General features: G+C 44.3%; 1 pseudogene; it reads left to right on the top strand.

The window, feature by feature from the left end:
* Positions 1-38,476: 38,476 nt before the first annotated feature.
* Positions 38,477-40,006, top strand: LOC144827841 (uncharacterized; annotated as a pseudogene).
* The last annotated feature ends 32,083 nt before the right edge of the window (positions 40,007-72,089 follow it).

Genomic DNA, 72,089 nt, shown 5'->3' with positions numbered 1-72,089 from the left:
GGGAGGGAGAGAGGGAGGGAGAGAGAGAGGGTGAGAGAGGGAGGGAGAGAGGGAGGGAGAGAGAGAGGGAGAGAGAGGGAGGGAGAGAGAGGGAGGGAGAGAGAGAGGGAGAGAGAGAGGGAGAGAGAGCGAGAGAGGGAGACCGAGAGAGAGAGAGAGATGTGTGTATGCCTGGTCTGGTAGCTCAGTGGACGAAGGCGTCCGCTGCAGGGACCTGTGATCAACCTCATGGTCAGTTTTGTTATTGCTCTAGCCCCTCCCCCTCCCCCACTGACTCCGCCCCCACCGGTGCGGCCCTCGGACACAAACCAAACTGTAAATTTGGACCCCGAGAGAAAGTTTGTGAGTACCCATGCTCTACAGCAACGTTGTATGCCAGCAGTAACCTGGCTACATCAAACTCCCACTTAAAGTTAGACACCAAGCCTCTGAATATATAAACTCTTTCTTATTCACTGCACACAGCAGGGGTACTCTCACATTGTTTGCCTGATTCTAACAGCTATTTGGCTTTCAACTGCACCACCTAGACACTCCAGCCAGCAGGACCCTGTTCCCCTACAAGGCTCTCTTAGCCTCACCTTTTCTCTCTTCTCTTGCCAGCTGGGTCAGCTGTGGCTTCAGTTCCAACTTGGCCTTTCATTCCTTAAGGTCCTCTGGGGCCTCAGTTTGGGAGGCGGCAGTGCTTCTTTCACCATTTCTAAAAGAGGAGTTTCTCTATGGGAATCCCTCCTGAAACCCTTTACAATTTGCTGCCCTGATTCTGAGGTCAATGACAAACAAGGCTCTCCCTTTCCGAGAGTGCTGAAGTAGTCTTCTCCAAACTCTTCTTGTGGTGCATTCAGTAGAAGTCCCTCCGTGCTCTAAGAGTAAACTAGTACATAAACCTGGATGTGCACATGAGTAAATGGGTATGTGAATGATCTTATGGGTGCATGAGTGACTGTGGCAGCCACCGTCTGGCTATATGAGTGATGGGCACATGACTGCATTTGTTGGAATGTAACTGGGTCTGTAAGTGCCTCCCTGACTGTGTGAACATGTTGAAATTACACACTACCATATGGAAAAAAACACCTCAAATTTCAAACATATTCACTCATACTACGCTCATAAAATAATATACAATCAGCACAACAAATGCTCTTTCTCCTTTCCTGCTTACTGTAATTTTAGATAATATTCTCATTCAAGCACCCTTCCATTTTCCCTCAAGTATACTGTCTAGGCACTACGCATTTTCTTTCAGCTTACATACACTCACATTTTTATATATACTACAAGCTAATTAACATACCTGTACAAGCTCTTTGCTTTTCTCTCTGGTTTATTTCCATGTCTGGTAACATCTGTTTTCATTCCAAATCCCCAGTCAGAACTCCTACTAATCACATCCTTGTTCTGTAGAAAAGCAGCTAAAATGACTACCCCTTGACGTGTTCTTACTTATGCTGCTCTAGTTATGATATCATAGACTTCCTTTCATCTTTCTTTTTTGTTATACCATTTATAAATAGTCAGTATTTCTTGAACCCTTCCCATGTTTCCTGCAAAGAAGCCCAATTTGGTTAGGTTTTTCATGACTCCACAATTTTTACCATAATGCTCAGTGAGACCCCCATGTGACTTCACTGAGAAAGTCACAGATTTATAAGGGGGCTCACACTTAGCTAAGCAATAGCTCTGCAGATATCGCACATGGCCAATAAAAAACGTTATTTGACATTCTGCTGCCTATTGTTCATGATTTCCCCACATGTATAACGCACACATGGGGCCAGGAAAGCAATACTTGATACCTTAATTTATTTTAGAGGCTACATTTCAGCCCCAATATACAAAATGGTGGCTGAAAAGTTTCTGTCAAGCTGTGGCCAGCCAAGCAGAACTTTGCTTTGGTATGTGTAGCCATCTAGCCCTCATGATGTACACATTGTTTTTCTTTTAATATCTCAAAAACTGCTGAATGGATTTACACCAAATAACAAAAGGGGAGGCGCTTTTTGGATCAAGTGCTAGCTTCCTGTCAAATTTATTGTAATTCGTCCAGCAGTTCAGGCTGTAGTGGTTCGAAAATCCAGATGGGAATTAACATGGGGAAAAGCATTTTAGAAACACACCTTTTCCTCAGCCCCCGCTTGATGAATCACCCCAAAACTTTGAAGAGAGCAGCTGAAATGAGTGGCAGACTAGCTTTCAGTATTCGTCAAATGGCGCCAAAGTTATTGGCAAAATAAAAATGCTTTCTCTATTGAAACTAGATCCTTATTATGAACACCTCCTTAGCACTGCCAGTAAAATAACTTCCTGGAGGTCACCAGTAAGTATTATAGTTAGAACCTAGTCTCCCTAGGAAAAGTGTGTTTTGACTAGCTTATAACTTTAGGGCTGTTTGAAGAATCTGTGCCATTTTAATTACCTTACAGATTTTAGAAATGTCTACAGCCCAGACTGCTGAACGGAAAGGCACTGAATTTGACAGAAAGCTAGATTTTGGTCTAGGAAGTGTGCTGTTTGTGATATCGTGTAAATCAATTCAGTTGTCTTAGAGATATGGATAAAAAAGTAAATATAGATATCTAGGGATGCAAATTATTTGGCCATACCTCCCATGGGCTCCAGGATGCCAAGCACCACCAGCAGCACTGTTATTGGATGGTCACAATTGAAGTAGAAACTTGTAGCCACCATTTTAGATATTGGGGAATGTTTCCCAATTGGAAAAATTTGAATGTAATGAAGCAGAAGGATTCAGGGTAGAGGTCCCCTGACTCCAGGGGTGCAAAAAAGGAGTCTGTGAGGGAGCCCTGATGGGATAGAAAGTACCACAAAATGTTTTTTAGCATGCACATGGGTGTACAAATCCGCTGTGATGCTCAGTGTGGCCCCCCTGTGTAAAATCACACTGAATTTGTGAATTCTGCTGAAAAAAGTAAACACACACACATTCTCTTACACACCAACTCACAGACACACTCAGGCATTCTTACAACCATCGAGAGACCCAAACAGATACTGCCACACCCAATCAAGGAGCCACTCAGACACTGTCACATGCACTGGTAGATTCACTTAAACTGTCTCTGTCAGATTTGATAACAATGGAGCACTCACCTTATTGCCTGCACTGTTTACTTCACAGGGATGTTAGGAGCCCACCTACATGTTCCCTACCTTACTGCCTGTGCACCTTATTACCACAAAGGAGTCAGACAGAGTCTGGGAGTAGGGCCGGATAGGACCTCATAGTTTTGAGGAATGATGACAGCTGTCAACCTGTTGAGACAACCAGAATCAGCTCAGGATCTTGTATAACTTCAATATAAACTATGTATTATACAACCTTAACTCCTTCCTTCTCCCCCCTTACCTGCAACCAATTGAATAAGGTGGGATGTCTTGCCTGTTCTTAAAAGAATTGAATCACAGGTAGGATCTTTCTAAAATAAAAACAGAAACATATTAATTCTTTAGAGTAGAAACAAAATGCACCATAAATAAAATAGATTAATTAAGGACTTGCACATACCATGAACACCACTGTGAACAGTTTAGTAACATATTAGTAACACTGCATATTTATCACAGGTTTTCTGTATATGGTACATTAAGTTTTAACAGACTTGACAGAGCTCTTTGTGGTTTTTGTATTTCCTCATATGGCTTTTCCAAAGCAACTACAATGTTTGTATTATAATAGTTTACAAGTTTCACTTGCAAGATCAAAGAAAGTCCTGATATGTAAGTAAAAAGTTCTAATATTCGTATTCAGTCATATGAGTTCCACATGACACAATATTAGGTGGCACGTTTTCACTAATAAAGTTTTATGTCACGATCATATCTTTTAACGATCAAAACTAAGGGGCCCATTAGGATGGTGGGCAGACTTCCGTCCGTCCGCCACCCTAGCTGTGCTGCGACCGGCCGCCAGTGGTGCGGTGGTCCTGCCACGGTCATTAGGATGCCACCGCCACCATGGTGGTGGCATCCTCCATTCCCAGCATTGCCGTGGGCGGTGATCACAGCACCGCTTGCCACAATGCTGGGAATGCAATGGGTGCATTGTCATGCACAAGGTGACAGGCAATGCGAGGTGCCTGCCACCATGTCCATGGCAATGCAAGGCGGTACCATATGTACCCCCATGTGCACCCCTCACCCCCCCAATACACTGGGGGCCCGCAACTGGCCCCAGAAAGCAGAATCTGCATGTCTTTCCGTGGCAGCAACGCCGCCACAGAAAGGCATGTTTCTGCCCCCAAACTAATATGGATGGCGGTGTCTAACAGACACCACCACCATATTAAACTCTTTTCTGCCCAGTCAACTTGTCGACCAGGTGGAAAAGCAGCAGACAGTCTTCCCGTTCACCGCAGTACCCCGTCATACTAATATGGCGGGGGTAAATGGGTGGCAGGCAGGGAGGGATGCAGGGCTGGTTGCCACAGCTATGCGGGCATTGACAGTCTGCCCTACATCCTAATTACCCCCTAAGTCTTTACGCTTGCTTGCTTTGGAAACATTGATAACTTCTTGCTTTTTATTTCTTGTTTCTCGTAGGATGCAGGAGTGCGAAGAACAAATGATGACTCACCTGCCTCAGATTGGAGCCCCTTTAATGTCGGAATTTCTTCAGGTAAGTGAATTATGACAAGAGAGTCTGTCAACAGGTATCAGAGCTGGAAACCGACAAATGGAACACTGCTTACAGCTTCTCCGATTGTCATCCAGGGAACGGTTTCAAGGCAAAGCACCTTCTAGACCGTCAGGTGTGGTTTATATGGTAAAACCATACCCAAGATGGCTCCTGCAACGTCAGAGCTCTTGTGAGAGCTCAATTCTATTTCTTCGATGTTAAATTGATTGTACTGAGGAAAAGGCAAGCATTAAATCCCCACTTATTAGCTCTATAGCGATCTATTACAGGGTCATTCGACTTCCACATACACAATGCTATTGATATGTACTTACAATTTTTTTTCATATTTATTGATTAAGTTTTATATAGCGCGAACAAGATACCGATGGATATCAGAGCACTTTACAAAAGGATGGAAGGAAGGACATAAATGCAATATCAACAACAAGTAAGAATACGAAACTGGAATAATTGCATAATTACAAGACAATAAACAGGTATATAACGGGCTACAAAGGGGGCACACAATGCGGTAAAGAAGAGCAGCATCATATGATGGTACAATAGTTGTAGGATCGATGACTTTGATCAGGTGAACCTAGCCCAATTAAGGTATGAATTTGTTCATTAGGAATCTTTTGGCTTCCAGTTTGAAAGCAGTCTTTGAGGAGATTCTGCATACTTCCGGTGGAAGAGAGTTCCATATCTTTGGGTCAGCGCAGGAAAAGGCTCGGTGACAAGTTCTCTTTTTGCTAAGGATGAGTGGTGGCGCTTCTTGAGACTCTACCACCACAGGATAGTTAAAGCTTTTGAGCTAGGTACCTGAAATGCACAGCTTTGTGTTCCAGAATGGCAATCTTTAACTGGATTCAATTTTTTTTTTTTAAAGAGTTTTATATAGCGCGAACTTGACCCGAATAGGGTATCAGTGCTTTACATAGCACCTGGTGTATTACATGAGGACCCATTCATTTTTATTAGGCATGGAGGGATTAAGTGATTATATTTTGCGCGCCAGCCACCTCACAATCTGACAAACGCGGCGATTGAGGCTGCGGGCGTGGGATTGCGCTGCTGCTGGATTTTAACTTTCCTATTAGCTGAATACAAGCTTTATTTTTAAATTGTGATAATAGCGCTAAAGTGTATTTGCTTCACTGTATATTATTGGGCATTGGGCTCGGGCTTGTCTTACCTGTTTCCTTCGCTCCTGACCCCGTACCGCCCGGCATTGTGCCGTTTGTGCGGAGGGTCGCAGCACTGAGCACCACTTCCTGCCCTTCTCACCACTTCCACCCTGCCTCTCCATCGTGCAGGTCAGCGGTCTAGTGGCTGCACTTCCGTATCTATATTTTGCACGCCAGCCACCTCACAATCTGACAAACGTGGCGATTGAGGCTGCGGGCGTGGGATTGCGCTGCTGCTGGATTTTAACTTTCCTATTAGCTGAATACAATCTTTATTTTTAAATTGTGATAATAGCGCTAAAGCGTATTTGCTTCACTGTATATTATTGGGCATTGGACTCGGGCTTGTCTTACCTGTTTCCTTCGCTCCTGACCCCGTTCCGCCCCGGCATTGTGCCGTTTGTGCGGAGGGTCGCAGCACTGAGCACCACTTCCTGCCCTTCTCACCACTTCCGCCCTGCCTCTCCATCGTGCAGGTCAGCGGTCTAGTGGCTCACCTCATTCTTGGGATATAATGGTGGCCTGGCGGAAGCGCAGCGGACGAGCGCAGCGGGAGCGCCGACTTCGCGCCGAAGTTGCGCCTAAGTTAAGCCCGTCTGCGCCCGTCCGTGGCCGATCGGGGCCCAGGGCCACTCATAATGCCCATCCCATCACCTATTCCTCCGCCGATCTTTTAGTGCTTCGCTGCCCACTCCCTTTACCGGCCCACGTTGAACAGGCCGCACTGGATTGCGGCATTTGTGTCTCTCCCGGCACCTTCAGCCCTGTGACTTCGACCTCTCGTCCTGTGTCGATATCCCCTCGCCTCTATCCGCCACCGCTTGGGGTTACACCATTGTCCGTGATATACCTCAATACGCGGTAATTGGTGAAACACCAGCTGGAAATTTTCCAACTATTGGATGATAGAGCTGTGGATATCCTCCTTCTGTCAGAGACTTGGCTGACTGAGGATTCTGTCCCTGATATTCTTGCCACTATCCCTGCCGGCTATTATATCCTGCAAGCTAATCGACCAGCGGGGCAAGTCGGTGGGGGGGTGGCCGCCATCATTCGCTCTCAGTATGTTTTTACTACTTTAGCCTGTGCAGCGATCCCTAGAGCAGAAAATCTCACTGTTAAATTTATGTCTCCCAGGTCCTCTTTTGTTGTTGTTCTTGTTTACCGACCCCCTGATTCCATGACCTCCTTCCCTCGAGAGTTTGGTGATTTTATTTCTCAACTTACTATTAACCATGCCAAGATTATGATCATTGGTGATTTCAATTATTGGCCCTCTGATCCCCGGGAAAGTCACCTCTCTGAGGAATCTTCTGACCTCTTACTAGGTCTGAACTGCCACCAACACATTACAAATCCCACTCACTGCAAAGGCCACATTCTAGATCAGGTGTGGATGGCCAATTTGGATATCTCATCCCCTATTGTGACCCCATGTTCTTGGTCAGACCACTATTTTATCTCTTTTGTTCTTAATTTGGTCACTCCTAATCGTCCTTCCCCTTCGACCAACTTCACTGCCAGGAACTGGAAGAAAGCCAATCTGGTGGAACTTCATTCCATAATGGCCTCTACAATCCCACCGACCTCGACCCTGGTGTCTCACCAGGCCTTCCTCCTTGAACAATGGCTATTATCTGCTTGTAATACCGTCGCCCCTCTGAAAAACATAAAAACTAGGCGCCCTCACGACGCCCAGCGATGGTTTACGGACCAACTAAAGGCAGATAAATTGGCCTTACGCCAGGCGGAGCGCCGTTGGAGGCGCAATTATGACCACCAGTTGAAAATTGATTTCGTGGTCCGTCTGAGAGCCTATAAAAAATCTATCCTATCGGCCAAAACTATCTATTTCTCCCAAAAAATCATGGAGTCCACCTCTAAGGCAAAGGATATTTTTTCCATTGTAAATGAGCTCTCTTTACCTGACCGAGTTACCCCTCAACCCCAACCCTCACAATCTTTGTGTGATTCACTTAATGTTTTTTTTATGGATAAAATTATCACTATTAAGAATAATATTCCTTTGCCCTCATCCCCCCATCCCCCTTCCTTACCTCCCAGAAATCCTTGCTGCTTGGATGTCTTTCCGCCGATCTCTCTTTCGGAGTTCTGTTCACTATTGCATAAAGTGAGCTCTGGTTCCCCCATTGATTGCTGCCCTCCCCAGGTCCTTAGGGAAATCTTTTTGGCCTGCCCCGACCCTCCCCTGGCCCTACTCAACAACTCGTTGGCGACAGGGTTGGTTCCGGATTCCTTCAAGCAGGCAGTGGTGACACCGATCCTAAAAAAAAACAATGCCAACCCTACGGTCTTGAGCAATTATAGGCCCATCTCCCTTCTCCCCTATTTGGGGAAAATTTTGGAGACCTATGTCACCCGCTGCCTGAGTGCTTTCATTGAGACTTCGTCTTTCTTGGAGGCCCAGCAAGCCGGATTCCGCCCTCTCCATTCCACCGAGTCGGTCATTATGGCTGTTATGGACACCCTTAGAAAGGGTGCCGATAATAACATCTCCCAAGCCCTTGTCTTGCTGGACCTGTCGGCGGCTTTTGACACGGTCGATCATGCAATATTGATCGACCGTGTCAGGAACGCCGGTATCCAGGGCATGGCTCTCGAGTGGGTCAGATCCTTTTTGGACAGTCGCTTCCAAGCAGTACACCTGTCTACTTTCTCTGCTTCCTACTCTCCCTTGTCCTGCGGTGTCCCTCAGGGCTCCGCTTTATCCCCTTTATTATTAAATTTATACATGCAACCCCTGATTGTTTCCGCTGCTACTATCTTCAATTATGCAGATGACTTACAATTAATTTTTCCCATTGACACCTCCCTTTCTTCCCGCACCACTTTTCAGTGCACCATGCTTGAGATCTCGGAATGGATGTACCACAGCCAACTTAAATTGAATCCTACCAAGACTGAGCTTGTTCTGGTGGGTGGAATATCCAATCCATGGAATGACAGCTTTTGGCCTCCCTCACTAGGGCTCCCTCCCCACCCTGTCAACTCTGTGAAGAGTCTTGGCGTAGTCATCTCTAGTGACTTATCCATGGGGCCCCAGATCAGTGCGGTTACATCATCCTGCTTTTTCCATCTACGCAGGATACGTAAAATCTGTAGATTTCTTACCAGAGACGCACTCATCCTTGTCATCATGGCACTGGTCAGGTCGAGAATTGACTACGCCAACACTCTGTATGCCGGCATTCCTGCATACCTCCTTCACAGGTTGCAACTCGTGCAAAATCAGGCAGCACGCCCGGTTTACCATCAACCTAAACACCAGCACGTCTTGCCGCTACTGGGGAGCCTTCATTGGCTCCCAGTGGCTAAGCGTTGTACTTTTAAACTGGGCTGTACGATTTTTAAAGCCCTGTCTGATCTTGCCCCTATCTTTATTTCCTCTAAACTACAAATGCTATGTTCCCCCCAGAGACCTCCGTTGTTCTGGCCACAACCTGCTAGTTACCCCTAAAATTAAACGAAAAAAACATGGCGGCTCCTGTTTTTCTTTTTTTGCCCCTAAGACCTGGAATTCCTTCCCGTCTGCTCTTCGACATTGCCCTACCTACGGTTGTTTTCGCAAGATGTTAAAAACGTATCTTTTCCAGTCTGCCTTTGAGTAACACACGCCTGTGCCCCCCCCGCATCTGTTATGAGCGTCATGAAACCGTATTGTGACCGAGTGCGATATAAAACTTTTTAACATAACATAACATAACATAACAGTGATTTAACCAGAATCACAGGATGTTCAGCGTCATTGTCGAGACTCGAACCCAGTTCCCCAGATTCGAGGCCGACCGCCCTAGTCGTTAGACCAACTCCTCTCCCCTTTGCAGGGCAAACATATAAGGGATTTTAAGACTGGGGATATGTGCTAATTTCATTTGGTACCTGTGACCAGTCTACCCACAGCATTCAGTGATGCCATTAGTGGAGCCAGGGTGTGTTTGGGAAGGCCACAAAGCGTAGCGCTGCCGTAGTCTAGCCTCGGTAAAACAAGTGCTTGGAACACCTGATTAAAATCCTTTTGTGGGAGGAATGGTTTGATATTTCTATGTCTCCTCATCAAGTGATTATCTCCCTTACACACATTGCTGATATGATTTTTCATATTCAGGTACTTGTCCAGGGTGATTCCGAGAGATTTGGCTGAGTCTATGATGAGAGGGGTGCGGTTGAAAGCAGTGAGGTGATTCAGCAAAAGGTCTAGCTTGGTGATGTGGTTTGGAAGAGAGATGAGAAGGAATTCATTATTAGAGCTGTTCAGCAGGAAATGGATCTTAGTTAACCAATTTTGAGTAGACTTTAGGGTAGTGTTGACTGAGATGATATTATCCGGGGATGAGATTTTCAAATAAAGTTGCGTGTCGTCCGCATACTTATGGAACAGAATGTTCGAGGAATTTAGTGACTTAGCTAAAGGTTCCAAGAAAAGGTTGAAGAGGATAGGAGATAGGGTGGACCCTTAGGGAACACCCATGAGAACTGGAGACGGCTGGGAGAGGTAATGGTTTGCCTTGACTCTTTTTGATCTGTAGTGGAGGAAGGACGAGAACCATTGTAACACCTGACCCAAGAAACCCACCCTGTTCTTCAGAATGGATAGGAGGTTGTCGTGATTAACTGTGTCAAATGCGGAGGAAAGGTCAAGGAGGATTAGGAGGCAGGAATCATTTTGGTGAAGCATTTTTAAAATGTCATCCATAAGGTACATGAAAGCCGATTCAGTACTGTGCCCCTTCCGAAAGCCGGATTGATAATGGTCAAGGAGCTGGAAATTCTCTATGTGAGCACAAAGTTTGGATTGTACGCATTTTTCTAGTAGTTTGGCTAGGGTGAGGATGTTGGAGATAGGACGGATATTATTGAGGTCAACTTTATCTGCGTTAGATTTTTTAGTATAGGTGACACCTGCGCTGCTTTTTGTGCTTTGTAAAAGAGAAGCGTTTACAATCCTTGTCCAGGTGCGGAGGAGTGCATTCCTGACTTTTTGAAGATGGCCTGGGGCAATGGGTCACTGAAGTGGTTAGATGGGTTGATATTCTGAAGAATCTTGTAGATATCTTTTTCACTGAATAGGGTAAAGGTGCCCCATGATGAATTGTTCTTAGTGTTCAGGCTGATAGGTTTGTGCATTTTTAAGAGGTCAAGGGGTGGTGCAGAGCCAGAGGATGACAGTAGAGGCTTCTTAGGGTGAGTTCAATGGTGAAGAAGGCAGCAAGTTTGTCGCAAGAGGGTGGGTTGCTTCCAGCGTCACTATCACTGATTGCTGTTTGACCAATTTCGAACAGTTTCTTGGGGTGGTTAGCAGCTTGATCAAGTTGGTGTCTGAAGTAGCCTGTCTTAGCATTTTTGTTTTGTTTGTTGTAGAAGCTCCTAACATCTCTAAGTAGTTTTAGTTGTTCCAGGGAGGGTTTTGATCTCCAGGAAAGTTCAACTGCCCTAAGGGTTCGGCGTTCCATGTTTAAATTGTCGTTGTACCATGGTTTGGATATTTTCTTTGAGGCATTTTATTTTGTTGAAGTGGTGCAATGACATTCATGATGTTTGAGATGGTTGATTTGCAGGAGTCGGTGAGTAACTGAACCTCAACTAAGTCACCTTGGTAGGAGAGGGCAGATTTGCAGTGGGCTGCTAGTTCGTCTGAGTGTATTGTTTTGAGGTCCCTTTTCCAGGGGTTTGATTTCTTTGGCTGAGCCTTTCTCATTGACACCTCCCTGTAAATATACAAGAGGATGCAGTGGTGGTCAGACTAATCGCAAGGGGTAATCGTATCAACTGTGATGGTCTGCCCTTTCGAGATAATGAGGTCTATAGGTCCTCCTTTATTATGAGTTGGTTGATCACAGTGCTGAATCAGTTATTGATCATTCAAGAATGCTTTAAGGCAAATTACCGCATGGTGATTGGGGTTTGACCAGTGGAGGTTGAAATCACCAAGGAAGATTTGGGACACGGCTGAGTCGACATTTCCAGAGATGACTTCCATTAGTTGCTCGATGAAGGGGAGATTGTCTCCCAAGGGTGATCAAAAGTATGAAGTTTGCAAACCAACAGGGGATTACTTGAGATGCTGAGGCAAAGGTATTCACATGAGGAAGGCCAGGAGGACTCCAAGTGAGAAATTGAGAGTGTGTTCCTATGAATACAGGCGAGGCCACCACTCAGCTTCCAAGCTCTGTCTAGCCTAATGATGTCGTGTGTAGGATGTACTAGGCGGTCTAAGATAGGAGTGGAGGTGAAATTTAGCCAAGTTTCAGTGAGAATGATAATGTCTAGATCAGTGTGTTGGATGAGGTCGAATATATCGGAGGCGTGTTTACTAACTGACCTGCAATTGAGTAGTACACATTTAAGTCATGATGGACTAATGGGGAAGGCTTCTGGATGACATTCACTCTTGTGAGGTTGTCTTTATTGATGACTCTAAGATTGTGACATGGTTCTCTGTTCGGGTTAGTATGGATGGTTTACATTCGTCTCGGAAGGGGCAGGTTAGAGTTGGAACTAGTAGAGTACGAGTTGTGAAGTTCATTGAGATCCTTATGTAGTGTAGTTCCTATATTCCCTATAGGCTCTGCGCATTGGATCAATATATGCTATAGATGTGACGTAGGACTACTGTCTACTAGGTCTCTATCGAATATATTAGACTTAATTGTGAATGCCAGCTAGCTTAGGGTTCACTAGAAACGTTCACGAATAAACTAGAAGGGATTAGTTTCTGACAACGGCATAAACATGACAACTTTGTTTCCCCAAGATAAAACGTATCTCTAGAGTTGTGGAAACAATAGATAGATATTTCACTCAGTCAATCGTGCATGCCTTGTTTCACCAGAGGTGCAGAGAAAAATAGAGAGACAGGCGTTTTCAATCAAAGGTATTTATTGAACAGTCTTCTTTCTCATGCAGGAGAAATGTACTGATACAATCGTAATACTGACTGTAAAATATAATGCGTATTGCAAGAAAAGTATTATTAAATAATACTGTAAAAGCATGGTATGGTTTCTAAGCCATAAAATACATACATAAATATTAATGACTAAAAATACTCAACTGGTGCTTCTAAAATTCACCTACCCCGATGTACCTAACCTAAGTCTAGTACGAGGGAAGAAGTAAGTGTGGTATAGCATAGATTTAGAATTCGGTTGCCAGGAATCTATCCAAGATTTCTCTCATGGTCTAATCAGCTCCATACCTTGGTTTAGAATGAAGGAGGTGTGGTATCTTTCTGTCTCAGGACTCGATTTCCCAACAACCCGCAAGGGGAGCCTGGAAACACTGGAGCTGGATTTCTCGGCCAGAGAAAAGACAGCATCACTCCTATTGTGTCAGCTGGGGGGTCAGCTTCCTTCAGCTCTTGCTGCAGCGAGCTGTGTCGGGTAGGTAGATAGTTTAACTGCTCTAAACCACAGTGTGTTTGATAGGGCAAGTGTGGGCATATTTATACCTTGAAGGTGCCGAGTTTGACGTAAGGTTGGACATAATAACGTCATCAAAGACTCAAGTTCTTTGAAAGCTCCATGAGTTCTTGGATACATCAATACTCAAGCAGGGGGAGGTTCCCGACTGCTGAAGGTGGGTTTTTCCAAGAAATCGTTGTGGATTTTCGGAGCTGGTGGAAGTAGCCATGCCGTATTTGGACTGCATGTACTGAGTCTAAATATGGTTATGATTTTGATGCCTATATAAGGACAAGGTGATTTATACCTCTTGTGGGCATGAATCGTGAAAATTACACTAGGGTCCTAAAATCCTACACAACACTTGGACACTACGTAGGTCTCAAATCTTCTGGGGCAGGAGGGCGCATTAGCTAAGGTAATGGTTTTCGATATGGAAGGGTCTAAGAACTGGCCCAGGCAATCAATAACATTAGGGGAGGGTCTGGGCCAGATTCGCAGAGGTGAGGAAGGAGCTGATCGCAGGGAAATGATTATTTGAGAGGGCTTTCAGGTCATGTAGTTCAGTAGTGAGAAGGTGCAGCTGGAGAGATGTATAATCTAAGTGTGCAGCCAAGTCTGGAAGGGTAAAGGGTGTGTTAGGTGAGTGAGCGGAGAAGTGGAGCCTCGGTGTAAAGCCCGTGGGGTCCAATGTGATGGTGAGTGGTTCCTGAGGAGGGAGTTGATAATTTGGGACTAGTGAAGTTCCAAGACCTTTGAATAACAAAGTTGGAGCATTAGCGAGGGTGCTATGACCATTGACCTGAGGGTCAGGAACGGTCCAAACAGGAATGTGTGGGTTTGACCAATCATGGTCAGTGGAGGGCATATGCCCGGACTCCAATACTACAATACTGGTCACAATTATTGTACTATGAAGAACAGCATAAGTACGAGGTACATGTCCATAGGACATTAACAAATGGAGTGCTGGTGCACGTTTTAGTGGGTGGGATTTTTTGCATAAATAACAAGACCTCCTTTAAGCATGACCCTGCGCCACAACAGTACCCCCCAGTACAAAAACAGTTAGAATTGGTCGGGGTTTGTGGAAAATGGGAGTGAAAGGCTTTCACTAATTAGGGAGTGTGTTGTGCATGTATCAAATGTTCCCAAGACAGTTCCTCAGGACCAAAGCCTTTCCTGTCCACTAGATATGAAGCTTGTCAGTAATGCGTTTGGAGTCTAGGATAACCCATGTTTCGTCTCTAATGATGGGTGGGAGCAGTGCACTCTTCCTAGTATCTGGGTGATAGGTTTTTAGCAAACACATGAAACACAGGGAGAATGTGCATATATTTGGAGAGTTAACATCCACTGGGTTTATTATACTACCAAGCGTGAAGGGACTAATATATCTAGGAAGGAATTTTCTTTTCCATTTTATTGGCAGATTTTTTGAAGCAAGCCAAATCTGATCCCCCTTTGCATATGACAGTTGGTACCGCACAATAATGGTGATCAGCATATCTTTTCTGAACTTTTTTTGCCTGGACTAAATGACAACAAGCGAGTTTGGGGAGACTTCTAAGGTGTTCATGAAAATCCTGAATAGAGGATAATTTTGCTCAAGGAGATGATTCTCATGATAAGACTCTGGTATGATATCCCTAAAGAAGTGTGATAAATGTTGTTATCTGTGAATTCTATGGGCCATAGCGCAATAGACAATTCACCATCACAATCCAATAATAAACTACGTAAATATTATTCCATAGTTAACTTTGTCCATTCAGTAAACCATCCATTTGAAGATAATAATTGGAGGACGAAGGGACTTCCATGTTTAGAGAGTTACATAATGCCGTCCAGAATTGGGAACCAAATTTGGTCCTTGTGTCGGTGATTATAATGGACGGAATGCCATGCAGACAGAGTACACTAGTTACCAATATGGTCGCCAGTTCTGTGAATGTTGGTAGCTTCTTAAGTGGAACAAAGTGGACCATTTTAGATAGATGATCTACAATAGTTATAATAGTAGTGTGACCCCTCAAGTTGGTGAGAGATCAACTACAAAAATGTGAACAGAATTTATGCGAATGTTGGATTGTAATAACCCACTGGTTGCTATGAGGAGTGTTTTCTTACATGCACAAATAGTACATGTATCTGCATACTGTTGTATATCTCTAAACATAGAAGGCAACTGGAAATGTCATTGAGCTAATTGTTAGGTCTTCCGTATTCCTGCATGAGCTTTGATTGATGTATCATGGCTCAATTCCATGGCCTTATGGTTTAGCTCTGTGGTTGGCAAGAACATGTGTATATCTGAGAGAGAAGTGTGGCTCACTGGTTAGAGGAGGCAGACCTGGAAGCAGATGTCAGCCCGGGACCAGGGTTCAATTCCCGGCTCGACGGGGTCTTGAGTCCTAAAATGTCCATGGACTCGACAATTCTCGCTCCGGTGCCTACTCGATTCACGGGTTCACACTCTGCGACTCTGGGGAATAGCTTGCTTAATCTCCACAACAGCCCCTCGTGGCGGGATGCCTGGCTTTCACCTTGCGGATACCCTGCCGGGGTTATCTCACAGGGGAATACCAGGACTGGTTACCTAAGCAAGCGCTTAGAAACCGCTCGGTGATTTGCGCTATATAAATTCCTGTACATTTACATTTACAATATTACAGCATGCAACTTAAGTTCCATTGTTCTTGAATTTTTTTGTTTAGTGCATTTAATTATTTAGTCTCAAATATTTGTTGTACATATGCTGGCTTGAAAGCGATCAGAGGGCAAAGTGGTTATAGGACTTGCTTGTATCTTATCAGCTTCTGGTTCCTCGTTTCTGGATAAAGCATCTGTCTTTTTAATTATATTTCCCTCATCAATATGTGATAATAAAATTGTAGAAGACGATGGGGAGTAGGTCACAGAAAGAGAGCCACTACAAAGTAGTTCCTTTTTGGAAGTGGGGCCCTCATACACCCTTTCAGGTGTCGGGCTTCATCATCGGGCTTGCCTCGGATCGGGCCGGTGCTTCAATGCCTGACTGGCATCCTCAAGGGTACTCTTCATTAGAAATCGTTTTACAAATCTGCGATGTGAAATGCAAGTTAAGGGCCCTTAGTGTAGATTGAGGAAATGTAGTAATTAGTGATGTAAAACAGGTTAGGCAAGGCTCAAATCAAATTTTAATCCATGAGTATGCCTGACGTATTATAAACGTGATGTCACGAGTGGAGACAATGATCCCTAGTGAGTTATACGGTCAATATGTTTCATGCTGTTAATTAGTCAAGATGTGATATAGGGCAATTCTTCTGGACCGTAAAACGTATAATTAGTCTACACAGTGTCTGGGACAAAGGGTGCAACAAGTAGTGTCCAAACACTTCTTGTTGCATAAGAATACTTGGATTCAGTTGAAGACAATTTACGGGTGTAATATGCAATTGGACGCATTTTCCCTGCCTCACTGTCTATTTGGGAAAGAATATCTCTTATGGCAAATTGAAAATTATCTTTTTGACGATATTGGGCTTAATTGGGTCTAGATGCTGAAGAAAATGTTTGTTTAAGTACTTGAAAGGGGCTTTCAGCAGCTTATGACCATATGAATTTCACCCTTTATCGTAGGAAATATGTTACTATGGTTTTGAAAAATTGGATAATAAACCACCTATAAAAGTTTACAAAGTGAAGGAAGCTTTGTACCTGTTTCACTGACAATGGTCTGGGCCAAGTTACTATTGCAGTTGTTGAAAAATTGGCTATTACTTCTTGTACATGTTCTTCTTTAGTTTTGTAGTAGTTCAAGATATCATCAATTACACAACACAATGTGTATCAATGAACTCTAGTAGTAACCCATCAATAAAGTGTTGAAATGCAGCTGGGGCATTGCAGAGTCCAATAGGCATGACCTGATATTCATATATCAGTTTTTGCTCCAGGCGCGATGTAGATGCCCAGGCATTAGGTTTGGACCCTACCAGGTGTGTTTGAAGTGCTGTTACATCCTGTACTAGAGCAGCATTTTTTGATTGTTTAGCTGCAAGCATAGCAGCTGTATATTGCAAATGTATCTTCTGCTGGGAAGATTCCATAACATCTGAGCAAAGTGTCTGATAACAGTGCAGCACTTACCTTATTGTCTACACTTATGAATATCAGGTCATGCCTTTTGGACTCTGCAATGCTCCAGCGGCATTGCCTACACTTTTTACTTTGCAGGGACGTTAGGAACCGACCTCCATATTCCATACTTTAGTACCTGTGCACCTTATCAACACAAAGGAGTCAGATGGAGTCTGTGAGGAGGGCCGGATGAGCCGTTATAGTTTTGAGGGAATGACAACAGTTGCCGACCTAATGAAACAACCAGAGTCTGCTTAGGATCTTGTATAACTTCATTATACTCTATGAACTATAAGACCTTAACTCCTTCCTTCTCTGCCTCATCTGGTTCCAACTGAACTGGGTGGAAAATCTTTAGAGTCAGTGATGCGCAATAGTGTACAGGTCTACCTTACTTGTTCTTGAAGGAATGGAATCAATGGTAGGAGCTTTCAAAAATAAAAACACAAAAGACTTAATTCCTTGCATAGAAACACAACGCACCATAAATAACATAGATTCATTAAGGACTTGCATGTACCGTGAACACCTCTGTGAACAGTTTGGTAATGTATTAGTAACACCACAATGTTATCACGTTTATTGTGTATGTCTCTTGGTACATCGAGCTTTACAGAGTTCTTTGCAGTTTTTTTATTTCCTCATACGGCTTTTCCAAAGCGACTACAATGTTCGTATTATAATAGTTTGTAGGTTTCAAGCACATGTGTGCAAGTACAAAGTTCTAATATTTGTATTCACTCATACGGCTTCCAACATGACACAAAAATAGGTGGCACGTTTTCACTAATGAAGTTCTATGCCGTAAACATGTATTTTAACAATCAAAACTAAGGGCCAGATGTAGGACAGTATCTAGCATGGGCAAACGGGTTTGCAACCTGTTTGCCCAAGCTAAATACCTGTAGTCAAAGTACAAACACTATTTTGCGATTCACAGGTAAATTGCGACTCACAAAATAGTGTTTAGCGACTCGCTATTAGGAAGGGGTGTTCCCTTCCTAATAGCAACCGCAAAGCCATGTACCAATGTTTTGAAACTACAATTGCAGTCGCAAAAAACTCGCAAATTACCACCCTCTTGAAGAGGGTGGTAATGCAGTCACAAATGAGAGGTCGTCCTCAGGGGACCCCTTCCCTTTTGTGACTGGCTCTGAAATATTTTTTTAGAGGCAAGCAGTGTTCTTAAAGACCACTTTCTGCGATTAAAAAATTAAACAAAACCGTTTAGTTTTTTGTTTTTTGAAATGCATCCCATTTTCCTTTAAGGAAAACAGTATGCATTTAAAAAAACTGCTTTATTTAAAAATAGTCACAGACATCTTGGTCTGCTCAGCCCTGCAGGCCACCATACCAGGGAGGGCCTACCATTCCCAATGGGGGTCACAAATTGCGAGGTGCACTTTGTGACTCACAAGTTAGCGCAAATTGTGCAGCGCAATTTGCAATGGTCATACATCTGTCCCCAAGTCTTTATACTTACATGCTTGCATCGGGTACCATCGATAACTTGTTGACATTTCTTTCTTGTTTCTCGTAGGATGCAGAAATGCGAAGGACAAATGATGAATCACAGGAATCAGATTGGAGCCCCCTTGCTGTTGGAATCTCTTCAGGTAATGAGAAGAGAGATTGTTGAAAGGTATTAGTGTAGGAAACTAACAACCGGAGTACTGCTTACCGCTTTTCCGAAGTAGTCTATACAATGGTCTCAAAACAGAGCACCTTCTAGACCTTCGGGTGTTCTTTATATGGGAGAACTACACCCTAGAAGAAGTTTTTGAAGAAGAAGAATCCCTAGATGGATACCATGACTACCAAGCTCTCGCTAGAGCTCCATTACATTACCTTGAGGTTACGCGGATTTGACTGAGGAAAAGGCAAGCATTAAATCCCTGCTTATTAGATCTATAACGATCTATTACATGGTCATTCGACTTCCATATACACAATGCTATTGATATGTACTTACAATACTGGTCACAATCAGTTTACTATGAAGAATGGTATATGTACTAGGTTACATGTCCATACAGTGAAACCACTATACGCACATTATGGAGTGCTGATGTACAGGCTACTGGGTGGGATTTTTAAAACAATGACAAGACCTCCTTACAACATGGTCCTGTGTCATGACAGTCTCACATCCACTCAGACACATATGCACACAGATACATGTATTACAATCTTGTGGGGACTGTTTGTGGATACCTTCTTTGTATTGACTAACCTTTCCCAATGTTTTTAAAATATACAAGTAACATAAAAAAGATTAAGGAAAAATTCTTGATACAGAAACCTGCTTTAAATTTTCAAACATATGTTATTTATTCACATGCACAGTACCATCCTTGTTAGGACTTCAACACATGCTAACATTCTTTCGAGGACCTTGTCCATAATACTATTTTTAATTGAATACAGTCAAAATCACATGAATAAATGTTTATTTTATCCACAATATATGCAAACAACATTACAATGTATTCATATATGAATTGCTGCATGTATACTAGGGACCTACAAAAGACAGATTATGTTAATGTGAACATATATCATAATTATGGAAAGGCACTTAAAGCTTTATTTAATGTATGTGATAATGCTTAAAATCTTAAGATATAAGGGAATTAATCAATCAATCAATCAATCAGGTGTTTGTTAAGCGCAACTACTCACACATAAGGGTGTCAAGGCGCTGGGGGTGGGGGAGGGTCACAAGTTCCAGTCCATAAAGGAGGGGGTCTGTCAAAGAGCCATGTTTTGAGGTTTCTTGTGAAGATGGGCAGCGATGTTATCTGTCTGAGGTGGAGCGGAAGTCTCTGGCTGCACGGAAGGAGAAGGAGCGGCCTCCCGATCTGGTCTTTCTGGTGTGGGGGACCACGGCATAGGAGAGCTGGGCTGATCGTAGGGTCCTTTGGGGGTGCATGGAATTTGAGTCAGCTGTTCAGGTATGCTTGTCCGGTGTCGTGGAGGGCCTTTGCGAGTGTGGGTTAGCATTATGAAGGTGACTCTAGCTTTGATGAGGAGCTAGTGGAGTGTGCGCAGGTGCTGGGAGATGTGGCAGTGTCTTGGCAGGTTGAGGACCAGTCTTGCGGCAGTGTGTTGGACATTCTGTTGCTTGCGGGTGAGTTTTTTATTTATTCCGGCATAGAGTGCATTGCCGTAGTCGAGCCTGCTGTTGACCAGGGCGTGAGTGACGGTCTTTCTGTGTTCCATTTGAAGGTCTTACGTAGGAGGCGGAGGGTGTGGAAGCAGGAGGACAAGACGGAGTTGATCTGGCGGTCCATTTTGAGCTGAGTCCAGGATGATTCCCTGGTTGTGTGTATGGTCCATGGGGGTGGCCGGGCTTCCGGGTCGTGGTGCCACCAGGTGTCGTTTTAGGCGTCGGGGTTTGGGCCCATGATTTCCGTTTTGTTTGTTTTTACTTGTAGGCAGCTGTTTTTCATCCAATTGGTGAAAGCTTCCATGTTTTCCTGTAAGTTGTGTCCGGCTGTGTTCGATTCGTTGTATAGGGAGAGGATGAGTTGCTTGTCGTCTGCGTATGACACAATGTTGTGTCCGTAGGTTCTGTCGATGGGGGTGAGCGGAGCCATGTAGACGTTAAAGAATATAGGGCTGACGGAGGACCCCTATGGGACACGGAGGTGGTAGGTGTAGGGTCCGAGAGGAAAGGGGGAGTCTGACCCATTGCGTTCAGCCAGAGAGGAAGGAGCTGATCCAGTTGAACACCTCTATGAACAGTTTGGTAATGTATTAGTAACACCACAATGTTATCACGTTTATTGTGTATCTCTCTTGGTACATCAAGCTTTACAGAGTTCTTTGCAGTTTTTTTAATTCCTCATACGGCTTTTCCAAAGCGACTACAATGTTCGTATTATAATAGTTTGTAGGTTTCACTTACAAGCACATGTGTGCAAGTACAAAGTTCTAATATTTGTATTCACTCATACGGCTTCCAACATGACACAAAAATAGGTGGCACGTTTTCACTAATGAAGTTCTATGCCGTAAACATGTATTTTAACAATCAAAACTAAGGGCCAGATGTAGGACAGTATCTAGCATGGGCAAACGCGTTTGCAACCTGTTTGCCCATGCTAAATACCTGTAGTCAAAGTACAAACACTATTTTGCGATTCACAAGTAAATTGCGACTCACAAAATAGTGTTTAGCGACTCGCTATTAGGAAGGGGTGTTCCCTTCCTAATAGCAACCGCAAAGCCATGTACCAATGTTTTGCAACTACAATTGCAGTCGCAAAACACTCACAAATTACCACCCTCTTGAAGAGGGTAGTAATGCAGTCACAAATGAGAGGTGGTCCTCAGGGGACCCCTTCCCTTTTGTGACTGGCTCTGAAATATTTCTTTAGGGGCAAGCAGTGTTCTTAAAGACCACTTTCTGCGATTAAAAAATTCAACAAAACCGTTAAATTTTTTGTTTTTCGAAATGCATCCCATTTTCCTTTAAGGAAAACAGTCTGCATTTTAAAAAAACTGCTTTATTTAAAAACAGTCACGGACATCTTGGTCTGCTCAGACCTGCAGGCCACCATACCAGGGAGGGCCTACCATTCCCAATGGGGTCACAAATTGCGAGGTGCACTTTGTGACTCACAAGTTAGCCTTCTCTTGGATCCCAGCATTGTGGAATCTGCGTATTAGTGTATGTGAGAGACTGTGTCGAATGCCCCTGAGAGGTCAAGGAGCGTGAGGGCTGCTGTTTCTCCTTTGTCCAGTAAGTCACGGATGTCGTCTTTTGCGGCAAGGAGGGCGGTTTCCGTACTGTGTTTTTTTCTAAAGCCGGATTGGGAGGAGTCGAGGATGTTGTGCCCTTCAATGAATGTGGCATGTTGGCTGTTGATGGCTTTCTTGATGACTTCCGCTGTGTATGGGAACAGGGAGATAGGTCTGTAGTTTTTGAGGTCAGTGGGGTCCGCCGAGGGTTTCTTCAGGAGGGGATTGATCTCAGCTTGTTTCCAGGTGTCAGGGAACAAGGCGGTTGCCAGGGAGATGTAGATGGTGTGGCAGAACATGGGTGCGGAGTGGATTAACTTCATCGTCTTCAGTGTGTCTTCGGTGGTGAGGGCTGTCCAGTTATCGATCGCTGACTTCAGGGTGTTGGGGGTGGTTGGTGAGGATTCAGTGTGTTGGTTGTCTTTGTCAAAGTTGTCGTAGATGCTCTTGATTTTGTGGATGAAAAAGGTGCTGAGTTTGTCGCAGAGGTTTTGTGAGGGAGGGATGTTGTTGGACTCGCTGGTGGGTTGGGCAAACTCCTTGATAATGTTGAAGAGTTCTTTGCTGCTGTGAGCATGAGTTGAGATTCTGTCTTCAATCACTTTTTTCCTTATTTTTCTGATGAGTTCGTGATAGGCGTTGGTGGCGGCTCTGAAGTTGTTCTGGGCTTCTGTGGATTTGGTGTTCCTCCAGGCCTTTTTGAGGTGGCCGCAAGTGCGTTTGGACTCTTGAAGTTCAGTGGTGAACAGTCTAGCTTTCTTGCCGTGGGTGTTGTTCATTTTCTTGAGGGGGGCTATGGTGTTGGCACTATCAGTGATCCATCTGTGCAGGGTTCGGGCTGAGGTGTTGGGTTCGTTGTTTTCCGTGATGGTTGGGGTGGAATTGCTGAGTGATGAGGTTAGCTGGATATCCGTGATTCTGGTCTAGTTTCTTCGTGGGAGCAGGTGCAGGTGTCTATGTGTGGTGGGGGTTCTGAAGGTGAAGTGGACGCATCGATGGTCAGGACATGGGAGATCGGTGGTGTGGCTGAAGGTGATGGAGTTTCCTGTTGTGAAGAGGGGGTCAACGGTGTGTCCTGCTGAGTGCGTGGGTTCAGTCATGATGCAGCAAAGTCTAATGTGGAGGTTGTCCAGGAGGAATATGGTGCTGGGGTCCAGTTGGTTGTCTAGGTGGAAGTTGAGGCCTCCCAGTAGGATGTAGTCAGTGGACGTGATAGTATGTGGGGAGATGATGTCTGTGATGGAGTTGGCGAAAAGTCTGCGGGGTCCAGAGGGTCGGTAGATGAGGGTTCCTCAGAGGGTGGAGGTAGGGCTGGCCAGTATCTTGAAGTGAAGGTGTTCCATCATGTGGGCTTGTCGGGGAGTGTGCTCAGGCGGAGGGTGGATTTTTGGACGATGGCAATTCCTCTCCCCGGGCAGGTGGGGCTGTCCTTCCTGGAGATCTTATATCCGTGGGGAATGGCAATGGTGATGTCCGTTCCTGAGTTGGTATTGGTCCAGGTTTTGATAAAGAATGCTAAGTCTGGGTGGTGCTGTCGAGGAGGTCCCAGATTTCGGTGGCATGATTGTGGCGGGATTGGACATTGAGGAGGATGCATTTCAGGGTTTTCGGTTTGGTTGTGTTCTTGCGGGTAGATTGCGCTGGGTCCGTGGCCTTGGCAGTGCTGCAGGTGTGCCGGCAGCAGTGACATCTGAAGGGTCCATGGGGTTTGCTGGTGATGCTAGCTTGCAGGTGTTTTTGCGGCCTGGGTTGAGATCATGGAGTGCTGCTGGGTCGTAGCATTGGGTGTGCAGAGATCCTGGGTTCCTGGAGCTGGTCACAGTCGGGTCGCGGACAGGCATAGACAGGCTTGCCTTTGATGCACCAGAGGCGCGGCTGCTGCGCTGGGAAAACTGGCTGAAAAGGGCAAAAGGAAAAATGCAAAAAGACAGAGAAAAGTGTAAATAAGGCAGCAAAAGTGCAAGAAAGAGTGGAGGGAAGACACAGAGGACACAGAAGGAGAGTGAAAGGGGGAGATTGAAATGAGGGTAAAAAACGAGTGAAAAACAGAGGAAAGACACAGAAGGAGAGTGAGGGGGGAGCTTGAAATGAGGCAAAAATGACAGAAAATGGAGAAAAGATGCAGAAGGAGAGTGAAGGGGGAGATAGAAGTGAGGGTAAAAAAATGAGTGAATAAGGAGAGAATAAGCGGAGCAAGAGAATGGAGACAGAGTTCCACTGGACAACAAGGGATGATGCGCAGCTGAAACCTACGGGTGGGGAAGGCCTTGAACACAAACACTAAAGAGTGCAGGGAGTCAGGGGTCAGGGGAAGGCCTCACTTAATGGTGGCGCTGCGAGAGAGGGACAGCAATTTCACTGACAATGAATCAGTGGTCTTGCTTGCCAGTCCCCGCAGCCTTCACCACTAAGTGGGGGTCGGGAGGGGTGGACAGCTGGGAGGCGAGAGCAGGGAGGGGAGCTGGATTGGGCCAGTTGCACTGGTTGTGCTGGGGGGGAGAGGCTGCGGGGGCAGCAGTGGCGGGGAAAAACAGGCTGAAAAAGGCAAAAGGAAAAATGCAAAAAGATAGAGAAAAGTGCAAATAAGACAGCAAAAGTGCAAGAAAGAGTTGAGGAAATACACAGAGGACACAGAAGGAGAATGAAAGGCAGAGATTGAGATGAGGGTAAAAAACAAGTGAAAAACGGAGGAAAGACACAGAAGGAGAGTGAAGCGGGGAACTTGAAATGAGGGGAAAACAACAGAAATGGAGGAAAGAGGCAGAAGGAGAGTGAAGAGGGGAGAAAGAAGTGAGGAGAAAAAAATGGTGAAAAAGGAGAGAAAAAGCAGAGCGAGAGAATGGAGAATGGAGGGATGAGGCGCAGGTGAAACCTGCGACTGGAGGAGGGCCTCGAACACCAACGCCCCTCGAGAGTGCAGGGACTCATTGCAGGGCCTCACCTAATGGTGGCGCTGCGGGGGAGGGAGAGCAATTTCACTGACAATGAGTCAGTGGTCTTCCTCACCTATCCCAGCAGCGGCCACCATTAAGTAGGGGTCCGGAAGGGCTGGACAGCTGGGAGGCAGGAGCAGGGAGGGGAGCTGGATTGGGCCGGTCACACTGGTCGTGCTGGGAGGGAGGGGCTGCGGGGGCAGCAGCAGCAGGGAAAATCGGGCTGAAAAAGGGAAAAGGAAAAAGGCACCAAGAGAGAGAAAAGTGCAAATAGGGCAGCAAAAGTGCAAGGAAGAGTGGAGGAAAGACACAGAGGACACAGAAGGAGAGTGAAAGGGGGAGATTGAGATGGGGGTAAAAACCAGTGAACAACTGAGGAAAGACACAGAAGGAGAGTGAAGCTGGGAGCTTGAAATGAGGGGAAAACAGAAAATGGAGGAAAAATGCATAAGCAGAGTGAAGGGGGAGATAGAAATGGGGGTAAAAAACAAGTGAAAAAGGAGAGAACAAGCAGAGCAAGAGAATGGAAACAGAGGTCCACTGGACCAACGGGATGAGGCACAGGTGTAACCTGCAGGTGGAGAAGGGCCTTGAACACAAACACTCGAGAGTGCAGGGGCTTGGGGGAAGGCCTTACTTAATGGAGTAGCTGCGAGGGAGGGAGAGCAATTTCACTGACAACTAACACATAAAGAAATGTACATATGGAATCAAGGAATATGGTCAAATAGAACCCAGAGCTTCATTAGCTGCTTACATTTTTGCCAAAATAGTTAGTGGACTACACCTCCAAAGGAATGCATATAACGTTAATGTCTGCATGGGAGTAGTGTCAGATGATGCCCACAGAGGTGGTATGTCATCACTGCATTGGAATGATGTGTGATAATGTTAATAGAGGTGGTTGTGTCCACAGTAACACCAGGATCTGAATAGAGATGGTATCTTCAGCTGTGATGAAAGTACCCACAAAGGCAGAATGTGAAGATAATTTTATTCATGTCACCATAGAAATAGCATATGGTTATTGTACAGAGATAGTATGCGAATGTAATCATGTCAAAGTCCCGACAGAGATAGTATGAGTTTATTGGAATGTTCAAATCCTCAGAGTTAGCGCATGAACATGATATTCTTCAAGTCCCTACTGAAATAGTGTGTAAGGACAAAGCTTAAATCTCCCTACAGAGAATGTGAAGCTACTGGTGTTCAAGTATAAACAGAGCTTTTGTGCAGTTATATGAATGCTCAAGTCCCAACAGAGACAGTGTGCTATTATAGTGATGTTAACGTCCCCACACACATGTTGTGTTATTATAGTGGTGTTTAAGTCTCCACAGAGATAGTGTGTGAAGATGATTGTGCTTAAGTCCCCATTGAAAAAGTGTGTATCGATCCACAAGTTTAAATCCAATTATAAATAGTGTTAAGCTAATGATGGTCAAATCCACACAGAGGTTGTGTGCAATCTTAGGAATGCTCAAGTCCCCACAGAGATGGTATGTCATTATAGATATGTTCAAGTCCCTGCCAATATAGTATGTTATTATAGTGATGCTCATGTCCCCACCGAGATATTATGATATCATTGTGAATTTCAAGTCCCTATAGACCAGTGTGGGAAGATGATTGTATTTACGTCTCCACTGAAATAGGATGTAAAGACACAGCGTAAATCCCCATGCAGAAAGTATGCAGACAAACAGAGGTTGTGTGTTTTTACAGAAATACTCAAGTGCCCACAGAGATGGTATGTTATTGTAGCGATTTCCAAGTGCATACAAAGTTAGGGTGGAGAATAATGTTCACATCTCCCTTCAAAGGTGCACCACTGTGCTAAGTGCATTTTATAATCTGTCTGACTTATAATCATCCTGTATGGCGAGCCCCAACTAGGTAGAAGTCGTATATTGACAACCAGTCATTATATAGTAGTTGAGATGAGACTTTATCAATACATACGCTGACATATCAAATGTATTTGTGGGTGTATTCAATATTACCAAGTCAAGGCAAGACTCGCAATATATAACTGTTCATATTTTGTAATTCTATTTGTATCCATTGCCTGTCTGTCCTGTGCAGAAGTGGGCCACAGACAACTGTTTTCTATGGAGCAATCACACACATTTTGTTGTGGTCACCTCTGTCATTGGACATTGAAAGCCAGCACGCTGCTCGCTGTAGGCAACCACTAACTTTCCCATAAGAGCTGTTTATTTTTTACCAAAACCTAGGATGGTTACATGAGGTTCCACAGAGATACTAACGAATTGTTCCAGTATATACTTAATCACAGTTTTTTACATTTCGCCCTGACACCGCACCATCTTCCATCATGCCCTTTTCCTATTTTAAATAGATTGTGTCCTTTTAATGCCCAATAAACCTTGTTACCACAAATATCTTTTTACTAATTGTTCACCATTAAGCAAAGCATTTATGCATGCTTTACCATTTCATGACACTGTGTGCCACCTTTCATGTTTGGGCTGTGTTTTCTAAAAAACATATTTTATTAAAGACAGGAAACAGGGCTTCACAACTATTAAATAAATGATAGCTAACCCGTACATGTACACAATGGGGGAGTGTGGCTCAATGGTTAGAGCGGCAGACCCTGATGCAGAGGTCTGGCCCAGACCAGGGTTCAATTCTCGCCTGGCGGGTCTTGGGCTCAATTTCCTCGGACCTGATAAATCTCGCCTCGGTGCCTATTCTAATCATGGGTCCCACTCTGCAACTCTGGGCAATAGCTTGCTTAATCTCCACAATGGCCCCAACAGCGCTAGGATGCCTGGCTTCACCTTGGGGGTGCCCAGGAATGGGCACTTCACAGGGAAAAGCCAGGATGGGTTCCACAGCAGTATGTGTACAAACGCCTTCAGACCCCTTCGGAGGTGATTCGTGCGCTATACAAGTACTACATTTACATTTACATATCAGTAATATGGGATTTCTACCTGACTGATTTTGAACATGCAATTTCTTCAACATCTTTTTATAGTTAGTTCTTATTCTGAACTCAGAGACAAGAAACTGGCCTGGTAGCAGAAATGATAATTTTCTTGTTATTGAATGTACCTTAACTAACACACATTATGTTTAGCCTATATACAAAGACATCAGTATGGGATGCTGATTCTGATGAAAGCTAAACACCCCAGCTAACTTGTTTGATGACTGAAACATGTTTACGCAGGGTTCAGAGGGATAGATACATAAATAAATCACTTTTGTTTATTTTTAAGTACTTTTAGTTGTTTTGTTAATACCACTGTCAGGCTTTGACTGCAATAGTACATATATGGGATTAGTACGATATTTGTTTTGAGCAAATGTCTTAATAAAAACTGCAGCACAGGAGCCCACCCAAACATTGCAAAAAATGTTGTTTGGTGAAGAGCACCAAACATGAAGCATGCCACTTTGGTCAGTCCTAAGTAAGGTCTTTATTTGCAGGTCTGTCATATGTATTGTGTATATATAGATTATACAGTGGCTGCAGGAGTGGCAGCATTAGCTAGCTTGGGTGAGGAAAAATATAGTTAGAAAAAAATGGTCAGCTGAAAATCTACAAATATTTATTTTATGAATTGTGTGCAAAGAGTTATAGATATGGAGTCGTCAATATGCGACGCCATTGTTATTAGAACTTACTCCATTAACATTACAGTGGAATTACAATACATTTGAGTGAAAATGGTTACAGCATGATTTTATGGTGAGGCCCACAAATTATCACAGAGCTCACAAAATTTGTAAATAGACACAATATGACATTATACCCTATTACAAAGCAACAGTTCAAATCAGTCGAACATTTTAGTCCTAACAAACGTTTAAACATTCCTGTAAAAGGCCTTAACCCCTTGAGTGCTTGTGACGAGCTCAGCTCGTCATGAGGCACAGTGGAGCTGAACTCATGATGAGCTGAGGTCGTCACAGCCGTTGGAACGTTCGCACGCGGGGATAATTTCCCCACTGTGCTGAACAATCCAAAAACGGGTGTGGCTGTGATGAGTTCAGCTCGTCATGAGTGCGCCTCCACTGTGCATCATAACGAGCTGAGCTGGTCACAAGCAAAGTGGCGCCACGCGCGGGCCCGCCTCCCCCCCGCACAGCGGGGGGCAAAACACCCCACAGTGAAGGGGTTAAGAGTGCTATGTCAATGTTTGGTCAGGACATAATGCACTTCTCATTTGTGGAACACTTTCTGCCCACAGTACCCAAAAATTGAATTGGTCTAATCATCTTCAACATGAGCCTTCAATAGTGTTCTCGGTACTCAGTCTTGATCTTTAGTACCAGCGAAAGAAACCAGGCCCAACAACTAACGCAGGTGCACTAACCAAAACCCTATGTCATCCAGGTGCATGCAAACTTTTGCAGCAGTTGCTTATCACAGAGAAGGGGGAAGCTTGCTGCACTGACTGCTTGAGATCTAGCAGTGTCACTCCTATGTCTAGACCATTGGGCAAATGCCTGTAACCGCAAGGGGAGACAGAATTTTGAGTACTATTTGTTTTTGTACAAATGTAATGGCTCTAGACCATAGGGGCACCATATGCCTCCGTACAGCAGTTGCTTAGCATGGTTGGGCGGCTATTCTACCCCATTTCATCTCTTGGGTTCACAGCCTTAAGTGCAATCCAAGCTTCTATGGCTGGGCTAACTCACATCTCTTCTTCCTCCAGGAATCTCTACTGTAGCACTTTGTAGTAATCTATGGTTGCTCGTACTTATGCTTGTTGCAATATCCTTGGCACTGAATCCTACAGCCTAGGTGTTCTGTGCCAAGGTTCTAGTTTAGGCATTTGATCTTGTACTGGCTTGGAATGCAGCTGTGATGTTGTGATGGCTAATTACCTTCCTTTCCTGTCTTCACTACATCTTTTCTTGGCAATGAGGAAGGGATTTCCCATGGAAAGTAATTTCTGTTTGATGGTTTTGTCTGTACAATGACAGATAAATTGGTCACAAATCAGTTGATCGGTGAAGTTATCAAATTGACAGTCTGCCACAAGTCTCTTAAGTGCAGTGATGTAATTGTTGACATCTTCCCCTGTGTTCTGCGTACGTAGAAAAAATGTATGTCAGAGAACAACCAAGCTGGGTTGCAAGTCAAATCTTGTTTGTAACCTTGTGACTGTGTCTTGATACTCATCCAGTAGATTTCCTTCATCAACTACCGGGAAAGGAAGGTGTTTAAAAATTTCTCTACCCTCAAACCCTAATGAGTAGAGTAATAAGTATTTCCTGCGTTTAGCCCTAAAACAGTTGCACAGAGTACTATTGTTTAATTAGTAGAATGTGATAACAGTTATCAAAACACAAGTGACACTGTATACATTACTTATTCCAAATAGCAGACTGTCTAAAATGCTGTAAAAGAAATGTTGAAATATTTGTATGGAGAGAAGCAGAGCGAAGTTTGGAAAATCGCTTCAACAAAAATAAAGACTGAGTAGGATAACGTTGTAAATGTTTTGAATCACTGCCTGTGAGGTTGTCTTAAATAAGGACAGAATAAAATAAAACAATTTGTGAAGCTCTTCTTAAATTCGTGCCGCTCCCTTTGTCAATTATGACACTGCTGCCGCTCCCTTTGTTGATTGTGACGTCACACAGGCTGCTGGCAGAGACAGGAACGTTGTGTTAGTGCCTTTGTGGCACGGTAACCTGGCAACTCTGCATGCGTTTCAATGGTGAAGCTCACATGCACCGACATCACTGCGTGTCAGAGCGCGTTTCTTCACCGTTGCTGGGACGCACGTTTGTAGTGTGCGTTCCAGGTACCCAGAATTAAGATTTCAATGACCCTCCACTGGAGAGACCAAAAAAACAAGCGCGGAATGGTGGGAAAGGGTGACGGAACCGACGATCGTCCAGCTAGTTGTAATTTTTATCGTAGCTGGAACTGTAGCATGATCCAGATGGACTGACCTTGATTTCGTAGTGCCGCTCACGTCCCGGGCGGACTCATGGAAACAGTTTGTGGCAGCAGAAACAGCAATCACCGTCCACGATGACAACTGCACCCAGCCAATGATCACCATGCCCATATGGTTTGTCCCTTGAAGTGAAGTCTCTGCAGCATCTCGTTAAATTTTTCAAATAAACATCTGTCGTGGGTTCATGTAGATGGCTCAGTCACTCGTCGCCAAGAAAATATGTAGTGAAGACTGGAAAACTCTACATCAAACTGAGCCATTAAGTTTGCCTAAGATTCTAAAACATTATGACCCGTCTCTTACCTGCATCCTCACTGGTGATGCCAACAATGTTGGAGTTCTCTCTCAGAAGAAGGGGGAGGGGTTGCCTCCAGAGTTTTATCGCCCTCTAAAGTAAAGTATTCAGTTGGGCAGTGATGAAGTTTAGAAACTTCATTTGGGAAGAAAATTCTGCCTTCAAACCAACCACAAACCATTGTTTTTCATCCTTAGTGGGAAGCATGTTACGAGCTTTACCCCCAGAATTGCACGCCTATCTTCCATACTTCTTCAGTTTGCTTTTTCTGCAGAATATATCCCAGGAGGCAGGAATGGGTGTGCAGACTTTTTGTCTTGTTCCTCTGACATTGTAGATGATAAACCAAACATAGATCAGAAAGACAAGGAGGAGTTCCTGGTGGCATTTGTGGGTCTCCCCCAGCTGTGTGCAATTTCAGGGAATGAATGGTGTTAAGCTCTTGCTTGTGATATCTCTCTGGGCCATGTCATGAAGTTTAACAAAGAAGGTTGACCTAAGGAGAGGAATTTCAGCTTTGACTTTAAGACATTTCTTCAGGTATCGAATGAACTTACTATCAAGGATGTTTACTACTGAGAGGTGACAGGCTTGTTCCCCCCCTTGTCCTAAGAGCTGACTTAGTCAAACATGCACATGAAGGACACCTTGGTGCCACTTTGACAATAAAAAGAGTGCCATTCTCGTTCTGGTGCCCTCTATGGATAAGGAAATTGAGGATATTGTCAGGTCTTTTGTAATTGGTGCTGGCTGCGATAAAACCGCTAAGTTGCATAAGTAAGTTGCTCTTACTTATGCTTGTTGCAATGTCCTGTACTGTGCCAAGGTTCTAGTTTAGGCAGTTGATCTTGAACTGGCTTGGACTGCAGCTGTGATGGCTCAGTTTGAGGTAGAATAAAGATGTGTCTACTTACCTACGTTTCCTGTCTTCACTACACACTTCTTCTTTATAGCCACCTTAAATAGGCGAATGATGCAACCATCTGCATAGCTGTCATGGCTGCTAATCTCCACCTCATATTATTGAATGAGGCAACCATTTAGCAGTCAGTAGCCCTTCAAATGCAACTTGCATACTTAGGTGATTCTACAGGGGAGAAACATATTTTAGGAAGGGCTTCATGTATTGATTTGAGGGATGCCTGAGGTAGAGCAAAGTAGTTATGTGCCCAATTCGATCTAGATGTTGGCCAAACCCCTCATTAGGCTTTCTTTAAAACTGTTATGTTTCCATTCTTTTTGGATATGTGGAAATGCTTTGGTAAGAAATATTCTTCCACTCTCAAAAAGACTTAGGGACCAATTTAGGTTTCAGTTGACAGGTTATTCGGTCACATGGGTGACGGATATCCCGTCCACATAAACATGAATCCCATTATATCATATGAGATTCATTATTCGCCGACTGTATTTCCTGTAGTGAGGGCTGAGCCTCGTTGGCGCACATTTCTATGTTAGCATAGGTTTATTTGAAGTTTAAACGCCATTTTACCTTTTGCTGCTTTTGCACACAACACTGCATATAGCTGTTGTTGTAAGTTAGGCTCCGTGAATTACTTCACATGAGAAAGGCTTGTTTTCGGCATCCCTAGACTTACATTGCAACCCTAGTCTGCAGAGTGAGTGCTAAAGCCTCCATGGTTATCATAAGAAGGTAGCTGTTGTTCGGGCTGAAAGGATCACGTTTTAGACATAACATACATGCAGCTGCAGCCAACTGTGATTCTGGCGCCTTTAATAATGAACTGTAGGCATGATTTCAGGCACATGGAAGAAATCCGATCCCCAGAGAGAAAGAGCTTTTGCAGATTCTGATGTGATTCATTCCTGCTGATCTTGGAGGTATGGGGTCCCCTATTCAAGCCTAAGAGATCTTCTATATTTTATAAAACATAGGGGCATATTATCAAGGGGGTTTATCTCCGCTTTCTTGGCTTTAAAAGCCAAGAAAGCGGAGATAAAATGATCTCCCTGTTACCTAGCTGTCGCTAACACCAGATAGCGACAGCTAGTAGGAGATAGCGACCATCTTGGGCCCCGCTTTGCATGTCAGTGAAATTTATCAGTAATGACATGCAAAGTGGGTGTGCCAAGATGTTAGCGACTGGAAACAGTCGCTAACATCGCTATCTCCTATTACCAACTTTTGGAGATATTCGCGGTAAGCGCGAATATCTCCAAAAGCTAACACCTGCCCCATAGCAGTTCCTAGCCATGTTATTCAATGGTAGATGGATAACATGGCTAAAAGCATTAGCTCGGTAATGCATGAATATCGCTGACTTTTCAGCGATATTCATGCATTTCGGCCGATTTTTATCGCTTAGGAGATAAACCTTGATAATAGCAAGGTTCCTAAGCGATAAAAAATCGCCGCAGCTCGGTGATAAAAATATTGCCGCTAAGCCAACATAGCGATAATTATCGCTAGTTGTTGGTAATATGCCCCATAGTTCCTAGAAAGGGAGGGTGATATGTTAGGCGCTATAGAACCTGTTTTTACCATCATTATAATATGATTTCTCCTTTTGTGTTTTATGGAGTTGTAACAATGCTGATCATAATATTTCTAATCATATGTCTGCTTGTACTAGCAAAAATGCTGCATCTTAGAGCACGTCGTTAAAATAAACATTTTAAACTTTACTGTGAATCTTTTTACTCCTGTTGTGGACTGGTATGAGAATAACAAACAAAAGAGTGTTCTTGATTCCTACCATTCCTGAGTATAAGCTAAGTCACATGTTCTGGGTTGTCTAATCATTGGTTCCTTTGCTATAGGACGAAGAGCTAATGTGACACTGATGCTAGTCGGTTAGAGTTTCTAGGTACTGAGGTGAGTTTTTTGGTCCACCACAATTCACTGAGGTCCTGGGTCTCTGTGCACAGTTCTGTGTCTGAGCAGAATCCGTTCAACAATCCTTCACTATTGCGACAGAGTAACCCTGGTCCTTAATCTCTGAGATTGACGGTACCACTTAATACATTTTATTTCTCCAACCATCCTAGTCAATTTGATTACTCAAACGGCTATCAAACTCACAAATAAGAAATTAATCTATTCCATTCTAGTTCTGCTGGCTTTTTGGGTATCTCTGGGGCAGTGCTATCCAGGCTACTCCATACCTGTGCTCTCGTCCTCATACTTTTTCCCAGCATTTAATTTAGCATCAGAATTCCACAATAGAGGGCCTCATTTTGATGTTGGTCCGTAAACCACCGACCGATCGGAGGCTTCAACGTAGAATTTCAATGTCACCGGTCAATCTGACGTTATTCTGACGGGTTCAAGGAACCCGTTGGCCAGTCGTAAACCTATCATAATCCCTTATTGATGGCGTTTCCGCCGTCGGGATTATGTGTTTCGGTTTCTGACAACCTTTCCTTATCGGCTTTCTGACATGGAAAGATAGCAAATCTGAGGCCAATGGTTGTGGTCCTGGTGCCACCCAGAAAGTCCCTGCACTGTTTAGCAAGCACAATAAGGTGCCAGGCAAACAGTGCAGGGATTTACACAAACTCCCATTACACTATGTTAACTTGTGCTGTGGGTGGTGTTCGTATTGATCCTGCGCTATCATTTTGCTGCTAATTGAGGTGTAACTTCACAATGCGGCATGATGGCATCATTTGGGTAATTTCTTGTAACAAGCACAGCTCAAATTTCTTAATATTGTTAGGGGTGGATGAACAATTCTCCTCTGCTGGTAGAGTTCACTGAGTGTGTTTCGCTGTTTGTGCTGATTTTACAGCACAGAACAAGCTTCTGGCTTGTGGAACTCAGCAGAATCTTGCAGAGTTTTTATGGAACTCCGCGGGGTGAAATGCTGCGAGTTCCACCCAGCCCTGAAAGTTATGCAATTTATGCCGGTGTAATATAAGTTTTATCCAGGCCAAGTAATAAAGATGTGGAAAGTGGGAGAGACAGTTTATAGGAAAGTGCAGTGATATAAAATCCTTCCATATTTCCCTCTAAGGTCTCTATTTTAAGTCCTGCAGTATTTGTAGGATGATAATTTGCCCCCATATTACCAAATTAGATCATAATGTTAATACCGGGTTGTGGTATTGGATGGACTTTGTAAGTGATCTTCCCATAGGCCACTATGGAAGGAAAATTCCATCAGTAAATTGCTGCAGGGGCAAAACAAAATTCAGAGGCCAGATATAAAGTCAGCTTAATTCATTTAGTACTTCTTCAGACCCACACTATGCATTCCCATCTGAGAAGTAAGACATCCACAGACTTATCTAAAAGGTCCTTTGCTACAAAGTACATTATTAACTAGTATACAATAAGGAGCCATCCATGAAGCTTTTACAATTAAATAGTCCTGGGCAAAATTTGAATTATGCTGGTGTACTTCACATTATTTTAGGAAATTCACATTACACTTGCTTTGAGAAATTCCCACAGTTATGTAATTTACACCACTTTGCTTATCTTTGCTCCATTCTTAGTAACATTTCACAGTGAATGTACGATTCACAGTAAAAAAAACAACAAAAATTAACACAATGATGCATTTTTCACTGAAATATAGTACAAAATGACAAATTAGCATTTTGCGTAATTATGCTTAATTTTACTAAGAGCAAATTTCACACACCCCTTCTATATATGTCCAAGTTTTAAGTGTCAACTTTATTTATTTACATAGTTACTGAAAACCATTGCAACATTTTAAAGTAGCCAATAAAACTGTTGGTATGCCCAGGTAAAACCATGAATACACATAATAAAATGCTGTACAGTGCGTGCATGACTGAGGTTAAAATAGGCGGTGAAGCCGTTAGAGTGCATCAATAAAACACATAATAAAATTCACTGCAGTCGTGGTAAAACCAGAGATACACGTGGTAAGATGTCGTACAGTGCATACCTATTTGGTTAATGGCACTAATGAGTATGGCACCAGCTGATATTGTATACATAATAAAGATGCTCTTCTCTTATTGCAAGAGAGAGATGCAGCGTCCAGTTGTCAACCAATGTCTACACAGGCAACTTATTACTGACATTGCTGATGTTGTATTGTCGTTTTAGGCATTTTTTGTTCGGCCATGCCATGTTTTGTACAATCCTGAAACAAGGCAAATGCATTTTTTTTAGCACACTTCCATTATGACGCCCATGTGTATAGGTATATCAGTATTGAGGAGCCCACTCGCTGTCTGCTTTATTTTTGAAACCACTTTACGCCTTTGTCTTTTCCTTACCTAAAGTACCAACTTTATAACTACTACACAGTGAAAGTCATGCGTATTTCACCAGTTTCCTACCTCCCCTTCTTTATTCGGTTCTAGCAGACAAATACACGTTAACAGTTTGGATGCTTATAAGTTCAACTTTATGTATATATTTCCATTGAATTCCTATGAAACACGGGTTTAATGTGGGCTTTCCGCTAATTACATTAATAGTCTGTATTATTATTTTGAATATCACATCTAGAGAGAGAGACCACTCTTTATTTATTTGAAAACAATGTAATGCTTCTGTGCGCACTCTGAAGAAAATAAATATTTTGAGGACTATTTAAATTTTGGCTGCTCTGTGCTCTGACTTTTACATTTTAGCACGGTAAACTCCGGCCAGTCAAAGCAGCTCTTGCTAATAATAAGAGTTTAACACTTCCTCCCATCTCAATCCAGGCAGATAGGAGCAGGCATTAGCAAAAGAAAGGATTCTTGGCAAGGCACTTTAGCGAGCAATCACTGAGGTGTTGTGCATGCAAAACACGTTCATTGTGTTTCACTTCCCAACCTGGCGAGAGGTCAAGTCAAAACACGAAAACCTGTCCTATTTGACTGAACAGAATACTTCCTCCCTACACCAAGTGCCCACAAACACATTGTAGGTACAGTGCATTGTGCGATGCAGTGCGCGCTACGAAATTCGTTTTAATAATTAAATTGTGTACTTACCTGCAATAATCCATATGCCAGTGTTTAGGTCCCTCCACCCTGCCCCTCCCCCTCCCCGCCTCCCTGCCCCACCGTAAATCCCTCCACGGCCCGCGGCTGCTCATGGCCACCAAATCCCCCCTCTACCAACACAGTAGAGTTAGTTAACAATCCTGGGGTAACATTTTACTCTATTTTTCCACCCACAAACATTGTCAGTGGCTGGGAAATGTTTTCAGCTGATTGAATCTCTCAAGAAGTTTTTTGTTCTTATTCCAGTTACTGCAAGGAAAACTGTTACAGCAGCCCTGATGACCTTCGAATTGAACTATTGCAATAGCGTTTATTCTGGTGCAAACAAGATAATCTTCAAAAAGCTGCAGACTGTTCAACATGCAGCAGCCCACCTGGTGTTGAAACTGCCACGCTGCTTCTCAGCTTCTGCAGCTCTATAACTACTGTATTGGCTAGCCTACCTATCCATTTAAAGAGTACTATTCAAGATACTTGTCTTCACATTTAGAGCTTTCAGGGCTTCAGGACCCAAAAACCTAACATCTAGATTCACACCCTATGCCACTCCACGCCCTCTTTAGATCTTCCTCAGCCAATCTTTTAAAACCCACAGTAGAAAGTAGGGACACCATTCCTCGTCATGCGTGTCCCCAAAAGTGACAGGTCTGTGTGTCCTTAAAAGTGACAGGTCTGTGTCCCCATAAGTGACAGGGTTTTCCTGTCCTTAAAAGTGACATGCATGTGTATGTCCTTAAAAATTACAGGCCTGTGTCCCCAAAAGTGACAGGGTGTTCCTGTGCTTAAAAGTGACAGATGGTGAGCAAAAAGTTTGGTGACATGAGGAATGTGTGGTCTCCCTAACTGGAGCTGGTCTGTGGGGGATGTAGAATAAGGGGGTGTGTCAGAGCACGAGACAGTGTTAAATGTTATGTTAGCCTAGCAGGGCATTTAGGTTAAGGGAAATGTGTGCGCAAAAAGTGACAGGTCTGTGTGTCCTTAAAACTGACAGGTCACAACCCTCTATGATGACTGTAGGTGTCCATTTGTCCCAAGGGGAGGTCTTCCAAAGGGCGGGGTTTGTTTTGGGACCATCAGCGAACCAGAGTCCTATGACGTTTGTGTGCCATTGTTATGGTGTAGAGGTGTACGCCCCTTTTAGAGGCTGCTTAGGATACATATAAGACTTCCTTAAGAGCCTCATACAGCAAGCAGAAGCCTGAATACGAAAAGGTGCCCTCACCCCACATCAGAATGAAGAGATACAACCCATTCGTGAAAAGGCCAGTGTTAGGTGGCTCCCAACCGACTATCAATAGATATTACCGCACTTTAACACCCCTGGTAATGGACGAGGATGCTCAACAAGAAACCCCTAGGAATATGGGCTGCGACGTTACTGGTTTTGGCAATGGCATATGTAGGCCTATGGAAGCTCGCCGTCTCAAGGATTGCGTATGTCGGATGTCCCCGATTAAGGGAGACAGCAGCGAAAGTGAGGTCTCATGTAGTGGCAGCCTGCTTGCTGGCCTCAGTTCAATGGACCTGGAGGAAGCTGAAGAAGCTGTAGCACCGCCTAATACACCCGTCTATGAAGACATGGACCTTCAGGAGGATAAGGCTGCTGAGAAGGTCGATCTGCAACAGCCATCTACAAGCATCGAAGATGATGGAGCATCACAGGACATTAGCGACTCTCAAGATTTCAGAGCCGCCGCAGATGACGATGAAAATGCGAAGGTTAGTAACATTTTTACAAAGAGAATGTTATGAGCAGGCAATTACATAATGGTTTATTTTATTTCTTCAACTAACAAACTGTCAATATTTTCTGAACCTAGAGAGCAAACCCAGTCGAATACACCTACTTAATAAACTATGGTAAAAAAGATGTAGTACCTCCTAGCACAGCCAGCTATGATGCCATGGACCTTCAGGAGGATACGGGTGTTGAGAAGGGTGTTTTGCAACAACCTGGTACAAGCGTCGAAGATGATGGGGCATCGCAGGACATTAGCGACTCTCAAGATTTCAGAGCCACCGCAGAGAGCGGTGAATATGCAGAGGTTAGTAAGAAAATGTTTTGCGCGGTCACCTACATAACGATGTATTTTATTTCTTCAACTTACAGATTGTAATTGTTTCTTCTTTTGAACCCTAGAGAGAAACCCCAAAAAGGCCTGCGTCAGAATGGCAGTCTACAAAAGCGAGCAATGTAATTTTCAATTGTCTGTGGTGCTCAAAACAGGCTGAAAGTTCCACATGCCAAAACGGTGATGGCTGAGACAAGTGTGTATGCAACTCTGACATGTGTGAAAAGGAAGATGAAGGCTTGTCCTACTACGCAAGGCAGGAAGTTAAGGCTTTCGCCGCACAGGTGGTCCTAAACTGTGTCAGGCGTGACTATTACAGCCTTTGTAATGGACATCAAATCAACGATCCGCAGCAGGAGGCTCATGAATGTTTGTGTGAATCATACAGAGCAAGGACAATACGCTATATTTGTAGTTTGATAGATCCATACAAGGTGTATAAACTGCTACGGGTGGTGTATGGGTTGTACGCTGAAAAGAAGCGTGTCCACCCGGATATGTTGAGAATCTTGACATCTGCAATCAACGAGATCCGATATGCCTATGACCCGAGCTTAAAATTACCGGGTATGCAGGGTATGGGCGCCACTTTCAACAGAAAGATGATAGAAAAACTCGTAGCAAGACGTATGTGTAATCTGTATAAAAAAATAGAAAAATAGGGTCTTTGGCCCCCCGAAAACTGTTTTAAACAGGGGCTTATTTAACGTTACATGATAGCGTGTATTTAGAACAAAGTAATAGAATGTTACACCTCAAGGTGACTCTGTGTTAATATGTCCTTACGACACTTACTGTGAAAAATGTAAAGTATACTCTGTTTATGATTTGTTAAATTTTTTCTTTACTTTTTTAATAAAAGGCACTTATGCAAAACAAGTGGCTTTCATTGTTTGGTGTGTAGCGGACGATAACATGTCGGGGTCCCTGTTAAGAAAACTTTATTATGATACACGGGGAGTTGGAAGCTTGGGAAGCGCCGAAGCTCTATATAGAAGGGCTGTAGATGAAAACGAACCTGTAAGCAGAGATCTGGTGAAGAACTGGTTATCAGGAAAGGAGGCATATTCACTACATAAACCCGCCAGAAGACGTTTTAAGAGACGGCCTACAATCGTTAATGCACAATTAGATTATCAATGGCAGGCGGATATCATCAGCCTTCAAGATTTAGCAAAACATAACAACGGAGATCACTATATATTAACTGTTATAGATGTGCTGTCCAAGTATGCCTACGCAGAAGCGTTACGCGATAAAACTTGGGCTAGTGTCACGGCCGCTTTTAAAGCCATCTTCGAGAAAGGGCAAATTCCTCAAAAACTACAAACCGATGCCGGTACAGAATTCTTAAACAGCACATTTCAGAAATTATTAAAGCACTACAGCGTTCAACATTTTGTAACACACACAGAGGTAAAAGCAGCGTTTGTAGAGCGGTTTAATAGAACTTTAAAGTCTAAGATGTGGCGGTATTTTACGGCCCACAACACCTACAGATACGTTGATGTTCTACTGGCCTTTTTAGATGTATATAATGCCAGTTATCACAGGACCATCAAAACAGCACCCGTAGAGGTAACGCATACTACTTCGTTAGCTGTTTGGAGAACTGTGTACGGACATAATTTCGCTACAAAGGTGAAGAAGCCTATTTTTAAAAAAGGTGACCACGTAAGAATTTCAAAATTTAAAGGGGTCTTCACGAAGGGTTACCAACAGACTTTTAGCGATGAAATATTTATAGTGGAAAGTGTGGAGCTTAAAGAGGGTTTGTATATCTACAGGTTAAAGGACTATGATGGGGAAAGGGTGTCTGGGGTATTTTACAAGGAAGAGTTACAAAGGATACCCGCCGATCCGCACAGGGTGTATAAGTTGGAAAAGATTCTGAAAAGGAAAGGTAGAGGCGCTAATAGTCAGGCATATGTCAAATGGAGGGGGTGGCCGGAGAAATTTAACAGTTGGGTGCTGGCCAGCTCCCTGAAGGGTGTGTGAGCCGAGGATCGTCTAAAAGCTGATGTCAAGATGGAGACAGCGCCCTTTTATATCACCCTGCCGTCCAACGCTTCTAAAGACATGTTCCCCGACAACCAAATTTCTAATTATACAGTGAAATTGGCTAAGCCTGTGGACCTGAAAGGTGATTGGGAGGTCGCCCTAACCGAGATCCAATAGCCTAGAACCTGGAACCCATTTACACAGACCGAGGCTAAGTTTTACCTAAAACGTGAGCAGGACCCGGTGAGCATGCACGAGAGCATCCCATACGGCTACTACCCCACCGTTTTAAGTGTTGTCGACGCCATCAACAAAGCCAGAGGTACCATCGAAGCATATACGAATACCCATCTGTCACTAGATAACGTCAGAAGGAAGGTGTTTCTTAAAACATCGAGTCGCACCACAACGTTTAACTGTACCGGTAAATTAAGCCGAGTTTTAGGAACAGTACAGAATGCTAAAAGTCCGGTCGAGCCGGATCACACATGCCCTGATATTAACGGGGGTTTCTACACGCTCTATGTGTATAGCGATATTGTAGAGGCACAGAGGATCGGAGATAGTTACTCGCCCTTGTTAAGATGTGTCCGTGTACAGGGCGAAAATAATACGATGGTCAATATTCAATTCAACAAACCCGACTACATAGCAGTTTCTAAAAAACATTTTGACACTATTTCAATTATGATTATCGACGATCAGTCGCAGCCTGTGACCTTTAAATACGGGAAAGTTATTGTAAAGCTTCATTTAAGACCGAGACACGACAGAGGTTATTAAGCAGACGTCATGGTGGTGGTGAAAACATATGGGGGACCCTTCAATGTACAGGGACTATTACCGAAACCAGGCCGGCTATGGAGGCCCACCGTACTTTCAAGGGTCACCTGTTATGTATGGGGCTGGTCTAGGAGGTTTCTTCCGCAGTCTTTTTAGAAGAGCTATGCCATTCTTGAGAAAAGGCTATGAAATTGTAAAACCGCATGTTAAGGCGGCGGCTTCGAACATTGCCCATGATGTTGTTGGCTCTGTTACTTTGGCGGTTGCCGAACGTATGAACAAAGAACCGAAAGAAGGCGCTGGCTTAGTGTACCAGCCGCGCACGAGCGTTAAAAGGAAGCGTCGCGCATTGAGACTCAGAGGACCTCCGGCCCCCTATAAAAAAAAGAGGAGTTCTTCAAAGCGTGCTAAGAAAAGAAAAACCCCAAGGCGGAAGAGAGCTAAGAAGAAGAAGAGATCCTCCTCTAAAGTAAATATTTTTTAAAGCGGCACAGCCTAAAGCATGGCCTTCGTACATTGCGCATCGGGCGAATGCGCCAAATCCGAGTTATACTTGTTTACTCTAAAGCCTACGCAGACAAGTATCGAAAACAGCTTCTTCATGGAGGTATCGCCTTTAGCCGCTTTGACGCCGTTGGCCCCTATAGAGTTTTATATATCAGGGTCCACGGATATGTATCTGGATCTCAACAACAGGCTACTCCACCTTTTGTGTAAAATTGTAAAAGCTGATGGTTCCGACATAGCAGCAGACGCTAAAGTGGCCACGATAGCTTATCCCCTCGCAACCCAGTTTAATCTGGTGGACATCACCCTGGGCGACCGCCTCATCACACAGAACGATAACATGTACGCCTACAGAGCCTACCTTGAGAGCATTCTAAATTACAGTAGTGACGCCCTCGACACGAAGCTTTCATCGGGGCTCTTCTACAAGGACACCTGTGAACATTTTGAAGTCAAGGAGTTGGACGGTGAAAATCAGGGCTTTGTGAAAAGAGCCAGTTTTGCGTCGGGCAGTCGCCAGTTTGACCTCCTGGGCCGCATACATTCAGACCTGTTTGTCTCTCAGAAACAAATTATTGTAGCGTGAAAAGAGACATGTCGTGGTCCTCTTAAAATGCCACACCTCGTGTACTCTACCGAGTCTGTAGCCTTTGTCTAAGGCAGCTTGGACCTCGATGGTGCACCAGGTCCCTGTGAGCATCCTTTGTTCTTCGGTGTGACTGCAACCACCGACCTCTTTAAACACAGCGCATGTACGACAGAGGGGGAACATCAGCCTACCATCAACTCTGTATGGTAACACTGGAAAGTAAAGCTGCCTTGGAGGATAAATTTCACATTTGACTAGCCCGAAGTATTCGGAAAGGGGCTTAAAGTCTCTATATATGATGGTAGGGTGCCCTAAGGGGTACACCTTCATTTTGTTTACAAACAGGTACAGACTGGTGAAATCATAATAGTGTATTTTCTCACCCTCCCCAGCGGCCGTGTACAGCTGTATGGCATTTGTACGCCCCCCGAATAAGGCATCGCGGGGTTCCAGCGGTTGTGGTAAATCACGACTCTGAGGAAAGAACGTAGCTCAGTGTTGGTTGCTATCATCTCTAACCACTCATGCTCCCATAGTACCCGCAGAGCAAATCAACGTACTGGGCCCTTATCATAGTACGTCTGTGTAAGTGTCCAAATTCGGCCCCCAGCAGTCTGTTAAACTCATGGGGTTTGTAACACTGTGGACAGCCGTGGTAAAAACACCCGTTGTATTCAAAGGCAGTCAGCACGCCCTTAATTTCAGCGTACCCATTCAGGTAATAGGGACCCAGGCGGTATTCACCACCCTGTAAGGCATGCCGAATATCTATGTCTTCCTTCTCAGAGACGTACATGAGCCATTGGATAGAAGGGGTTGAATAACATTTCTGTTTACTGTTATAGAGGTCTGGCGGCACTAGAGCGATACTTTCAGGTCTTAAAAACATGTGCTTGTAGATGGACATACACATGGAGGCCAAGGTGATGTTTTGAAAAGGGTCTATGTATTCAACCGACTCTGGCATTTGAGGTGTCTTGGGTTTCAAGACCCTGACTTTCTTAGTCATTTGAGGTGTTTTGTGTTTCATGACCCTAACTTTCTTAGTCATAGACACCACAACATCTCTGAAGAGGTTGCATGCATGTCGCAGGATCATTACATCGGCCTTGCAATAGGCCTTCAATTCAGTTTGAAAATTAAACTCCTTTTCATGGTTTTCAGAGTACCACTGTAGAAAACTCTCTTTCTCAGCAGGCATCATATAATCAACCCCGTAGCTGTCCAGAGGCGGCATGGGCCCCACATTATTCTGGTTCGCCCAAGAGTTAAAAAAGTGTGGAAAATAACCTTTACACCTGGGAAAACCAAAAGCTTTTGGTAGCTTGCTCAATTTCATGGGTAGGAAATTCAGGGTGTCTATGAATCTTATTTGTAACTGCCCAGCCATTAACAACATCAGCTTGGACCCTTGAGTGATGAGTTCTACTTGCACCTTTTCACGAATCATATTCTGTAAAATAAAGAATGAGTTGTATGCTTTAGAGTTGTGGGCAAGCATGGTATACCCTTTGAATTTTGACTGAATGAACGTATTGAGGAAATCACCAACGCACGTTCGCCCCTCAAACTCCCAGCAGTCATCGGAAGTTAGATGGTGGGCGTAAATATAGTTAGGTTGGTGTACCCCCCTCTCCTGTGTGCACTCTATATCAAAAACAATGTAATCTTCGGTTTTGGGCTGATGTCTGCCTTTAACCATGTAACACTGGTGTACACATCCAGCCCGACATGGAATCTGACACCTTGGACATTTCATGCCTTTGCATTTGTGCTCTGTCGACACATATCGGCCACACTCTTGACAGTCCATTTTAGGGCTGCATTTAATAGCTTCATGGTGTATGCGCAAGCAGGCTTGCGAGCGACAAAACATTTTACAGGTGTGACACATCACCTTCAGGGCATCGTCTACAACACAACCATCCCTCTGACACATCTTACAATGTATTTCACACTGATGCTGTGCTTTAGTGTTGTATATATGGTCGCAATGTGTGCACACGTACTTGACTTCCAGAAAACTTTTAAGGTTCAAGATACCACAAAAGGGATTCTCATGGTGAAGGACATATACAGTCTTGTTTTTCACACGCTCCCCGGTTGTAAAGTACTTCCAAGAACCGTTGTGATAAAGAACTTTCACCGTAACGGCGAAATAGTTCTCAAAAAGACCTATGTCGCCAAAGCCGACCATGCGGTCTGGAGGTATTTCAAGAACCTCATGGGCTTCAGCTGCTCTAGACATGATGACAGCGTCGGTGGTGTTGCGACCCATCAGCACTCCCACGATGCTGGCCGCCAGACATGTGTTGGCTGCTCCAATGTTAAAGTTGAGCAGCCAACATTGTTTCTTACCAATGATCTTACTGTACAGGACATTCTTTAAAGGCCTGGAAACACCCCCCTCACGGCCCCTTACAATGAGGGCTATGACTCTGAAAGTGCCATAGGCGACTAGTTCAGCCTTACTCTGTAAAAGCTTTGACAGGTTTTCTAAAAATTCCACAGCATCAAACATATCAAGGGCCCTTCTTTTGGTGAACAACGGACTGTCAAGGCCCTGCCCCTGGAAGCGGAGCTGGAAAAAATCATTAGGACCCACATCACGTATCAACCTATCAATGAGTGATTGCACAGCCTGCTGTATGACTAAATGCCCGTGCAGGGAGGACCTTATCCGGTGTAGGTTAATAAACCTAAACTCCTCGTAGTGCTCTGTAGCTTTAAATCTCTCTACAGTACGGCTGTAGGTTCTGATGCTCTCTAAGAACACTGTCTCTGAATCCTCATCTTGAGGAATCTGCCTGGAGGGGGAGTTTGCTGCCGTACCACTTTGGGGATTCTGGTTTAGGCCGGGCTTGGGGGTCCTTTTAAGACGTCGTGTAGCGCATATTTTGGCTTTCTTTAATTTACTTATTAAAAGCCGGCATTGCTTAGTGCTATTAGCCCACTTATGTTTTTTGCGGGACCATACTTTTCTAGGTAGCCGCCCCCCTCCTACCTGAACAGTATGGTTTGTGTCTGTGTGTGATGTGCTCATAGAGACCTCTGCTACAGCCCCAGCCCTAGGGCCTTCTGTGTGTACCTGGGATTGTCGTTTTGGTGCTCTACCCCGGGATCCCTCCAACTGTACCGCCCAAGGGCGGTCCTCGCCTGAACTTGTGTAATGACTGGTGCATTTTACTGGTGTATGTGATTCAGGCGGTGCTTGTGAAAATATATAATTTTGCTTGAGGGGTTCCATGTCCTTTTTACGGTTGAGGAAGCGTAAGAAGTGTGTGGACCCTGCTGCTGTATTTCGATTTACGCTTACTTTTATTAACACCCAGGGGTTGTTGGGTCTTTAAGGGCCTACATAGGCATAGTCAAGAGGGGATACTCCAAATATCGGCCACTGTTGTTTGGCACGTTGGTATGATAACCCTTTTACACTGGTCAACCATTTGTAGTATCTTTCGCTGCGCCTCCAGCCCCGATCTGTCGACTCTACCGCACACCCCTAGTTTTAAGGTGGCGGTGTTCACTTGTCGTTTTAACTTTCTGACCGCCTGTTGTATGTCTTTCACATGGGCCCCTAGTACCTCTTTTGGGTTTACAGAATCGTATTGCGGCGGATTAGGGATGAATACAGTGGCCGGTTGTACACCATGCTGCAACATCCCTGGACCCCCACTCGCACCATTCGCCGCAACACCATTCTGTAACTGAGGTACCGGAGGGTTCATAGAAAGAGGGTCCCAGTGTGAACACCCCGGGCCTGCCGTGAAAGGGTCCTCACTAGATAAGTCCTCTAAATCCTGTTTTGACCAATCGTCCCAACCCGTACTATTATCGCCGCATATTGCTGATGGTGATGGGTGGCTTACACTGGGTGCGGGGCAGGTTGGGTCGTATGCCCCCGGTGGTGGAATAGGTGACATAAGGGTTGGGGAGTGTAAATGACCGTCAAAACAATCGGGGTCCCTATCGGCTAAGGAATGGTCGTGGTTGTGATCGGGTGAATGTCTAACAGCCGTATACAAATACCCACTGTGCGTGCTGGAAGGGTCCTTGTGCGCTGCTTCTGAGGGGCTATCAAGCTTGGCGACCATACCTATCAATGCCTTGAGACCACCACTGGTAGCTTTGTAAGGGGTGCCTGGGGGCTGAGCATTATCAGCCTCTGAGCTTCTAAGCCCAGCATGCATGATTATAGCCGGTTTTAGGGTTTGGTCTCGGGGGAACCCCTCTACAGAAGCGGCTAGTTTATTTAAAACTATAGAGGACTTCAAGGTATGGGTAGGAGATGGCGTCGTAAGGGGTTTGATTAAGGGATCTGTCTGCACCCCTTGTTTCTTCTTAAGACAGGATCTTGAGAGGCGCCTCGCTTTAGGAGTTTGGGGAGGTACCATATCTTCAGCGACTGTCGTTGAGGCTTTGAGAGGGTTCAGATACGCCACATCACTTTTACACTGAACAGGCCTAACTTTGTCGGGGCTTGTAAGTACATCTTCGCTGTTGCCCCCCTCCTGGTGTAGAATAGACATTTCTGTAGGATTGTTCAACATGCTGGAGTAGGGATTGATCTGACATTTTGCAGCCGTGCCTGTTCTCTGTTGTATGTGTGTGTAGTATGTGCAGAGCTTGTCCTGGCGCACACGCCTACTCACACCTTTTGCTGCAGGCTCTGCATTCTGAACGGTCGTTGTTATATCCCTTAACGGCTTCGCAGACCTCTTGACCTCACACGTATTTTCAGCTGTGTTCTTTTGAACGGCTCCTAGAATGTAAGATAACATATATATATATATATTAGAAAAAATAAAGAACATGTATAATGATGCTTACACTACCCATAGACACCCCACCACAATAATTTCTACACGTCCCCCCTTTATACAACCACTACAACACGGCGGCTGCCCCCCTTCTACCTGCTAGAATAAAACACAGAGAGTTCTTTTTTTTCGCACCCTTTTGTAAAAACACACCTTTTAGAGGTCTTTTCCCCGCTCCTTTCTTCGCCATCGGTTCCTTTCCATATGTTGAAGCTTTCCTCTTTAGCGGTCTTTCTTTTGATGGTGGTGCAGTCTCTTGCAAAGCAGCGTCGGTCGTGCTTGTCTCTGAGGAACCTGCAAAGAAAAAATAATCACATTTGCGGTATAAACAAGTCCTTAGCTGTCCCTTCTGAGAAGCCCTCCTACAGTACGCCCCTGGGGTTATTGGGCTAACAAAGTCTAAGTCTTAGACAGTTTAAAGAACCCTGGTATTTCTTTTTAATTTACCTGAAAGAACACCATTATCCTGAATACGTTGCGACACGTCTTGAGCCCCCAGGTATAGCTCTAGATCATCAGAATCTAGTTGTAGAGCGGCATCATAATCTATAAAAGCATACACACATGAGAAGCCCATTAGAAAAAAGCAGAACTTCTGAGACAAGGGTGTATAAAAACTACACATAACTATGCAACTCTAAATACATATACCTGCTTGTATGGTTAGCATTTTGTCGTCGGTGATGTCTATTACAGGGATGGCCTGTTTAGGGTTAGATTAAAAAAAAAAAAGGTTTAAAACTACACCTCATAAACAAGGCCTTACAGTTTGTTATATACACCTTAGAAAATGCCAATCATAAATTCAAAATTGAAAACAGCCTTGTCTGGACATTTAATTTTTAATAAGATCCCCTCATACCTACACACAATCCCAACATAGGTACACCCCTAACCTGTGTGCATATCCATAGTATACAAACCTCAAGTTGTTCTTTATAGCCCTTTCATAAACATAGGGTTCGGTAGAATTTTTACTTATAAACGGCAAGTAACAAAAGGATATCTCCTAGGAAAAAAACAGTCACAATCTCCCCCTAAATACATTATGCGCATTACTGTCTACACTATATACACTCTTAGGGCTGCATTTAAAAGGTATGTCTGGTGGTAGAAAAAACACGCATTTTAAAAATGGGCTGACTGGATGTAAAGCAAAAACATGAGAAAAACAACCCTGCGCCACAGCCTATGCTTCTGGGCAAATCACTTAATTAATTAATTTATTTATTTATGCGTTTTTATATAGCACAGGCTTTACCCGAAGGTATCAGAGCGCTTCATAATAGGAACAGTACTGATGCATGTGGCGTAAATTACAGGTGAACAAAATACAGAAGCAAACGTTTTGTTACATGAGGCAATAGTGACAATTGTGAGCAAACAAAATACCTGAGGTAGCAAAGGTACAGTACAGAAGGAAAAAAGTGGCATTTGTGCAAGTTACAAAAGCGAACAAAGTACGAGTAGAGGTATAATACTGTAATAAATGTCAGACACTCGAGCACAAGAACAAACATTGCGTAGGCATTGACGGCACTTTTGCAAGTATCTAAAGCAAACAAAATGTAAGACATAGCAACCGGTTTGTTACATGGGGAAAAGTGACGTGTGCATGTTACAACAGAGAACCGACCACCGGTACAAGGGTAATACTGCAATAAATGGCTGACCTTCAGGTCGAGTTTGCGCTATATAAAATGACCCTAAAGCAAGAAATCTTGAAAGCGGCAGGACCGCTGCTAATCCGGTCCCTGCAGCAGTAAACACATTTTTTTAATTTTTAGTTTAATGGTTGCCCTTGACACAGTCACAGTGGAGGAATCTCTGCCTGGAGCTTCCTCGGCATGTTTGCCCGGGCAGACACCGCCCCTCAGTGGTGTCAGGGGTGTCCCCGGTGACATTACGGTAGGGGCGGGGCATGCCCTGGCATACGCTTTTATTTATTTATTTATTTATTTATTTATTTGTGCAATTTTATATAGCGCGAACTTTACCCGAAGGTGTCAGAGCGCTTTACATAGGATCCAGTTGAAAACATAGGGACTGACGGTTACATGCGTAAAAATGATTGCAAATGTTTGCATTACATAAGAACCAGATGAAAGCATACGGATTTAGGATTACATGCGTTACAAAAAAAGGTACAAACAGAAAAAATTGCAAATGTACAAGAGATAAAGTCACACAAGGAGGAGATACAAATGGATATACTCAAGGCCTATACTAGTGATATCTCTATCAACATAGGGAGGGAGTACAAATGGATATACTCTAAGAGTCACATAGGAATGGTAGAGAGCACAGCGGACTACTGCATATACTAGTGCTTAGAGTTATCTCTATATACATAGGGAAAGGGTACGATTGGATATACTCTAAGAGTCACATAGGAATGGTAGAGAGCATAGCAGACTACTACATATTCTAGTGTTTAGAGTTAACTCTATATACATAGGGAAGGGATACACATGGATATACTCTAAAAGTCACATAGGAGACTAGTCGTTAGAGTTATCTCTATATACATAGGGAAGTGATATGACTGGATATACTCTAAGAGTCACATAGGAATGGTGGAGAGCACAGCGGTCTACAGCATATACTAGTGATTAGAGTTATCTCTATATACATAGGGAAGGGATAGACATAGATATACTCTAAAAGTCACATAGGAGACTAGTCGTTAGAGTTATCTCTATATACATAGGGAAGTGATATGACTGGATATACTCTAAGAGTCACATAGGAATGGTGGAGAGCACAGCGGTCTACAGCATATACTAGTGATTAGAGTTAACTCTATATACATAGGGAAGGGATACACATGGATATACTCTAAAAGTCACATAGGAGACTAGTCGTTAGAGTTATCTCTATATACATAGGGAAGTGATATGACTGGATATACTCTAAGAGTCACAAAGGAATGGTGGAGAGCACAACGGTCTACAGCATATACCAGTGATTAGAGTTATCTCTATATACATAGGGTAAGGATACACATGGATATACTCTAAGAGTCACATAGAAATGGTAGAGAGTAGAAAGGTCTACTGCATATACTAGTGATTAGAGTTATCTCTATATACATAGGGAAGGGATAGGACTGAATATACTCTAAGAGTCACAGAGAAGGGCAGGCACGTGAGAAAAACGAGAGAGGGAAGCAGTTAGTGGTGAATAAGACAGAGAGGAGTGTGTCAGAGGCAATAGGAGAGACAATAGGAAAGTCGAAAGGACAGAGGGGGAGGTCAGAGAACGCTAAAATGGTGGAGGAGAAAGTTAGAAGAAGAGGCAAGTCATACAGAGAAAATGGCGGGGAGCACGAAGGTCCAGGAAAATGGCTGACAAAGCCAGCAGGTCCAGGGGGAGAAGCGCAGTCCGCAGCAAAGTCGCAGCCTCATCGTTCAAGAGGAGCTGGGGCAGAGGAGATCAATCCGGAGACCAGAGGGTCAGGGGAGAAAGATGCCCAGGCAGAGATGGCGCTTTGAGGAAGCTCCCTGCTGCCCTGCCACCGTTTTTTAAAAACATTTATTTTATTTATTGGCAGTCACCTTGGGGCTGTAATTGCGACAACAGCCCCAGCGGAGCCCCCAGCCTGGTGCTCCCCTGCTGTGGGTGCGGCGATAGGCCCCAGCCCCTTCCGTGACGTCTGGGGAGTCCTGGTGACATCACGGAAGAGGCTGGGGCCTATCGCACCAGCCAAGAAGAGGAAGCTCCATGCTTCCAAGTCTCCATGAAGACCCACGTGGGATCAATGAAAATGCCGCCACAGCCCCCATAGCCCAGCCATCGGTAAGCAGGCTCTGGGAGGCTTCAATTTGAAAAAGGAGCCTTGAGCCCTCGTGCCGCTCAAAACCATCCCGCAATGCCACGGATCCTGCCACAGGAGCCCCCAGAGCTGCGCACGGTACCCAGCGGACTCTAAGGCATTTTTTTTTTATAAAAGCGGGGCCTCAAACACACCCCCACCACGCTGCCATCCAAAACCCAGAGCCCCGCCTGGCCCCAAGGACTCTGGGGATCTTAATATGATAATTACAGGGACCTAGAGCCCCGCACCAGGAGGCCTTTATTTGTATAAGTGTGCTTGGGACCTACGCACCACACACGAGCACCGCAAGGACCGCAGCGTGCTCCAGGGGGTTTATTTAAAATATGGTGGACCCTGTGACCCCACACCCCGCAGATAATGCCACACACACCTCAGAGACCTCCCGGCCCTCCGAGAGCTCTTGGCTGGCCCCAGAGGTTTGCTGCATATCCCACAGAGACCCCCCTTAATAATCTACTATAAATTCAACTGGTGTTTGTAACACCCCACACCCATGGACACCGCTGATGACCCTGCCTCAACCTGGAGCAAAGTGAACACTCCTTGAGCCCCAGGCCATCCTTGAAAATCCAATCGCATACTGATGTGTCCCTACCACACCATGGTTCAGATTGGGAAACAGCTGTTTGAATATGTCTCTGCAGAGCCTCTACACATGTTGGTGAGTACCTATTTGCATTATTTATATTTTTTATTTCGTAACAATGTAGAATATGTAGTGTACCCCGACACCTAAAGCCCCACACCGCATTGTTGTAGGTTTGTAGACAGTGTAAAAGCCTTGCGTTAAAGGATTGTTGCACCTCTAATAGCCTTAGCATTACCCTCCTTAAATACTGGCCCACATATTTGTTAAAATACCTTTAACAGGTCCCCACACCACAAAAGCAGCATCCATAGATTTCACAGCTACAGTGTAACACAGCAGTCATGTACAAACCCTAAAACAGCCAGCTTTATTTACATTACCATACAGTTCCCCCTTGCCCTTAGTGTCTTTTAAAAACTTAAAATGACTACCACCCCTTTACACATCCAGCATTATACACCTTAGGCACCAGACCACAACCCCTAGTATATATTATTTAAAACATTATGAACACAGTCCTACATTGCGATAGGTACCCTATTAAAATGCAACCTTATACACCTTAAAGGCCTTGCTCCCAATACTTTTAAATAAAGTCTTAAGCATGCAGCAATGCGCCAGCCCCCCTGTTTTACTTACATCCATAAATGTGTAGCGCGCTGCATCAATCTGTTATAGGTTGTTCTGATCCATTATTCCTTGAAACTCCTGAATTGGGCCTGTGCAGCAAAACAATCCAAGTATGTTGTTTGAATGGCTGTTTCTGCTGACCCCCCCAGAGTATGCTTTTATACATGGCCTGACCTGATGATTAGGTCCGCACCCCTTATGGAGGTGGGGTTAAGAACCATGTAATGGGGGCCTTTGGTGGGAACATTTTCTGACCAATGTACATCTTCTGTTAGCCCCCCTTTAACATCTGTTAATTAAACCTACTGTCTATAGTGGGGAGAGAGGTGCTTGTGACTCAATCTCTGGGGAAGATAAGCTCCTACCGTAGTTTAGGGACATGGCGGATGCCCATGTTTTTCTAATCAAGGCTTTGTTTGTTAGATAGACTCTTAGTATTATGACAGCTTTTAAACCTATTGTTTGCTGAGCGAAGGAATGTGTAATCATCAGTGCTTGGGACTCGTGACTCGCTCTCCTGGGAAGGTGGGGCCTGGTTGATTAGTTTTTCTTTCCTCTTCTCAGCTTCACTCTGCAAACATTTAAACATGCCCGGACATCCCCCCTCTTACACAAAGCCATTTAAACATGCCCGGACATCCCCCTCTTACACAAAGCCACTTTTTGCGCACACATTTCCCTTAACCTAAATGCCCTGCTAGGCTAACATAACATTTAACACTGTCTCGTGCTCTGACACACCCCCTTATGCTACATCCCCCACAGACCAGCTCCAGTTAGGGAGACCACACATTCCTCATGTCACCAAACTTTTTGCTCACCATCTGTCACTTTTAAGCACAGGAACACCCTGTCACTTTTGGGGACACAGGCCTGTCATTTTTAAGGACATACACATGCATGTCACTTTTAAGGACAGGAACACCATGTCACTTTTGGGGACACAGGCCTGTCATTTTTAAGGAAACACACATGCATGTCACTTTTAAGGACAGGAACACCCTGTCACTTATGGGGACACAGACCTGTCACTTTTAAGGACACAGAGACCTGTCACTTTTGGGGACACGCATGACGAGGAATGGTATCCCTACTTTCTACTACCCACACTGTTCAGATACAAAACTAAAGGTGGGAGATCAGTGTGATCCAGGAAGTAAAAGCATGGAATACACTCCCCTGCTCTCTCCGTCTTTTCCAATCAGGTTCCGGTTTCAGATTCGGACTCTCTCTGCCTCTCCCTTATCTATCACCTCAACTCTTGGGATAGTGGCACATCTCCTGTACCTCCCATCTATCTCTGCACAACGCCAAGATACTCCCGTGGAGTGATAGCTGCGCTTTAGAACTAACACCTACTACTACTACTTGGGCAATGGATTTCTATGTTTTTTACATGATTTACCAAAGGTGCTCTAAGGTTAACAATTACTGGCCCTAAGTACTCAGAGTCTGAACCGAATTAAACCAGTCCTGGATGGACAATCTCTCTAAATGTATTGAATTTTACTCGTGATTTAGCAATAGAAACATTTCTGGAGCACAATATATAGGCTGAATATATATGATTATCCTGTTTGCTGGCAAGCATCATCTGCACTTGTATCCCCAGCCTAAAACCCTAGCTAAACCTTGAATGTAGGAACTTGATAAGCCAAATTCCAGCCTAATAGCAGTCGTTGGAACGAACACATTAAAATTTCATAATTTGCGTAACATCTGACCTTTGGTTCTATCCAAAAAATTCCAATCTTTGACAGGGATAGATTCATGGCATAAAGCAGCATTGATGGAACTTTTACTTTAAAAACCATTAATACATGTAAAAAATGCCTTCTACCCATAGCATTATAAAAATACGCAAACCGTTCGCGTGAGATACTGATTTACATGCTCTGTGTTGAATATGGAGTTTATTCTTTGTGCTACCTGCCATTAGTTTCCCTAAATGAGGATATGAGTCTACCATCTCCACTTATTCAGAACCAATGTGCCAATTAAAATTACATAATTTTCTATTTTTCTTACATTTCATAACTAAAGTTTTACTTTTTGAAACATTTATTTTCAAGAAGTGATCGACTGTATAATTCTGCAAGGAAATCAAGTTTCTATTCAACCCAATGGGGGTTAAGTCCATCACTACGATATCATCTGCGTAAAGGAGGCATGCAAAAGGCCGGTAACTTATCTTTGGGGCGTCTGCCTCAGCATGATCGAAACAATCGCGTAAATCAGCTATATATAAAGAAAACAGCAACGGTGCTAACAAGCAACCTTGTTTCAGGCCATTATTAGTGGGAATAGCTTCTGATAAGTCTTGATTTCCACCCATTAGTATCTTGCACCGCGTTTGTGAATCTAGTGCAATAATTGAAGATAACAGTGGCTAGAGCACACCCATTTTTTGCAAGTTTCTTCATAATAATGGTCGATCTATCTTATCAAATGCCGTTAAGAAATCTATAAACACCATGTACACATTTGAATTACGGATAATTGTATATCTCTCCTCTTTTAATTTCAGCATGAAAATGTTATCTATGGTGGAATGATTTTTCCTGACACCTGCTTGTTTTAAAGGAAGCGCCTGCTTCTCCTCCACCCATTCTGTAAGATGATCAAGGATGCTACAGGCGAAAATCTTTCCCGCAGCATCCAGTAGGGCTATTTGCCGGTAGTTACCTGGATGTGTTCTAGAACCATTTTTATATAAGGGATTAGAATACTTCCGGACCAAGATGGAGGAGTGTTTCCCTGGGCGTAGCACTGATTAAATAGGGGAGTTAGATACGTAGCCAACATAAGTGGCTCCTTTTTAATAACAGTCATGGGAATTTCACCAGGACCCATTGCTCCAGAAGATCTCATTTTTTTGATTGCTCCGACTACATAATTGATTGCATGTACATAGGTAGATTCAGGACTTTTAAGCTGATTAGATGTCACAAGCGTTGAATTAAAAGTACAGTTCCAATAAATGGACTTTCCAATCCTCTTCTTTAATGGGGATAGGAACAGAATTCACTCTTGTGCCACAGCAATCAGCGATTATTTCCCAACATCTTTTGGCATTATTTTTAGATGCAGCCTCTTTTAATTGCACCCATACTCCATCTTCTTTTATTCCTTAAAGAGCGTTTTTTGTTTCTCTTTTCCTCTTGAGTAAATTTAATAAATTACTTTGTTCATGATAAAAATTCAAAAACAGGACCTGATCCGTCCACCTTATATGCTTGTGATGCGGCCACATTTTTAGGGCACCTGCAGTATTAGGAGAAATTTCCTTGTACATGAACAAGTTTAACTTTTTAAGAGGGGAATTTGTTTTTAAAATTATAATATTACCTTCGTTTCGGCGTACTGCCTTTTAAATATGTGTTTTTAAAGTCTTTTTTATGACATAGTTTGTTAGGATTAATTGTATGTTTTTTGCATGTTAATTGTATTTATTTGTATGCTTAAACTTTTAAAAGCATTTGGTTGCTGAAATAAAGCTACTTGCTTACTGAAAACTATGTAATATTTAAAAACGTTTGACTTGTCTACAAGGGCTTAATGAACAGATGTGAAAATAACTACATTGCTTTCAGCATAGGAGATTGAATAATTAAGAATAAGTGAATATGACTATGCTTCAATAGCTTTACTGTCAAAATTTAGGTAGACAAACTCTTTCTTAATAGATAGCTTATTGTCATATCTTTAAAAAAATGTTTAGGGTAAAAAATAGAAATTGACAATTCAATTACCCTTTTTGATTTTTTTTAAACAAATGGTTAAATGACAGGCAACAGGCTTTAATGAACAAACACTGGGCCATATTATCAAGAAAGGGCAATACATTATCACCGCTTTTATCAGAAGGAAACTGCAGCTAAAGCGGCGATAATGGGCTTGATAATATGCTTTTTTGAATTCCCTTAGAAGCGCCGGTTCTGGTGTTAACCTGGGCTTCTATGGGAATTTACAAGGGCATATTATCAAGCCCATTATAGCCGCTTTAGCGGCAGTTTCCTGCCAATTAAAAGTGGCGATAATGTATCGCCCTTTCTTCATAATATGGCCCACTGCCTTTAATGGTGATACTACTTTCCATTCAAATTACTCTCCTGTCAGCTAATCTGTGGATCATGTTACTGAAGTGTGTTTAGATTCCTTAAGGTGTATAACACTGCAGTAGAATTTACCTCATATTGAGCTAAAATCTTTAGAAGCAAAAAATTAATTGCTTCCAAAACATATGTTTCTCTAATACCTGCCTTTATCATTGTTCTCCGGGATAGAAAGAGTGATGGTTGAATGCTTAAATAAACCTTAGCTACTGGCAACTATTCAGGGCTGCATCCCAGTCCATCGTTATTTTGCACACCATGCAACCTCCATTTGTATGAAAATCAGTCTTGACCCTCTTTCAATAGTAACAGTCCAGCCTGAACTGCCAGGCCCTCCCTGAACCCGAATACAATCAACCAAAGACTGATTTCTCTCTGATTAGAGCCGTACAGACAGGTGAAGCTTGGTTGTGGTCTGGGCATTCACGTCACACTGAGTTAAACAAGATCATACAAGTTAATTAATTGTCCACCAGCAAGACAGAGGGAGGGAGTGGTTTCCCAATTGATTTAATGTAAAATGAATCCCAACAGGCTAGGATCTCTGTTGTATGTAGTTTTCAAGGAAGCAAAACATAGTGATTAACTTCAAATGGATTTTAACTATCACGTTGATATTTAAAAGCAGGGAAAGATCAACTAGTCTCATTGACTAACTCCGAATAGAAGATTTATGTGAAAATACTTGCCAGGGAATCAGAGAAAGTGATCCCCAGTCTTATCTACTACTCTCCATGAAAGTGTATCTAAGAAATACCTCAGAATGCTCAAACAACTCCTATTTTGAACTTGTAATGTCAAAAAAAGGGGCATTCCTTGGATGCTGTTAAAGCATTTGACAGGGTTGATTGTGAACCAAACTGTAAAGCACAATTTAAGTAGCTATACAAATCTCACGAGTTAGATTTAATTATGATGATTTCAGTCAAATGTCATCCATATTCACGGAAGCATACACCGCAGCTGTCTTGCTCTGCCCCTCATGTTCATTTTGACTCTATAACTTCTGGAGGTATCCATTAGGAAATCTGAACCGAGTACTGAAACAGGGACGGTAGATAAAACTGCAGTTATGTGACATTAACCTTCCAGAAGACCTGGTGACTAACTTTTCTTCTTTCTTGGATTATAAAAGGAACTGTTTGTAAAGTGAAGCCTTCCATACAGGTTTAGCAAATGTGGTACATGACAATCAGACTCACCTTTAATGTCATAAGCTCAGCAAATGATGTCAAATGAAAGCCTTTACACTTTCCATATCAGAAGATAGTAAACTGTAGGATAGGTATAACTACCTATTTAGGATGCATCCCTTCAAAATCCCTCTTACCAGCACAACCACTGACCTCCGGTCTGAGGCCTGCTGTCTCCCCAGCTGCTCTGCGTGCCCTGCCTCGCCGCTAACTCCTGTTACTCCTCCGCTGTCTGGGGTTCAAGACCACTGTTCCTCTCCTTGTTCTCCTCGCGTTGCCCGCCCCAGCCAGCCAGCCTGCTCCTCCCGAGTCTGTTACTCCTCACTGCGTCCTGCGCATTTGTCTGCCCGCAGTGCAAGTAATTGTGACACTTGCTGTGTGCCACTTGTTGTTTCTGTGCTGCTGCTGTCTCTACTTTTGTTTATTCTACAGTCTATCTACTGTTTTTGGTTAGTGCTTGGTTAACTGTTGTCTCAGACGCTCGCAGCGAGTGCGCCAAAGGCAAAACCCTCTATGCCTGTCTGCAACCCCCGGACTGCAAGCGCCAGGGACCCTGGATCTATGACCCCCCCACCACCTCAACCCCACCACTCTCCTTGCACTCAACCCCAGAAGAAACAACAACTGCCAGAGATCAACACTGAAGACCACCCACGGCCAATTCTCCTGCCTACACTGCTGACAATCCTTCACCATCGACATCGCCCCCACGACCGCTGAACCCATGATGGAAGCATGTACCACCAAAGCCCCGATGTGCATCCTCCTCAATGTGCGCTCCTTACACAGACACGCCACAGAGATCTTCACAGAAAAATGGACCAACACCACCTCTGTACCCAACATCGCTACTGTCCTCCCAGATGGATACAAGATCCATAGAAAGGACCATCCCCACCACCCAGGAGGAGGACTCACCATCGCACACAAGAGCTCCCTTCGACTTTCCATCTCCAGCACGAGCCTCCTCTCCAACACAGAGAACCTCCACTTTCAGATCCAGACCAGCCCCAGGAGCACGCTGCACGGGATGCTCGTCTACAGACCACCCGCGCCTCGCGCCTTTTCCGCCCCCACCATTGCCGACCTCATCGCACCGGACACCATTGCCTCTATGGACTACATCCTAAACAGAGACCTGAACTTTCCACCTTGAGGACCGCAGTGACCATGACTCAACCACCCTCCCTGCCAACCTTACCAACCTCGGACTTAAGCAGCTCGTCACTACCCCCACTCACAGAGTGGACTCATCCGCGACCCCATCTTCGCAGGAGGGTCTAACATCCACTTCAGCCCCACCACGCACCCACTCTGGACAGACCACCAGTGTGTACACTTCACCTTCAACCCCACCACTGCAACCAACCTGCCCTGTTCCTGCTACAAAGGAAATGGAGTGAGATCACAGAAGAACACCACCCTCCCCAACGACCCTCCTCTGCCATCCCAGCAAACAACATCCACTGAAGGCTGCCTGGTTCACCACCATCTGGTTCACCGAGAAGCCAGGCGCTCCTGCAGATCCCTCGAGAAACTCTGGAGGAACAGGAAAACCACCGAAGACCAGAACACATATAGGCATAGAAATCAAGCCCTTATTTAGGCATAGCCCATGCTACCCAAATACAGGCATGGCTACTTCCATCCGTTCACCAAACGTCACAAACTCTGAAACAGAAGGGACTTCCCTAGCCTGGATATTGATTTCTCCAATAAGTCATTAATTATGCATGAACAACTATTCCTTAGGGGTTCATTCATGGCATTCATATGCCCGAATTTACGTCAAAGATGGCATTCCTAAACACCTTCAAGGTATAAATATACCTTCATTTGCTATGGCAAAGCACGGTGTGGTTCGGTGCAGTTCGACAACCTATTTGCTTGACGCAGCTCGCTACAGCAAGTGCCGAAGGAAGCCGACTCTCCAGCTGACGCACTGATCAGGAAGATGCCCTCCTCTGCTAAAAAAACCAGCTCCAGTATTTCTGACTCCCCGTGCGGGGTGTTGGGAAATCGAGTCCGAGACAGAGATACCAGACATCCTTCATTCTAAGGTATGGAGCTGATTAGAACCTAGAGAAACCTTTGGCAGTTCTTGCCAAAATTAAACCTATGCTAAAGACCATACTTGCTTTTTCCCTCGAACTAGACTTAGGTTAGGTACATTGGGGCAGGCGTATTTTAGAAGCACCAGTTGAGTATTTTTAGCCCGTGTTATTTAGGTATATATTTTTATATGGCTTAGAAACGATACAATGCTATTACACTATTATTTCATAGTACTGTTTACGCTGTACGCATTATACTTTGCATTCTGCCTAACGATTGTAGCAGTTCACCACTCTTGCATGAGAAAGAAGACTGTTCAATAAACCTTTTTATTGAAAAGGCTGGCTCTCTATTTCTGTTCACCCTCTGTAGAAACGAAGCATGCACGATTGACTGAGTAAAATAGTTATCTATTGTTTCCACGACTCTGAATATAGTTATTCCAGTCCTAGGGAAACAAAGTTGTCATGTTTATGCGGTTGTCAGAAACGAATCCCTTCTTGTGTATTCAAGAAAGTTTCTAGTGACCTCTGAGCTAGCTGGCACTCACAATTAAGTTTAGTATATTCGATAGAGACCTATTGACATAAGTCCTACGTCATATCTATCAGATATATTATTCCAATGCGCAGAGCCTATTGCTAATATAGGAACTATATTACACATCATACAGCAGTTCACCAAACTGCCCAGCGAAGCCACGGATGTCACACCTTCGCATTAGCTCTGCAACAAGCTCAGCCCCTACTTCCACCTGAAAATCAAGGCCCTCTACAACAACTTCAGCAAACAGACTCGAGAAACCACCCCCTGTCCACCTCCAACAACAAGGCCACCATCACCGTCTGGAAACCTGTTACCAGTGAAGACACCGCTACGACCATAAAGGACACCCTCTCAGGAGCCCCCACGTACCCCTGCCCGCCGCACATCTACCACAGAGCCACTGCCACCATAGCACCAGAACTAGGCCGGACCATTAATGCCTCCTTCAATTACGGCATCTTCCCCAAAGACTGGAAGCGGGCAGAGGTTGAACCCCTCCTCAAGAAGCGCTCATTTGACCCAACGGACCTGAAAAACAAACGTCCCATCTCTCTCCTTCCCTTTGCAGCCAAAGTAGCAAGTGATTCGTAAACACCCAGCTGACCACCTCCCAGTCTGGATTTCGCAGCCACCACAGTACTGAGACCGCCCTCCTCGCTGCCACCGTTGACATCCGCATGCTACTCAACGAGGGCCACACTGCGGCCCTCATCCTACTAGACCTCTCCACAGCCTTCGATAACATCGCACACTGCACTCTCGCAGCCAGACTCCATGATGCTGGGATACGAGGAACCACCCTTGAGTGGATCCACTCCTTTCTCTCCAGTAGAACCCAAAGGATCAGACTCCCACCCTTCCTCTCCGACCCCACAGAGATCAACTGCAGAGTACACCAAGGATCCTCACTCAGCCCCATGCTCTTCAACATCTACATGGTCCCCCCTCACCACCATCATCAGACAGCATAGGCTCAGCAGACTATCCTACGCTGACGACACCCAGCTCGCCCTCTCCCTCACATAGAATGCTAAAGACACCAGACCTGCTTCCAGGAAGGAATTATTATTATTATTAAATTAGATTTGTAACACGCGCAGCTACCCAGAAGGCTTTCCCGGTGCCTGGCACACAAATTGCTAGAAAAGTGCAGTCAAGAACCATTTTCTACTAAAAAAGCCAGGTTTTAAGATTACTTCGAAAACTGAGATAGGACGGGTCATTCTTCAGGGACACTGGAAGAGAATTCCAGATTTTAGGGCCAAGACAAGAAAAGGAATGACCTCCCATTCTTGGAAGTTTAAAACTGGGAATCACGAAGTCTCCATGGGCTGTAGATCGCAGGGTACAAGAAGGAATGTAAGGATGGATGAGCTCTTGCAGATACGCTGGTGCCACACCTTGTTTGATTTTAAAGATGAAACACAGGGTTTTAAATGTAATTCTTTGATCAATTCAAAGCCAGTAAAGGTCATGTAAATACGACGAGATGGAAGCATGTCTATGAAATTGCCAAAGAAGGCGTACTGCAGACTTCTGGACTACCTGTAGCTTTCTTAATACCGCTTGGCAGCTACCGAGATAGAGAACATTGCCGTAGTCGAGGTGAGAAGTGATGAGTGCCTGGACTACCGTGCGTTGGGTTGAGGCTGGAAGCATCCAAATGATCTTACGAAGCCACCTAAAGATCGTGAAACAGATGGCAGCAACACTCCCCACCTGTTGTCTCATAGAGAGACTATCATCAATAATGATGCCCAGATTACGGACATGAGTGACAGGTAGGGGAAAGGAGCCCATTTCCTGAGGCCAGTGGTGAGGGCCCCATAGGTCCTTGTGCTTGCCCAGGTTAAGGACCTCAGTCTTATCCTCATTTAACTTCATAAAGTTAAGGCGCATCCACTCTGTCACTTGCCGCAGGCAGCACTGAAGGGCAAATGTCGAAGCCTCTTTAGTGGTGGACAGTGAAAAGCCAATCTGCGTATCATCGGCATACGAACATAGGGAAAGCCCCGCCATTCCACAATCTCTGCCAGAGGTCTGACATAGATGTTGAAGAGCAAGGGGCTTAAAATGGATCCCTTAGATCTTAGATGATGCCTTAGCAGAAAAGACTTGAAAAGTGCGACCATCAAGGAATAAAGCAAACCAGGAAAGGGAGTGCCGCCCAGCCCAAGAGACCTAAGGGCATTGAGCAAGATGTTATGCAACACAGTGTCGAATCCGGCACTCAAATCTAATTGAATGAGCGCTGCAGTTTCACCTTGATCTAAATGCTGACGCAGTTTCTCAGTGACCCCAAGCAGAGCGGATTCCATTGGAAAGTTGGCTCTGAACTCGGATTGTGAATAATGAAGAAATCCAACTTTGTCTATGTGTTGTGTCAGTTGAGTATTGATATGTTTCTCCAAAATTTTGGGGAAAGCCAGAAGCAGAGATATAGGTCTAAAGTTAGATAGGCTCCGGCCTTTTTCAACAAAGGGATGACCATGGCTCGCGTCCATTCGGTGGGTACCAAGGACTCCCGCATAGAGGCGTTACGAAGATCGATAAGGATGACTTTAGATGTGGCAGAGAGCTGACAAAGGATGTTTAGAGGCAAAGGATAAAGAGGAGACCCAGATTTAATACTGTCGAAACAATTTTGGAAAGACGTCTCTTCAAATGCAATTACTGTGATATGTAGGGTCCAATGCAGAAACCATAATACACGAGGAAGGGGAAGGAGCAGAGAGTGACTTGTAAATGAGTTCGACCTTCTGGATAAAGAAGTCAGCAATGTTGTTACATTGATTTTCATCAAGGACAGGAGGGGGAGGGATGGTATCAGAGCCAGCTAACTTCTTCACTACCGAAAATAGAGCCCGAGCCCGTGCCTCTTTACACGCCGAATGATAACTTTTAAGAGCAGCTTTGTAAGCATCTTTACACGTTAAAGAATACGATCTCCTCCATCTTCTTTCTAGTGATTTACATTTAGACTTAATACATTTTAGATTGTTTGTAAACCATTGGGCAAGGGGGTGATGAGTAAAGCTGTGTTTGGGTACAGGGGGCAGACAGATGTCAATGGCATTGGTTAGCCAGTCCGAGACATCAGGTATGCTAGTAGACAGAATAGTGTGAAAATACTCCATATTCAACTTGCCCCAAGGTCTGAGACTACCTGAGCTAGTAGGAGGGTCCACTACCCTTGATGTAGAAGGCTGCAGGTTGAATGGAATTATAAAATGATCGGACCAATCTAACTGGAGCCCAGGAGTACTACAGTCATAGCACAGATTAGACAAAATTGGATCCAGAAGGTGTCCTGCCTTTTGAGAAGGGCCCTGATTGCATAAACGTAGGCTTATAGCCTCCAGATTAGATAAAAAAAAGTACTGCAGATGTTATTCTGATTATCTTCTAGGTCAAGGTTCAAGTCACCTAGCACTGTAAAATTTGCTGCCTTTAAAATAAAGGGAGCGATAAGGTCAGGTAAAGTGGAGGCCCAGGCGCCAGGCTTCCCGGAGGGCGATAAACTAAAATGCCAGACAAGGTCAACTGAGGAGATACCGAGAGTTTAAACAAAGCCGCTTCAGACTCTGTGGTGGATATAGCTTCAAATTTACAAAAATTCGTAGATTTAAAAATTATAGCAATCCACCCGCCTTTGCCTGTGTCACGATCTTTCCTGGCGATGACATAGCCAAGAGGAAGAGCAGTGGCAATGTCGGAGTCCGAACTGGCATGAAGCCATGTTTCGGTCAGAAAGAGTGCATCTGGATGTTCAGTACTAAGAAGGTCAAAAATATGCTGCTTATTTTTGTCCAGAGATTGACAGTTAAGGCTTAAAAATACAAATTCTGGCGACATGCCATTTTGGCAGAGGTGGTGCTGTGACAGACCCGGTTCTGGAAATGGTGTTTATAAGACGCATAGGACCCAATGTAAAATTGCATTGAATACAAGTAATGCCGCGATAAGGAGTACATACAGCACATTTAGGAGAAATATATTTACTAAGTCTGTGAAGTTGCGCAGCTGAGTATGTAATTCCTTACTTACAGTGATCGTATTTTAAGCATAATTTCTGGCCGCTTGGCGCGGACGGGCGCAGACGGGCTTGCCTCTGGCACGCCAACGGCGCGCCCTGTGCGCGCTTGCATCTGTCCACTTAAATAGAGTCAAGGACCATAGAGTGCGGCTAGAATGTCGCTCAAAATGATACCAGCGAGAGGTGTCTGTGCGGCTAGAGAGGATGAAAGTCAGGGGCGGCCATACCATAGAGTATGGGATCATGCAGAGCCTGACAAACAACTACCACAGGTACAAATTTAAAAACGATTTTAAAGCAAGAGAATTCCAAATGAAATACAACAAAAAAGTATATATAGAACTAAGTTCTATAAGTTACTAAACCTCCATGACTTCCTTAGTGTTAATTTATATTTCTATTTATACCTTCTTTTGTACAATATAGCTTATGTTATCATTATTTTTGACTGTATTTGCATTTCTTATTTGTTATGTTCATATTCTGTTTATTTTCTAAACCCACTTGATACATTGTATATGAGCCTACTGCCTTCATTGTTTTTTTTATATTCTGCACATTGTTGTAATTCTTTTGTCCTAATAAACTTCTTCTGGACTGAAGAACTAAGTTCTATGTGAATTAAAATTTTAGTGTGCAAGTATGCGAAAATGAAGTTCTTTTTAAAAGAAAGAGAACACAAAACTACAATTAAAATTAGCGTTTGACAAGCATTTAGTGAGCAAAATGTAACTGACACTCACGGGCTGCGCGCTTGCATCTGTCCACTAAAATTGAGTCAAGGACCATAGAGTGTGGCAAGAATGTCGCTCAAAATGATACCAGCGAGAGGTGTCTGTGCAGCTAGAGAGGCTGAAAGTCAAGGGGCGGCCATACCACCTACTCCATCAGACCATGCCTAAAACCTCAGCATCACCCTAGACTCCTCCCTCACCATGACCCACAAGATCAGCTCCGTCGCCTCCATCTGCTTCAACTCCCTTCGCATCCTCCGCAAGGCCTTCAAGTGGATCCCCCCGAATGTAGAAAGACCATCACCCATGCACTCATAACCATCAGACTTGACTATGGCAATGCCCTCTATGCCGGAATCAACAGAACCCTGCAACACTAGCTTCAAGCCATCCAGAATACCGCAGCAAGACTCGTCCTCAGGATCCCGATTGGCTTCTACTCGAAAAGGGACCATTATAATTCCAACTTTCAGCAACATGCACCCCCCCACTACAGTCTGATAACTGATGTTAAATGTTACGTTTCCCAACTGGCACTCCATACACAAACACTGAAGATCGACAAGCTAAAATGTTCAAATGTTCTGATTTGGCACAATTAAGGTCTGAATATTGGTGGCTAAAAATTATTTTGACACACCTAGAAATTAAAAGTTATTTAAAGAACAAAACACCAACTACGAGATGATCAAATCAAAACATTTGAATCTCTCTAACAGGAATTTCTTCTGTCTAATATTGAAATTGGAAATATTAAAACTGACAGAGTGCATGATGAGCCAATTCATTGCCCTGTGATTTCACTAAAGATGAATTCACCAATCTATTAATTCTTGAAAATGTTGGGAACATTAAAAATTGTGCCAGGTATGTACAAAACAATTATCCCAGAATGCACCTTCTAAACATAATGAAACTTGTCTGATACTAGCCTGGCAGGACAGACCACAAACTTTCTCTGTGGACAGTTAGTCAGCGGTATTGACATTACATAACCTTGACTTGAGACAAGTCCACTTTAAACTAAACTTCTTCAAAGTAATCCAAGGCTGGCATTGGTACATCAACACCTGCACATTCCTCTGGCTAGAGATACCAAACACTGGTGGTATTGTACATAGTCTATAATTTTGAACATCCGTTCATGTATGCCGGGAATATTCAAAAGAAACAATGACTGTACATGTCAATAAATGTTGCAACAAAAGATGTGTTGGACACAGAGGAACTTCTAATAACTTTCCAGGATTTGAATTCCAAACCTAATAACTATATGTAGATACCTGATTTGCACCCTCAACGAGGAGGGGTGTGATAAGGTCAAGTCATGAACCCTGATAGGATTTGTGAGTGCAAAAGGAAAGTGAGGCCTCAAAGAGTGAAGTCTGTTCTTTAAACAAAGCCTATTTTCAGATGTTCTACCCATGGATTTGGTGTGTTCCCAGATTTCCTAACACTGATAAACCTTAGGCAAAATGAGGAGAAATACATTAATGTTTCCTTATTTTTCCTTTCTCTAATGCCTCTCAAGTCTGCTTTTGTGCAGGAATGCGGCCCTTCCTGCATAAAATCACTCATACTTACAATGCAGGGACCCTTGCACGATTGTGTAAGGGTGCCTGCATTGATGCAAGCCAGTCCATCATGTTCCAGCAGTGGGAAATGACCGGAATGCACTGTATAATGTTAAGTATGGCGCATTCCTGCCCTTTCCGTATCAAGCAGTGCAGAGCAGCTTACTGCTGTGCGTGATTTGTTGATCAATGTGGATCTTGATGAGAGTGTGTAACGCCTCTTGTAACTCATACCAAATCAGTATGGAATGTGTGTACTTTGCAGTGTAAGACTGCACTGCAGGTTAAGTTAAGCAAATTCATTGTGAAGGGCATACTTAGAGTCTATGGAATATTGTCAGCCTTCACTAAATTAGCAAAGCAAATTATGCACATAGAAAAACAAAAATGTGTAAACTATGCATCTAAAGTAAAATTATGCATCAGATTCTAAGGCTTTATTTCTGGGATTGTTACCATTAAACATACATTGAAACAAATTCCAATGTTGTAGAAGATACAGTGGTTTTAGAAACGTAACTACGAGTTCATTAAGTGATAATCAAATTGTTATTTTCAAACAAAATAGTGGGTATTTTGTGCATGGATGACCCAGAACACCATTTTATGAATGCTGCTCATTGAAGCTCTTACATTTATTTAGGGCACTTTTATATCATGTGAAATTGACCAGAAGGTATTGTAGTGCTTTACATGAGGACCACTTACATTACACAAGGACATCTTTTTTTCCATGCACAGGGAGATTAAGTGATTTGCCCAGAATTTCAGAATCTGATGCGGAGATTTGAACTAGGGTTTCCAGTCCCAACGCAGCTGTGGCAATAGGCCACATCCTCTCCATTAAAAGCTTGAGTGTAAAACAAATATTGAATAGAAGAGAAAAAAAAAATGCAAAAGTTTACTAATAGGAATGCCTTGTTTTGTAACTGTTTTAAAGATTTGGGTCCAGATGTAGGTAATCCTGTTTTACCGATTCTAAAATACTGAATTTTACCGATTTGGTATTCTAGAATTGGAAAACGGGATGTAGAAAAAAAATCGGTAAAATGTACCGAATCGGTAAAATTCGGATTCTCCGATTCGGTATATACAGATTCGGTATTTACCGAATCGGTAAATACCGATTTGGTAATTCCCATTGATTCCTATGGGCATCCAGGCCCATAGGAATGAATGGGAATTATCAAATCGGTATCTACCGATTCGGTAAATACCAAATCGGTAAATACCGAATTGGAGATACAAAATACAAGCAATTGAGGATTCAACCAATCATGTGCATCCACCCCACCCCTCAACCGGGAAGTAGCCACACCCATGCAGGTGCAGACTAACTGAACATTCTGGAGAGCAGTGAGACACTGACTGGCTGTACTGAGCTGAGCTGAGCAGAAGTGCAGGATGGAATCCCAGGACTCCCAGAGGGAAGGCGCAGACCGAAAAAGAAAACTAAAGTTCAGCACTGGTGAACTGCAGGTGCTGGTGGTGGAGGTGGTGAATGAATGGGAATTATCAAATCGGTATCTACCGATTCGGTAAATACCAAATCGGTAAATACCGAATTGGAGATACAAATTACAAGCAATTGAGGATTCAACCAATCATGTGCATCCACCCCACCCCTCAACCAGGAAGTAGCCACACCCATGCAGGTGCAGACTAACTGAACATTCTGGAGAGCAGTGAGACACTGACTGGCTGTACTGAGCTGAGCTGAGCAGAAGTGCAGGATGGAATCCCAGGACTCCCAGAGGGAAGGTGCAGACCGAAAAAGAAAACTAAAGTTCAGCACTGGTGAACTGCAGGTGCTGGTGGAGGAGGTGGTGAAACACCACAGCCAGCTTTTTGGCAAACAGTCTCTGCTGGTAGCAGAGGCTGTGAAAAGGAACACCTGGATGGGAATCCAGGCTAAGGTGAACGCCATAGGGGTGACTTCAAGAGAAGTAGATGACCTCAAGAAACAATGGTATGATCTGAGGATCATTACAAAGAAGAAGCTAGCAGCACTCAATCAATCAATCAATCATACCACTTGTATAGCGCACTACTCACCTGGAAGGGTCTCAAGGCGCTTGGGGGAGGGGGTCAGCTACTGCTCGAACAGCCAGTTCTTGAGTTGTCTCCTGAAGGCGAGGTGGTCCTGGGTCAGCCGAAGGTGGATGGGGAGGGAGTTCCATGTCTTGGCCGCCAGGTAGGAGAAGGATCTGCCTCCGACGGTGGCTCTTCGGATGCGTGGTACGGCGGCGAGGGCGAGGCTGGAGGACCGTAGCTGGCGGGTGGGCATGTAGAAGGTCAGGCGGTCGTTGAGGTACTTGGGGCCCAGGTCGTGGAGAGACTTGTGTGCGTGGGTGAGGAGCCTGAACGTGATCCTCTTGTTGACGGGGAGCCAGTGCAGGTCCCTCAGGAGGCCGGAGATGTGGCTGCATCGGGGGATGTCCAGGATTAGTCTGGCGGAGGCGTAGCACAGAGAAAAGAGGCCAGTGTCACAGGGGGAGGAAGGAGCAGGGCACCTGCCCTCATTGACCTGGAGCCGCTGGTGGAGTCCACCCTGGAGCCAGAGGGTGTTTTTAGTATTGGTGATGCTGACAGCTCAGCCCGAGCTGCAACAAGACAAGGTAAGGGACATGTACAGCAATCCACCCCCTTTCCTGTCCCGCTTCCCCCAATGTGGCTGTGTGTGACACACTCCAGTACAGGTTTTGGGATAGACCAGCAATGCAACATGGGAGAGGTAGTCCTTGCAACATACATCAGTACAGTCATCACACAAATAAGCAAGGCATGCCACACACTACATCCAGAAGCAGTTAAGGACATGGAAATTGACTGACAGTATTGTAATGTAATAATGAAATACAGGGTTGCAGCACCACTGAGCACCACGGAGCCAATGTCCATATCTGTCCACAGTCGAGTCATCGCGCAGGACAGTGCAGGAGAGGGAGAAAAAGGCACCCCAAAGGGAAAGGAGTGAGGATGCAAGCAGGAGTACAGGGCCAAGCACTAGAAAACCACCGGCACCCAGAGCACAGCCAGCTGCCACACCAGAGGCAGGGACAACAGCACATCCATCATCGCCTCTGCTATATGACTCACCAGAGCAGGACCCACTAGCACTGTCTCCCTCACCAGCTTCAGAGTCATCGGAAGTGGTAAGGCCCAGGAGGCAACATGTACCCCCTCTCCGAATCTTGCAACGTCCTCTGATAAGGAAAGGGAGGGTGACACACAAACAGATCCACAGGAGGCAAACAATGCTGGGCTGCAGTCTGCTTCTGAAGGATTGCACACAGGTGCAAGACGCCTTAGGATCCGGTAGAGCAGTACAAGTGGCCATGGGGACGGGGTCTTCTGCGGGCTGGGGGCCACAGTGGTCAAATTGCAGCGCCTGCAGGCAAAAGGAATAACATCAGTTCAGAGACAGTTGCGCCACTTAAACAGCAACATGGACAATATGAACTGGGGCATCAGCTCCATGGCGGAGAGTATGAGGGACATGGCCCAGTCCATGATGGCCCTGTGTGATAAACTTGATGAGGACCGCACACAAAGGCGCAGGGAGAGGCAGTTGATGCAGCATCAGCAAGGTGATGAACCGTCTGGCAACTGAAATGGAGGCGCTCTGTGGCGATGCAAGAGGGCCTTGTTCACTGCTGCACAGATGTCTCCAGGGGGATGGGGAGGGTGACATCTGCTATGGAACTGCTGTTGATGAACCAGTTAGCCAACATTTGGGATGTAGGTGTGGGGGACACTGATGACACCAACAGCAGGAGCAGCAGTAGCACTCCCATACAGGACATACGGAGGAGCAGCAGGCACTAATCTGCAGACCCTGGCACAACTGCTAGTGTTGAAACCCAGCCTCGGGTATCCCGCACTGTTGTGCGAGGGTGCAGACAGTAATGTTGCCCACACACCAGAGACCATGTTAGGGTGAGGTAACCCATGCCCGCCTACTTAGGTTGTCACAAATTGGACTACAATGATGTGTTATTTGTTATTTGCCGTAGTGCCCATTAAACTACGTCATTCACATTCAACCCCTGGCTGTGTCTCCTCACTTACTTAAAAATAGCTGCGTGTGATCTCTGCCCGTCTCAGTCTCCCATCTGTTGCTGGTGCTACTCCTGCTGCATAGGGCTCTGGCTGTTCATTTCCATCATCAATGTCCTCATGATGAGTTATTTTCACTTCTGTGCCTTTCTTGGTGGCACGGTTGTGCAGCATGGCACAGGTCACAATGATTTTGCAGCAGATGATAGGAGTGTACTGTCGTGCACCTTCACTCTTGTGGAGGCAGCAGAACCTGCTTTTTAAGAGTCCAAATGTGCGTTCAACAACGTTGCGTGTTGCTCTGTGTGCCACATTGTAACGTCTATCACTCCTGGTAGATGGATTCAGGTAGGGGGTGAGAACAAAGGACCACACAGCATAAGCGCTATCGCCTAGGTGGAAAAGAGAGTGCCATTAGTTACATAGTGAAAATACATTCATCTGCACTATCAGGGTGTGTCACAGTTATTTACCTAGCAGGTATCCTTCCCCAAATTCTCCAGCAGCAAGGCGTGTGTAGATCCCACTGTTCTGGAATATGTAGGAGTCGTGGATGCTCCCAGGGAAATGTCTGTTATTATGTTGCCAGCGTTGCATATCACCTGCAAATTGATTGAGTGGGTTGACTTTCGGTTCCTGTAGATATGTTCGGTGACTGCAGGTGGGCAGATTGGGATGTGGGTGCCATCTATACAGCCTATGATG

The sequence above is a fragment of the Lissotriton helveticus genome, chromosome 4_1 (assembly GCF_964261635.1).
Source record: "Lissotriton helveticus chromosome 4_1, aLisHel1.1, whole genome shotgun sequence".
NCBI classification, from domain to species: domain Eukaryota; kingdom Metazoa; phylum Chordata; class Amphibia; order Caudata; family Salamandridae; genus Lissotriton; species Lissotriton helveticus.
This window is presented reverse-complemented; position numbering and strand designations above follow the sequence as displayed.